Below are 66633 nucleotides of genomic sequence, written 5' to 3' on the forward strand. Positions count from 1 at the left end.
TCCAGAGACGGATGAAGAGATGGATATTCATATACAGACAGACGAAGACATGGACATTGATATACAGGAGGACGAAGGGATGGAAGTGGATGGATAGCTGCACTGTTGGGGATGCTGGATGGGGTGGGGTGGGGTGGGGTGGGAGGTGGGATGGGGTGGGATGGGATGTGGGATGGGGAGGGATGGGGTGGGAGATGGGGTGGGAGGTGGGATGCGGTGGGATGGGGTGGGGTGGGCCTTACTGGAGGGAGTTTTTTGGTTTGTTATATTTAGTTGTTTTTTTATGTAAATATATACATTTCTGTTTTCTCAGACCTGAGCTCTCTGTCTTTTTCTTGTATTTGCTGGGTTGTGGTTGCCGCTTGCTCTGGGTTCCCGGGACTGGTGGCAGCTGGGGGTGCTGGCACGGCCACCTGGGGGGCAGGGGGTCCCTGTGCACAGATCGGGTCCCACTTGCAGAGGTTGGGGCACTGGGCACCAGTGGAGTTCATGGGCTGCTGGAGAGTCATGTCCCCAACAGCAAAGCCACCACCAGCAACAACTGAGCTCTGATGTGACCAAGCCCTGCATTGATGTTATCGAAGTACGCAGAGGAGGACCCATGGGCAACGTGTCTGTTGGAGGTCGCATAGTGGTCATGAAATGATTGAGTTTTGTACTCTTGGAGAAGTTAAAAGCGCGGTCAGCAGAACTGCTACTTTGGACTTCTGAAGGGCTTTGGACTTTGACCCATTCAGAAGCCTGTGTGGCAGAGTCCCTTGAGAGGCAGACCCGAAGGACAAAGGATTCCAGGAAGGATGGTCCCTCCTCAAGAACGTCATCTTTGAAGCGCAGGAGCAGGCTGTCCCCATGTGCCGAAAGGCGAGCTTGCGAGGAAAAAGACCCGCCTGGCCGAATACAGAGCTGCGGCTGGAAGTCGGGAATAAAAGGAGAATTTATAACCTCTGGAAGGAGAGGCAGGCCGCTCACGAGGAATGCAAGAATGCTGTAAAGTTATGCAGGGAGATGTCGAGGGTTAAGATTGCGGGGTGACAATCAAACCCTGGCAGATGTATTGTTAACCTCCTCTCCCTCCCCACTTCCCCCTTTTTGCCGCTCCCTCTCCCTCTTTCCCACTCAGGACAGGCGATCGGGAGGGAAAGAAGGACAGAGAGAAGAGAGTTGGAAAAGTTGAAGATGTTTTACTAATGCTACTAATAAGAATAGAGAAAATACTACAAAATATACAAAACCAATCTTGTAAGTCTCAGCAACTGCAGAGCCAGCACCCAAAGTCCTGGATTAGACTCTGTAGCCAACCGGAGCTGGATTCAGTCTCTCACTAGGCCTCAGTTCGCAGGGACGACCAGCAAGGTCCTCTCCTAATGTTGGCCATAAGCAGAAGGGAAGGAAAAGGGGAAAAGGGAAAAAGGGAAAAAGGGAAAAAGGGGCGAGATCCTCGTGATCTCCCACTTTTATATGAAGTATTCACGTGAATGGAATGTTATACACCATTGGTCAGTCTCTTGGTCATGAGTTTTCTCGTTGCCCCTCTCGCGAGATGTCCATCCGTGCTTATCAATAAGTTTGCATTCCATTGCTATGTTTAACCAAAACATGTGTTGGGTTCTCCAGGAAAATGCAGCTAACATGAAGGCTTTAGCTGACAGGCAAATTCACTAAAAGAGAAACTTGTTTTTAACAAAACCAGGACATTCCACCCCTTATAATATGACCTGCACTGAATACTTTAACCTTATCAATACAATCTATCAATACAATCTAATTAATCACTACTATATATATATATATATATATATACATATGTACATATATACACAGGAGTAATTAATCAGTGGACCATCCTTTGAAAAGTTCATTAAGTTCATTTCGTCACAACAGTCTCCCAGGGCAGGAAAATGGTACAAGTGCATCTCATGACCACTGTTTATGGGTTAAGGACACATTTCGAAGAAGGTGTCGGGCGCCACTTGAAGAAGCTAGCTCTAGTTTCATCACCATTGTCTTGATCTGAAAGACACTTATTAAACATTGTTAGTGCGGCAATTCACATCATACAGTTCAGCATTGCATATTTTCACCTAAAATCAAATCCCCTTGAGGTACACACTGAACTTCTCCATCCTTAAGCATCACCCAACAGGTGCTGCCAGGTGCCTGAACAAAAACAATCCCACAAATAGGTTTGCCTTTGCCTGAGGCAGGAGTAACCCAGACTGCCTTTCTTAACATATTTTTCATGTGTACTACAGGGACTTTATCTCCATCTACAGTCCGTAGAATTTCTGATTGGGCAGGCCCGGCTCGATTGGTTGATCCCCTAGTGTTGACCAACCAAGTGGCTTTTGCTAAATGTGAATCCCAGTTTTTAAAGGTTCCACCACCAAGTGCCTTTAGTGTAGTTTTTAACAAACCATCGTACCTTTCAATTTTCCCAGAGGCTGGTGCATGATATGGAACATGATATACCCACTTAATACCATGTTCTTTGGCCCAATTGTCTATAATACTGTTTTTGAAATGAGTACCATTGTCTGATTCAATTCTTTCTGGCGTACCGTGCCGCCAAAGGACTTGCTTCTCAAGGCCCAAGATAGTATTTCGGGTTGTAGCATGAGGTACAGCATATGTTTCCAACCATCCAGTGGTTGCTTCCACCATTGTAAGTACATAACACTTACTTTGACGTGTTTGTGGAAGTGTAATATAATCAATCTGCCAAGCTTCTCCATACTTCTACTCTAACCATCGCCCCCCATACCATACAGGTTTTAACCGTTTTGCTTGTTTGATTTCGGCGCAAGTTTCACATTCATGAATAACCGGTGAAATAGTGTCCATAGTTAAATCCACCCCTCGATCACGAGCCCATTTGTATGTTGCATCTCTACCTTGATGCCCTGAAGCATCATGGGCCCACCGAGCTAGGAAAAGTTCACCTTTATGTTGCCAGTCCAAGTCCACCTCAGTTACTTTAATCTTAGCAGCTTGATCCGCTTGTTGGTTGTTTAGATGTTCCTCGGTGGCTCGACTTTTAGGCACATGAGCATCTACATGACGAACTTTCACAGGCAGGCTCTCTAGCCGAGCAGCAATGTCTTGCCACAGTGTGGCAGCCCAAATGGGTTTACCTCTGCGCTGCCAGTTGCTTTTCTTCCATTGCTGTAGCCACCCCTACAAGGCATTTGCTACCATCCATGAGTCAGTATAGAGATAAAGTATTGGCCACTTCTCTCGTTCAGCAATGTCCAAAGCCAGCTGGATGGCTTTCACTTCTGCAAACTGACTGGATTCACCTTGTCCTTCAGTGGCTTCTGTAACTTGTCGTGTGGGACTCCACACAGCAGCTTTCCACCTTCGATGTTTTCCTACAAGACGACAGGATCCATCTGTGAACAGTGCATACTGCTTATCAGTCTCTGAAAGCGTATTATATGGTGGTGCTTCTTCAGCACGTTTTACTTCCTCCTCATCTGGAGACATCCCAAAGTCTTTGCTTTCTGGCCAGTCTGTAATAACTTCTAATATCCCTGGACGGTTGGGACTTCCAATTCGAACTCGTTGTGTGATCAGTGCAATCCATTTACTCCATGTAACTTCGGTTGCATGATGTGGAGAGGGAACCGTCCCTTTCAGCATCGGCAGTCGAGGTGCCAGGAGGAGCTGTGCTTCAGTGCTGATCACTTCTGAAGCAGCTCGAACTCCTTCGTATGCTGCTAGTATCTCCTTTTCAGTTGGAGTATAGTTGGCCTCAGATCCTTTGTATCCTCGACTCCAAAAAGCTCAGGGTCGACCTCGGGTTTCTCCTGGTGCTTTCTGCCAGAGGCTCCAGGTAAGTCCATTATCTCCGGCTGTGGTGTAGAGCACATTTTTAACATCTAGTCCAGTTCGGACTGGTCCAAGGGCCACCGCATGAGTTGTCTCACGCTTAATTTGTTCAAAGGCTTGTCGTTGTTCAGGGCCCCACTCAAATTGGTTCTTTTTACGAGTCACTCGATAGAGAGGGCTCACAATGTGGCTGTAGTCAGGAATATGCATTCTCCAAAAACCTACAACGCCCAAGAAAGTCTGTGTCTCCTTTTATTAGTAGGTGGAGACATTGCTGCAATTTTGTTGATCACATCCATTGGGATCTGACGACGGCCATCTTGCCATTTTATTCCTAAAAACTGGATCTCTCGTGCAGGTCCCTTGACCTTGCTTCGTTTTATGGCAAAACCAGCATCCAAAAGAATAAGAATTATTCGCTCACCTTTCTCAAAGACTTCTTTCGCTGTGTCGCCCCATACGATGATGTCATCAATATATTGCAAGTGTTCTGGAGCTTCACCTTGCTCCAGCGTGGTCTGGATCAGTCCATGGCAGATGGTAGGACTGTGTTTCCACCCCTGGGGCAAGCGATTCCATGTATACTGGATACCCCTCCAGGTGAAAGCAAACTACGGCCTGCACTCTGCTGCTACAGGAATAGAGAAAAATGCATTAGCAATGTCAATTGTAGCATACCACTTGGCTGCCTTTGACTCCAGTTCACATTGCAGTTCTAGCATGACAGGCACAGCAGCACTCAGTGGTGGTGTAACTTCATTCAGACCACGATAGTCTACAGTTAGTCTCCACTCATCACTAGACTTGCGCACTGGCCAGATTGGGCTGTTAAAAGGTGAGCGAGTCTTACTGATTACACCCTGGCTTTCCGATTGACAGATCAGCTTCTGGATAGGAATCAAAGAGTCTCGATTGGTGCGATATTGCCGGTGATGCACCGTCGTGGTAGCAATTGGCACCTGCTGATCCTCAGCCATCAGCAGTCCTACAACAGAAGGGTCATCTGAAAGACCAGGCAAAACAGACAGCTGTTCAATTTTCTCAGTGTCCGCAGCTGCTATACCAAATGCCCACCTATACCCTTTTGGGTCCTTAAAATACCCTCTCCTGAGGTAGTCTATACCAAGGATGCACGGAGCATCTGGACCCGTCACAATGGGATGTTTTTGCCAGTTTTTTCCAGTTAGGCTCATTTCAGCCTCTACAACAGTCAGTTCCTGGGATCCCCCAGTCACTCCAACAATATTGATGGATTGCGTTCCTTTATAATTAGAAGGAATTATTGTGCACTGGGCACCAGTGTCCACTAAAGCTTTGTACTCCTGGGGTTGTGTTGTACCAGGCCATCGTATTTGTACAGTCCAATAAACTCTGTTATCCCTTTCCTCCACCTGGTTGGAGGCAGGGCACCTCTAATTCCAGTTTTGCACAGTCTCTGGGTGTGAATTAGAGGTTCCTTCAAGAGCATCAGAATCTCTTCTGCTCCTTTTGTAAACTGGAGCAGCCACCTTCCTAGGAGTTTTTCCTTTTATCTCACGTACTCGTTCTTGAAGTTCTGAGGTAGGCCTTCCATGCCACTTATTCATGTTTTCTCCCTGCTCATGTAGGAAGAACCACAGTGAACCTCTTTTTGTGGGCTGTCTCTGCCCTCTCTCTCGAGATTGGAAACACCTTCTCCTAACAGCTGAAACATAGGTTTGTGCAGGTCGTGAACGGTACGAGTCTTCTCTGAGCTCTTCGATTTCTTGCAACAGCTTTTCAAACCGGTCATCAGATTTTTCACACAGCGGAGGCACAAGCCCGTAGAGAACCAGCAAGGCTGTCCTCAAAGTACCGGAGCTGCTCAATCACTTCATTAATTTCTTGTGCACCTCTAGCTGACCAGAGCATTCCTGCCAATGACTTAGCATATGCAGGTGGTGCACTTTGTACAAATCTGCGCCACATAGATTTTGTACAATAGATTCTATCTGGGTCTGTCCCCTCTTGGCTGTTCGGTCCTAGATAGATGATCTCTTGCACAGCGAATTCTCTCAGAAACTGGATACCTCTCTCCATAGTATTCCATTTCCCTAACTTGGATATACAATCTTCCTTGTAGGGAAATCTGACTTTCATAGCTGCCAGGAGTCGGATCCAGAGAGTAGCGGCATTAGACTCTCTTGAAATTGCCCTGTCAATGGTGGAATCTTTTGACAGAGATCCCAGCTGCCTGGCTTCACCACCTTCTAATTCAATTGTTTCTGCCCCATTGTCCCAGCATCGCAGCAGCCAGGTTAAAATATTCTCACCTTCACGATGACTAAAGTCTTTTCGCAGATCTCTCAGCTCACCTGGAGAAAAGGACCGAGTGGTGGTCACTTCACCTCCACCCTGTCCTGATGATGCCTCTTGGGTTGATGTTGGCCCTGTGCCATCACCTGCTGCACAGGTAGTCTTTCTAGTGACTTTCTTACAACCAGCAACTGATGCTGATATGGGTTCACCATCATTTGATTCATTTTCAGAGTCTGAATGACTGTCACAGTGATTGCTGTGGTTACAGCAGCAACAGTGAGCAGTGTGTGAAGACGAGGGGGCTGCCTTGTTAGCCTTTGAGGCTGGAGAGGTAACGTTATCTGCAGCGACCTTGGCAGAGGAGCTCTGCAGAGGAGCTGTAGCTTCAGCCTGTGAAGCCACGGTTGGGGGGGCAGTGGCTGCAGCAGCAGCTTTGGCTGTTTTGCCTTTTCTCAAGCGGCTAGGAGAGCTTTTTGCTAAAGCTTCTGAAAGCGCACCGCAAATCTCAGGACTAAAAACAGACCCAAACCTCCTATTGAACCTCATTTCTCTTAACAGTAACACAAACTGACACACATTCAGCAAACCAGATAACACCATCACAGTTCTATCAAAGCTCCAAGGATATTCAAAGTTCTTTAAAACATTTGCAAACTGTCCTAGCGAAAACACAAAAGTATTGTTAGTCAGCCTTTCTAAAGATTCGCATGACCAATTAGCAAATATAGAGCCATTCTGCTCTGTAATCTCTCCTGAAGGTTTTTCAGGGTAAAGCAGAAGCGAGTAGAAATTCATTAGCGGCTGCAGTATAATGAAATAAACCAGTGCCATACCACACAGTATCATCATGACCGCTGTCCAGTTTCTTGTTGTTATATAATGAATACTTCGATTCAGAAACACCAACACAGATATGGGATCAGCGAGCACAATGTAGAAAATAACTGATACAACTTTTGCCATAACATCTTTAAATCAGTGTAATTCACTTTGCCTTAATACCACTAAAAAATATCCGAAGCAAACAAACGCGCGAGTATCACAACTCTATGAGCTGGCACTGTGCCAAGAAAATTGAAAGGTACGTCAGAGCAGTAGAAAAGCCAAAAGTCTCCAAATTTACCCCTTTCTCTTTGCCCCACGTTGGGCGCCAATTATCTGTCGAGGGTTAAGATTGCGGGGTGACAATCAAACCCTGGCAGATGTATTGTTAACCTCCTCTCCCCCCCACTTCCCCCTTTTTGCCCCTCCCTCTCCCTCCTTCCCACTCAGGACAGGCGATCGGGAGGGAAAGAAGGACAGAGAGAAGAGAGTTGGAAAAGTTAAAGATGTTTTACTAATGCTACTAATAAGAATAGAGAAAATAATACAAAATATACAAAACCAATCTTGTAAGTCTCAGCAACTGCAGAGCCAGCACCCAAAGTCCTGGATGAGACTCTGTAGCCAACCAGAGCTGGATTCAGTCTGTCACTGGGCCTCAGTTTGCAGGGACGACCAGCAAGGTCCTCTCCTAATGCTGGCCATAAGCAGAAGGGAAGGAAAAGGGAAAAAGGGAAAAAGGGGCGAGATCCTCGTGATCTCCCACTTTTATATGAAGTATTCACGTGAATGGAAAGTTATACACCATTGGTCAGTCTCTCAGTCCTCAGTTTTCTCGTTGCCGCTCTCGTGAGATGTCCATCCGTGCTTATCAATAAGTTTGCATTCCATTGCTAGGTTTAACCAAAACATGTGTTGGGTTCTCCAGGAAAATGCAGCTAACATGAAGGCTTTAGCTGACAGGCAAATTCACCAAAAGAGAAACTTGTTTTTAACAAACACAGACCAGGAGAAAATCAGAAGGGTCGAAGCCCAACTAGAGATGAGCCTGGCCACCGCTCCCAAAGGCAACGCAAAATGTTTCTAGAAATAGATGAGCAACGAAAGGAGGGCTAAGGAGCATTTCCATCCCCTGATGCATGTGGGGGGAAACATAGTGACAGAAGATGAGGGAAAGGCTGAGGTACTAAATGCCTTCTTTGCCTCAGTCTTTAACAGTCAGAAGAGTTGTGCTTCAGGTACCCAGCCCCCTGAGCTGGAAGAAAGGGATGGGGAGCAGAACGAAGCTCCAATCATCCAAGGGGAAATGGTTAGCCACCTGATACACCACTTAACACCCACAAGTCTATGGTGTCAGACGGGATACATCCAAGGCTGCTGAGGGAGCTGATGAAAGTGATCACCACGCCACTTTCCGTTATCTCTCAGCAATCCCTGTGTGATGCCCATCTACAAGAAGGGCTGGAAGGAGGATCCGGGGAACTACGGGCCAGTCAGTCTGACCCCTGTGCCAGGCAAGGTCGCGGAGCAGATCCTCCTGAGTGCCATCACACGGCACATGCAAGGCAAACAATCTGTGAGGCCCAGCCAACACGGGTTTATGAAAGGCAGGTCTTGCTTGACCAACCTGATCTCCTTCTACGACAAGGTGACCCACCTCGTAGACCAGGGAAAGCCTGTGGATGGTGTGTACTTAGACTTTGACACCCTATCCCACAGCGTTCTCCTGGAGAAGCTGGCAGCTCATGGCCTGGGTGGGTGCACTCTCCGATGGATCAGGAACTGGCTGGATGGCCGGGCCCAAAGAGTTGTGGTGAACAGAGCCAAATCCAGCTGGTGGCCGGTCACGAGGGGTGTTCCCCAGGGCTCAGTATTGGGGCCAGTTCTGTTCAAAATCTTTATCAATGATCCGTACGAGGGGTTTGAGTGCACACTCAGGAAGTCCCCAAGCCCTTCAGTTTGAAGCCCACCTCACCAAGCTGGCCAGCCTGCTGCCAAATATTCCCTTGCTTCCTCCAGACAGGTGGATCACATCCCTCCCTGACAGGTTGTAGTCCTCAAGGAATGTCGCATTGTCATAAAAGCCAAAACCTTCAGGATGTCACCAGCCACAAAGCATAATGTGCATTATACATCGATTTCTGGTTACCCCCTTTCCTCCCACTGGTAGAATGAAGGGAAAGAGGGCTTGGGCACCAGTTCTATGCACTTGCGGCCCCAGGGCTTGATATCTTCCTTGATTCTGCCCAGTTTCTGCTTGCAGTGTCATTCGTGCCTACACGGCAGAGTAGCTGTGCTGTACAGATGCAGAGTGAGATCAGAGACTGGAAAGGGATGACCATTGACTGTGAGGGAAACTTCAGCTACTGCCTGAACCAGCTGGAGAAAAACCTTTCTGAGGGGTGAGGATGGCTGCCAGGCATGACGGGATGCTTGGGAAGAAGCTCTTGAGGCAACATGGGAGTATAATTGGTTGGGATTATGAATTTGGTGGAGGGGGCAGATTAGTACACCCATAACCACCATTAAGGGGTTTCATGCCCATCCCCTGCTGCCCAGCCCGCACTGGAGTGCCCACATCACAGAGGTGTGATGTCAGCGCCCGTGTTCCACCTGCAACGCTGGTCCCCGGCAACGAGCACAACACAGCCCCCTCTTCCTCACATCGCACCTCAGCCCGTCTTCTCTTCCCGTCCTGCCTTCTTCTGCTTTGCCCTGCTCCTACTCCACCCTTCTCTCCTGCTCCCGGTACCTTGGCCACTCAACCCAGCCCTCTGCACCCGATCCCACCACCTCAGCCCCATCTTGCCGCTGCTGTGCCACTCACAAAAGGTCCAGAAGAAGATAACGCTTGTGCTGTTGGAGGTACAGCCCCACTCCATGTTGGTGGGCAGGCGCATTGCCCGGGCAGGATGGAGCAGGCATCGTGGGGATGGCATGGGGTGGGGACCCCGCTCTGGGGCGCTCAGGGGGCCGGGAGCTTGGCTCACCCTCTCCACCCAGCCCCACAAGGCCAGGGGCTGGAAGAAGCCCTTCTGGGCTGCTGGTCCCCTGCTGAAATCAAGCATTCCTGTCTGGGTGGACACACGCCCAGCAGAGCCTGTGGTGCCCTGGGCTCGTGCTGGAGGGATGCTCGCCAGGAGCAGCTGCTGCTGCCTGAGCTGGTACCTCCTCTGCCCCTTTCCAGGCTGGAGCCAGGGCAGCCCAGCCCTGCCTGCAGAGCAGGACGTAGCCTAAAAGCCACCTGTGTAGGGTCAGGGGATTCTAGGCACTGAGGCGGGTTGGGGGCTGGGGTCTGTGCCCGGGACCCCCCACAGGGCAGAGACATGGCTGCCTACCCCTGGCCTCTCTGCTCCAGGAGATCCGCAAGAACGCTCCACTCCCGATGCTGCTGAGACACATGGGAGCGCTGGGTCTTCCATCTGCAGGTGCTGTCCTAAGGGTGCTGGTGGCCCAGGAGCTGCCAAGCCTCCAGGCCACTCCTGCTGGGGTACATGCCCAGGGGCCCCATCACCCCACGGCTCTTCCTGGGCGGCAAGAGGGGGTAGGGGTGCCGAGACCCCCACCCGCCAGTCTGCTGGGCTACCTAGGGCAGGACCAATGCACTTTTCTGCTTGGCTTTTCCCTTACGATACGCCACCTTGTGTCGTGGGCTGCAGTGCTGGCTGTTTGGATGGTGGCAGAGATGAAGATCAGAGTGCAGATGCTAATGGAAGAGCCAATGGAGATTGATGTGGTGGAGGAGACAGAAGACATGGAGGTTGATCCAGAGACGGATGAAGAGATGGATATTGATATACAGACGGACGAAGACATGGACATTGATATACAGGAGGACGAAGGGATGGAAGTGGATGGATAGCTGCACTGTTGGGGATGCTGGATGGGGTGGGGTGGGATGGGGTGGGGTGGGAGGTGGGATGGGGTGGGATGGGATGTGGGATGGGGAGGGATGGGGTGGGAGATGGGGTGGGAGATGGGGTGGGCCTCACTGGAGGGAGTTTTTTGGTTTGTTATATTTAGTTGGTTTTTTTTCTGTAAATATATACATTTCTGTTTTCTCAGACCTGAGCTCTCTGTCTTTTTCTTGTATTTGCTGGGTTGTGGTTGCTGCTTGCTCTGGGTTCCCGGGACTGGAGGCAGCTGGGGTTGCTGGCTCCCCTGGCCACCTCGTGGGCAGGGGGTCCCTGTGCACAGATCGGGTCCCACTTGCAGAGGTCGGGGCACTGGGCACCAGTGGGTTCATGGGCTGCTGGAGAGTCATGTCCCCAACAGCAAAGCCACCACCAGCAACAACTGAGCTCTGATGTGACCAAGACCTGCATTGATGCTATCAAAGCACGCAGAGAAGGACCCATGGGCAACGTGTCTGTTGGAGGTCACATAGTGGTCATGAAATGACCGAGCTTTCTACTCTTGGAGAAGTTAAAAGAGCGGTCAGCAGAACTGCTACTTTGGACTTCTGAAGGGCTTTGGACTTTGACCCATTCAGAAGCCTGTGTGGCAGAGTCCCTTGAGAGGCAGACCCGAAGGACAAAGGATTCCAGGAAGGATGGTCCCTGCTCAAGAACGTCATCCTTGAGGCGCAGGAGCAGGCTGTCCCCATGTGCCGAAAGGCGAGCTTGCGAGGAAAAAGACCCGCCTGGCCGAATACAGAGCTGCGGCTGGAAGTTGGGAATAAAAGGAGAATTTATAACCTCTGGAAGGAGGGGCAGGCCGCTCACGAGGAATACAAGAATGCTGCAAAGTTATGCAGGGAGATGTCGAGGGTTAAGATTGCAGGGTGGCAATCAAACCCTGGCAAATGTATTGTTAACCTCCTCTCCCTCCCCACTTCCCTCTTTTTGCCCCTCCCTCTCCCCCCTTCCCACTCAGGACAGGCGATCGGGAGGGAAAGAAGGACAGAGAGAAGAGAGTTGGAAAAGTTAAAGATGTTTTACTAATGCTACTAATAAGAATAGAGAAAATAATACAAAATATACAAAACCAATCTTTTAAGTCTCAGCAACTGCAGAACCAGCACCCAAAGTCCTGGATTAGACTCTGCAGCCAACCGGAGCTGGATTCAGTCTCTCACTAGGCCTCAGTTCGCAGGGACGACCAGCAAAGTCCTCTCCTAATGTTGGCCATAAGCAAAAGGGAAGGAAAAGGGAAAAAGGGAAAAAGGGGCGAGATCCTCGTGATCTCCCACTTTTATATGAAGTATTCACGTGAATGGAATGTTATACACCGTTGGTCAGTCTCTCGGTCATCAGTTTTCTCGTTGCCCCTCTCGCGAGATGTCCATCTGTGCTTATCAATAAGTTTGCATTCCATTGCTAGGTTTAACCAAAACATGTGTTGGGTTCTCCAGGAAAATGCAGCTAACATGAAGGCTTTAGCTGACAGGCAAATTCACTAAAAGAGAAACTTGTTTTTAACAAAACCAGGACAGGAGAAAATCAGAAGGGTCGAAGCCCAACCAGAGCTGAGCCTGGCCACTGCTCCGAAAGGCAACGCAAAACGTTTCTAGAAATAGATCAGCAACGAAAGGAGGGCTAAGGAGCATTTCCATCCCCTGATGCATGTGGGGGGAAACATAGTGACAGAAGATGAGGGAAAGGCTGAGGTACTAAATGCCTTCTTTGCCTCAGTCTTTAACAGTCGGAAGAGTTGTGCTTCAGGTACCCAGCCCCCTGAGCTGGAAGAAAGGGATGGGGAACAGAACGAAGCTCCAATCATCCAAGGGGAAATGGTTAGCCACCTGATACGCCACTCAACACCCACAAGTCTATGGTGTCAGATGGGATACATCCAAGGCTGCTGAGGGAGCTGATCAAGGTGATCACTGAGCCACTGTCCATTATCTCTCAGCAATCCCTGTGTGATGCCCATCTACAAGAAGGGCTGGAAGGAGGATCCGGGGAATTACGGGCCAGTCAGTCTGACCCCTGTGCCAGGCGAGGTCACGGAGCAGATCCTCCTGAGTGCCATCACACGGCACATGCAAGGCAAACAAGCCGTCAGGCCCAGCCAACACGGGTTTATGAAAGGCAGGTCTTGCTTGACCAACCTGATCTCCTTCTACGACAAGGTGACCCACCTCGTAGACCAGGGAAAGCCTGTGGATGGTGTGTACTTAGACTTTGACACCCTATCCCACAGCGTTCTCCTGGAGAAGCTGGCAGCTCATGGCCTGGGTGGGTGCACTCTCCGATGGATCAGGAACTGGCTGGATGGCCGGGCCCAAAGAGTTGTGGTGAACAGAGCCAAATCCAGCTGGTGGCCGGTCACGAGTGGTGTTCCCCAGGGCTCAGTATTGGGGCCAGTTCTGTGTAATCTCTTTATCAATGATCCGGACGAGGGGATTGAGTGCACACTCAGGAAGTCCCCAAGTCCTTCAGTTTAAAGCCCACCCCACCAAGTTGGCCAGCCTGCTGCCAAATATTCCCTTCCTTCCTCCAGACAGGTGGATCACATCCCTCCCTGACAGGTTGTAGTCCTCAAGGAATGTCGCATTGTCATAAAAGCCAAAACCTTCAGGATGTCACCAGCCACAAAGCATAATGTGCATTATACATCGATTTCTGGCTGCCCCCTTTCCTCCCACTGGTAGAATGAAGGGAAAGATGACTTGGGCACCAGTTCTATGCACTTGCGGCCCCAGGGCTTGATATCTTCCTTGATTCTGCCCAGTTTCCGCTTGCAGTGTCATTCGTGCCTACACAGCAGAGTAGCTGTGCTGTACAGATGCAGAGTGAGATCAGAGACTGGAAAGGGATGACCATTAACTGTGAGGGAAACTTCAGCTACTGCCTGAACCAGCTGGAGAAAAACCTTTCTGAGGGGTGAGGATGGCTGCCAGGCATGACGGGATGGTTGGGAAGAAGCTCTTGAGGCAACATGGGAGTATAATTGGTTGGGATTATGAATTTGGTGGAGGGGGCAGATTAGTACACCCATAACCACCATTAAGGGGTTTCGGGCCCATCCCCTGCTGCCCAGCCCGCACTGGAGTGCCCGCGTCACAGAGGTGTGATGTCAGCGCCCGTGTTCCACCTGCAACGCTGGTCCCCGGCAACGAGCACAACACAGCCCCTTCTTCCCCACGTCGCACCTGAGCCCGTCTTCTCTTCCCGTCCTGCCTTCTTCTGCTTTGCCCTGCTCCTACTCCAGCCTTCTCTCCTGCTCCCGGTACCTTGGCCACTCAACCCAGCCCTCTGCACCCCATCCCACCACCTCAGCCCCATCTTGCCGCTGCTGTGCCACTCACAAAAGGTCCAGAAGAAGATAACACTTGTGCTGTTGGAGGTACAGCCCCGCTCCATGGCGGTGCGCAGGCGCATTGCCCGGGCAGGATGGAGCAGGCATCGTGGGGATGGCATGGGGTGGGGACCCCGCTCTGGGGCGCTCAGGGGGCCGGGAGCTTGGCTCACCCTCTCCACCCAGCCCCGCAAGGCCAGGGGCTGGAAGAAGCCCTTCTGGGCTGCTGGTCCCCTGCTGAAATCAAGCATTCCTGCCTGGGCGGACACACGCCCAGCAGAGCCTGTGGTGCCCTGGGCTCGTGCTGGAGGGATGCTCGCCAGGAGCAGCTGGTGCTGCCTGAGCTGGTACCTCCTCTGCCCCTTTCCAGGCTGGAGCCAGGGCAGCCCAGCCCTGCCTGCAGAGCAGGACGTAGCCTAAAAGCCACCTGTGTAGGGTCAGGGGACTCTAGGCACTGAGGCAGGCTGGGGGCTGGGGTCTGTGCCCGGGACCCCCCCACAGGGCAGAGACACGGCTGCCTACCCCTGGCCTCTCTGCTCCAGGACATCCGCAAGAACGCTCCACTCCCGATGCTGCTGAGGCACATGGGAACGCTGGGTCTTCCATCTGCAGGCGCTGTCCTAAGGGTGCTGGTGGCCCAGGAGCTGCCAAGCCTCCAGGCCACTCCTGCTGGGGTACATGCCCAGGGGCACCATCACCCCACGGCTCTTCCTGGGCGGCAAGAGGGGGTAGGGGTGCCGAGACCCCCACCCGCCAGTCTGCTGGGCTACCTAGGGCAGGACCAATGCACTTTTCTGCTTGGCTTTTCCCTTACGATACACCACCTTGTGTCGTGGGCTGCAGTGCTGGCTGTTTGGATGGTGGCAGAGATGAAGATCAGAGTGCAGATGCTAATGGAAGAGCCAATGGAGATTGATGTGGTGGAGGAGACAGAAGACATGGAGGTTGATCCAGAGACGGATGAAGAGATGGATATTGATATACAGACGGACGAAGACATGGACATTGATATACAGGAGGACGAAGGGATGGAAGTGGATGGATAGCTGCACTGTTGGGGATGCTGGATGGGGTGGGATGGGGTGGGAGGTGGGATGGGAGGTGGGATGGGGTGGGATGGGATGTGGGATGGGGAGGGATGGGGTGGGAGGTGGGGTGGGAGGTGGGATGGGGTGGGATGGGGTCGGGTGGGAGGTGGGGTGGGATGCGTGGGGTGGGAGATGGGGTGGGCCTTACTGGAGGGAGTTTTTTGATCTGTTATATTTAGTTGGGTTTTTTTCTGTAAATATATACATTTCTGTTTTCTCAGACCTGAGCTCTCTGTCTTTTTCTTGTATTTGCTGGGTTGTGGTTGCCACTTGCTCTGGGTTCCCGGGACTGCAGGCAGCTGGGGGTGCTGGCACGGCCACGTGGGGGGCAGGGGGTCCCTGTGCACAGATCGGGTCCCACTTGCAGAGGTTGGGGCACTGGGCACCAGTGGAGTTCATGGGCTGCTGGAGAGTCATGTCCCCAACAGCAAAGCCACCACCAGCAACAACTGAGCTCTGATGTGACCAAGCCCTGCACTGATGCTATCAAAGTATGTAGAGAAGGACCCATGGGCAACGTGTCTGTTGGAGGTCGCATAGTGGTCATGAAATGATTGAGTTTTGTACCCTTGGAGAAGTTAAAAGAGCGGTCAGCAGAACTGCTACTTTGGACTTGTGAAGGGCTTTGGACTTTGACCCGTTCAGAAGCCTGTGTGCCAGAGTCCCTTGAGAGGCAGACCCGAAGGACAAAGGATTCCAGGAAGGATGGTCCCTCCTCAAGAACGTCATCTTTGAGGCGCAGGAGCAGGCTGTCCCCATGTGCTGAAAGGCGAGCTTGCGAGGGAAAAGACCCGCCTGGCCGAATACAGAGCTGCGGCTGGAAGTCGGGAATAAAAGGAGAATTTATAACCTCTGGAAGGAGGGGCAGGCCGCTCACGAGGAATACAAGAATGCTGTAAAGTTATGCAGGGAGATGTCGAGGGTTAAGATTGCGGGGTGACAATCAAACCCTGGCAGATGTATTGTTAACCTCCTCTCCCTCCCCACTTCCCCCTTTTTGCCCCTCCCTCTCCCTCCTTCCCACTCAGGACAGGCGATCGGGAGGGAAAGAAGGACAGAGAGAAGAGAGTTCGAAAAGTTAAAGATGTTTTACTAATGCTACTAATGAGAATAGAGAAAATAATACAAAATATACAAAACCAATCTTGTAAGTCTCAGCAACTGCAGAGCCAGCACCCAAAGTCCTGGATTAGACTCTGCAGCCAACCGGAGCTGGATTCAGTCTCTCACTAGGCCTCAGTTCGCAGGGACGACCAGCAAAGTCCTCTCCTAATGTCGGCCATAAGCAGAAGGGAAGGAAAAGGGAAAAAGGGAAAAAGGGAAAAAGGGGCGAGATCCTCGTGATCTCCCACTTTTATATGAAGTATTCACGTGAACGGAATGTTATACACCATTGGTCAGTCTCTTGGTCATCAGTTTTCTCGTTGCCCCTCTCGCGAGATGTCCATCTGTGCTTATCAAGTTTGCATTCCATTGCTAGGTTTAACCAAAACATGTGTTGGGTTCTCCAGGAAAATGCAGCTAACATGAAGGCTTTAGCTGACAGGCAAATTCACTAAAAGAGAAACTTGTTTTTAACAAAACCAGGACAGGAGAAAATCAGAAGGGTCGAAGCCCAACCAGAGCTGAGCCTGGCCACCGCTCCGAAAGGCAACACAAAATGTTTCTAGAAATAGATAAGCAACAAAAGGAGGGCTAAGGAGCATTTTCATCCCCTGATGCATGTGGGGGGAAATATAGTGACAGAAGATTAGGGAAGGTTGAGGCACTAAATGCCTTCTTTGCCTCAGTCTTTAACAGTCGGAAGAGTTGTGCTTCAGGTACCCAGCCCCCTGAGCTGGAAGAAAGGGATGGGGAGCAGAACGAAGCTCCAATCATCCAAGGGGAAATGGTTAGCCACCTAATACGCCACTTAACACCCACAAGTCTATGGTGTCAGACGGGATACATCCAAGGGTGCTGAGGGAGCTGATGAAGGTGATCACTGAGCCACTGTCCATTATCTCTCAGCAATCCCTGTGTGATGCCCATCTACAAGAAGGGCTGGAAGGAGGATCCGGGGAATTACGGGCCAGTCAGTCTGACCCCTGTGCCAGGCAATGTCACGGAGCAGATCCTCCTGAGTGCCATCACATGGCACACACAAGGCAAACAATCTGTGAGGCCCAGCCAACACGGGTTTATGAAAGGCAGGTCTTGCTTGACCAACCTGATCTCCTTCTACGACAAGGTGACCCACCTCGTAGACCAGGGAAAGCCTGTGGATGGTGTGTACTTAGACTTTGACACCCTATCCCACAGCGTTCTCCTGGAGAAGCTGACAGCTCATGACCTGGGTGGCTGCACTCTCCGATGGATCAGGAACTGGCTGGATGGCCGGGCCCAAAGAGTTGTGGTGAACAGAACCAAATCCAGCTGGTGGCTGGTCACGAGGGGTGTTCCCCAGGGCTCAGTATTGGGGCCAGTTCTGTGTAATCTCTTTATCAATGATCCGGACGAGGGGATTGAGTGCACACTCAGGAAGTCCCCAAGCCCTTCAGTTTGAAGCCCACCTCACCAAGCTGGCCAGCCTGCTGCCAAATATTCCCTTGCTTCCTCCAGACAGGTGGATCACATCCCTCCCTGACAGGTTGTAGTCCTCAAGGAATGTCGCATTGTCATAAAAGCCAAAACCTTCAGGATGTCACCAGCCACAAAGCATAATGTGCATTATACATCGATTTCTGGTTGCCCCCTTTCCTCCCACTGGTGGAATGAAGGGAAAGAGGGCTTGGGCACCAGTTCTATGCACTTGCGGCCCCAGGGCTTGATATCTTCCTTGATTCTGCCCAGTTTCTGCTTGCAGTGTCATTCGTGCCTACACGGCAGAGTAGCTGTGCTGTACAGATGCAGAGTGAGATCAGAGACTGGAAAGGGATGACCATTGACTGTGAGGGCAACTTCAGCTACTGCCTGAACCAGCTGGAGAAAAACCTTTCTGAGGGGTGAGGATGGCTGCCAGGCATGACGGGATGCTTGGGAAGAAGCTCTTGAGGCAACATGGGAGTATAATTGGTTGGGATTATGAATTTGGTGGAGGGGGCAGATTAGTACACCCATAACCACCATTAAGGGGTTTCGGGCCCATCCCCTGCTGCCCAGCCCGCACTGGAGTGCCCACATCACAGAGGTGTGATGTCAGCGCCCGTGTTCCACCTGCAACGCTGGTCCCCGGCAACGAGCACAACACAGCCCCCTCTTCCTCACATCGCACCTGAGCCCGTCTTCTCTTCCCGTCCTGCCTTCTTCTGCTTTGCCCTGCTCCTACTCCACCCTTCTCTCCTGCTCCCGGTACCTTGGCCACTCAACCCAGCCCTCTGCACCCCATCCCACCACCTCAGCCCCATCTTGCCGCTGCTGTGCTCCTCACAAAAGGTCCAGAAGAAGATAACACTTGTGCTGTTGGAGGTACAGCCCCGCTCCATGGCGGTGCGCAGGCGCATTGCCCGGGCAGGATGGAGCAGGCATCGTGGGGATGGCATGGGGTGGGGACCCCGCTCTGGGGCGCTCAGGGGGCCGGGAGCTTGGCTCACCCTCTCCACCCAGCCCCGCAAGGCCAGGGGCTGGAAGAAGCCCTTCTGGGCTGCTGGTCCCCTGCTGAAATCAAGCATTCCTGTCTGGGCGGACACACGCCCAGCAGAGCCTGTGGTGCCCTGGGCTCGTGCTGGAGGGATGCTCGCCAGGAGCAGCTGGTGCTGCCTGAGCTGGTACCTCCTCTGCCCCTTTCCAGGCTGGAGCCAGGGCAGCCCAGCCCTGCCTGCAGAGCAACGCGTAGCCTAAAAGCCACCTGTGTAGGGTCAGGGGACTCTAGGCACTGAGGCAGGCTGGGGGCTGGGGTCTGTGCCCGGGACCCCCCCACAGGGCAGAGACACGGCTGCCTACCCCTGGCCTCTCTGCTCCAGGACATCCGCAAGAACGCTCCACTCCCGATGCTGCTGAGGCACATGGGAACGCTGGGTCTTCCATCTGCAGGCGCTGTCCTAAGGGTGCTGGTGGCCCAGGAGCTGCCAAGCCTCCAGGCCACTCCTGCTGGGGTACATGCCCAGGGGCACCATCACCCCACGGCTCTTCCTGGGCGGCAAGAGGGGGTAGGGGTGCCGAGACCCCCACCCGCCAGTCTGCTGGGCTACCTAGGGCAGGACCAATGCACTTTTCTGCTTGGCTTTTCCCTTACGATACACCACCTTGTGTCGTGGGCTGCAGTGCTGGCTGTTTGGATGGTGGCAGAGATGAAGATCAGAGTGCAGATGCTAATGGAAGAGCCAATGGAGATTGATGTGGTGGAGGAGACAGAAGACATGGAGGTTGATCCAGAGACGGATGAAGAGATGGATATTGATATACAGACGGACGAAGACATGGACATTGATATACAGGAGGACGAAGGGATGGAAGTGGATGGATAGCTGCACTGTTGGGGATGCTGGATGGGGTGGGATGGGGTGGGAGGTGGGATGGGAGGTGGGATGGGGAGGGATGGGGTGGGAGATGGGGTGGGAGGTGGGATGGGGTGGGATGGGGTGGGGTGGGAGGTGGGGTGGGCCTTACTGGAGGGAGTTTTTTGGTTTGTTATATTTAGTTGTTTTTTTTTCTGTAAATATATACATTTCTGTTTTCTCAGACCTGAGCTCTCTGTCTTTTTCTTGTATTTGCTGGGTTGTGGTTGCCGCTTGCTCTGGGTTCCCGGGACTGGAGGCAGCTGGGGTTGCTGGCTCCCCCGGCCACCTGGGGGGCAGGGGGTCCCTGTGCACAGATCGGGTCCCACTTGCAGAGGTCGGGGCACTGGGCACCAGTGGGTTCATGGGCTGCTGGAGAGTCATGTCCCCAACAGCAAAGCCGCCACCAGCAACAACTGAGCTCTGATGTGACCAAGCCCTGCACTGATGCTATCAAAGTATGTAGAGAAGGACCCATGGGCAACGTGTCTGTTGGAGGTCGCATAGTGGTCATGAAATGATTGAGTTTTGTACCCTTGGAGAAGTTAAAAGAGCGGTCAGCAGAACTGCTACTTTGGACTTCTGAAGGGCTTTGGACTTTGACCCGTTCAGAAGCCTGGTTGGCAGAGTCCCTTGAGAGGCAGACCTGAAGGACAAAGGATTCCAGGAAGGATGGTCCCTCCTCAAGAACGTCATCTTTGAAGCGCAGGAGCAGGCTGTCCCCATGTGCCGAAAGGCGAGCTTGCGTGGGAAATGACCCGCCTGGCCAAATACAGAGCTGCGGCTGGAAGTCAGGAATAAAAGGAGAATTTATAACCTCTGGAAGGAGAGGCAGGCCGCTCGCGAGGAATACAAGAATGCTGCAAAGTTATGCAGGGAGAAAATCAGAAGGGTCGAAGCCCAACTAGAGCTGAGCCTGGCCACCGCTCCGAAAGGCAACACAAAATGTTTCTAGAAATAGATCAGTAACAAAAGGAGGGCTAAGGAGAATTTCCATCCCCTGTGTTTTACTCACATTTCATTAAAATGCCTTTCTAAAGGGGCAGCAACTTCAAACAGTAGATTATATTTGAAAAAGAGTTCTAGTATTCTTGAATATCTCATTATTTCTACTATTCATTAAGTTGTTATATTATCCTCTTGAATAATTTTTTTTTGTAAATGTGAAATTTGCAATAAGGAGAATAGCAGGTGATTTACCATTCAGTTTTCTGATCGTTTGTCACTAAACACTTGGTAAGTTTTAATGCACATAGAATCAGAAATTTGTATTATCTATATGTACATATGTTTTCATTTAACTATCAATACTGCAAGTTATTGCGGAAACATTTCTTAATTTACTGTATGAAAAGAAGATCCAAAAATCAATGATGTGCAATCGAAGAAATAATATCTTCCATTTCCAAGCATACGATTTCCCCTCTACTTTTATATACAAGTTAATTTCTCAGATCAAATTGAACTCTTTATGTTGTGTAAGATTTTGAGCTTACAGAGGTGGCTATTTCAGTGTAACTGAGGTCAGCAGGTTATCACACATACTTCAAGCCTGTATTGGTGTAAGTCCTGAGTGCAGGAAAATACTTTCACAAGAGCTCTCAGTAAGTTCACCTAATCTTAATTGCAAAGGGCTGGGCAAATGTTTCTGTCTATACACGCAGTGCTCACCCCTCAGAATATTGTCCAGGGCAGTGAAAAATATTCTATGGTGTTTAAATCTTTTTGTATATTTGCTATTAAATGTGCGAAAGAATGTAACATAAAACCCAAAAGGATCAACGCAATGAGAACAAGCTGGAAATCTCAATTACCAGACAGCTTTTATTATTTTGTGTCTAAAGAGTGAGAGAGGTATGAGATATCAAAATAAAATAAGTCTTATATTCAATAAATATTGCACAAACATTGCTAAGAAGAACACATGTCAGCGTAAAGGTAGGATTACATGAAGGGACTGCTGAAAAAAAGCAAGCAAACAGAAATCCCAGGCAAAGACCGGCAATAAAAGGCATTCTGAAAGACAGATTTATGGAACGCTCTGGGAATTTGTCATGATAAAGAAGGGGCGAGATGGAATGCAGTGTTATTATCACTTGCAATTACTGACTTTTCCTGAGATTCCTTCTTGTAGTGTCATAGAACAGGTATCCATATGCTGTCCTCTCTTGCAGAATGCACAGGGATACAAGTCAGAGCACATAAAATACCATTTCAGTCTCAGCACATGCAGAACTGCAAATATATCAGAGTTCTTCTGAGTACACATGAGGAAGAGAAGAGCAGGAAATGTAGACTACAGACTTGAAAAAATCAAGTTACTGGGTATAATTTTCATGACCAATGTGCGTTTGCATGATGGATGATTCCAGAAGTAAGCCTCTAGACAACTGTGTTAGGCGGCTGGTTCTGGAATCCTTCACAGAAATAATTGTGTTGAGTACTGCATCTGTGTTGGATGGCTTGGGAATGGTGTAATATTTAAATAAGGCACTTAGTCTCAGGTGACTAAATAATTTGAAAAACATAGCCATAAACTGTTGTGTCTCTGCTCGGTGACTGGAAGGAACTAGAATGACTCTATCTTATTTCTCTTTTAGTCAGGAGAATGGGAAGTGAAGCATCAGCATGCCCACCACAGGCCATCCTAATAAAAAGTCCTGGCAGGGAGACGCATGCATATCCACTTTATGAATATGCATAGAGGTCATGGTACATATCTCTTCAAGACAGAACCATGACTTACACAGCATGCAGTTCCGAGTGCCAAGCAGACATTATAAATATCTAATGACATTGCTGTAGTGAAGAAGCATTTGATTTCAAAATATCACTGAATTTTAAATACGGAATGCAATCACGTAACATATTCTCATTTGTCTTCATCAGTGTTTATGTCTCACCAGCTATAAATCCACTTAACTGAAAGATATGTGAATTGATTTCTTCAATTTTATTATTCATAAACAAATGTGTTACATTAGCCAAATGGAAGGCTGTCAAAATAAGGCAGTCTTTCTGATAGTAAAAGCTTTTGACTTCGATCATTCGGATCTGCTTTTCAGTAGTCATTCCTACAACCTATTTCATAGTGCTTGTATGCTTAACTAGAATGCTATTGAAATCTTCTGAAAATACTCCCTTTTGTAGTGTTGATTTTGATGTTTGCAATGTTAGCATTATTCACCATGCAAAGATAATATAAACTGTCTGCTGTAGGATTCTACTTGTGCCATTGAACTACTGAGAGGCAGAAGACTTGCCATCTGTGGATTTAACACTGCAAGAGGAAAAACTCTAAGTTTTATTCTGTATATTAAAGATGTCTAATTCTTAACTGCAACTAATTGTCTGTTAATAATTGTTTGGATTTTGTTAGGATAAGGACTATTTTAACACATTCTACTTGCAATTGCAACATTCTTGAAGTGTGCACAGTCACATGTAAGATGAGCTAGAATAAGCAACTCAGTATCAAGCAATTACTCAAACACACTCTAAACTACCACAACTCCAAGAAACAGTGTTAATGAAAAGGCAAACAGCTGTAAAGAGCACAAAATTGTATTTTCTTACATTTATTCAACTTGTTACTCTGTGCAATAATTTTAAATTATTTCAAAACCTGTCTAAAAATTCTTGGTTTCTGATATCAGCATTTTCAGTATTACTCCTCTCTCAGGTTCTCACCTAATGTTTCATTATTATAGTGTTAACTTTTCAGGACAGATATTGCTTCATTTTATATAGCAGTGCACACACTTCTGGGGCTTAAATAAAGACTTTCTGAAATTATTATTCTACAGTTAAAGTAGCATTGCCACTTAAGCCGCATTTCTTAATCTCAAGCCACATATATTGTTTTGGAAGCACAGGTCTATTCCTAGCAGTAGTTCCCAATCTGGTCATGGTTTTAGATGGTGTTTTCACCTTTCTTCATTGCAGACTTCATAGTAAAGAACTGCGAGACAGGTTCCTGTAGAGTTGCTCAAACCAGATGGGGAAGGTTCACACAGCAAAAACTTCAGTCTTGCCCCTTGGAGAGTTTTCTCAAGGAATTACAGTTACCCTACAGTAAGTATCTTTTCTGTTACATACTCCACTACTCTATTTTTGTGCATCTTCTGAATGTAAAATTTACATTTTGGTCTAGAGCATCCTTCAGGACAGCAGTTGTACTGTGAATGTCTTCTTTCACTGATTAGTTCCCTCACCATAAAACAAGCGTGGATGACATGGCTTGCACATAGGTCCCTTGCTGAAGCTATAACACATGACCAGTGTGTTTACATAAAGGATTCCAATACCTAATTCACACACCTAAAAAAAAAAACCCATCCCAAAAAATCAAACTGCAACTTCAAAATTTAGAATAACCAAGACCAAATAACCTTATGTGAGTAGCAACATACTGAGGAATAAAACCAAACCCCAAAACTCAACAGAACAAATGTATAGATTCTATAGGGACTACAATCTTTTACCATCTTTACAGGAACAGCTCACCCACAAATTTATTCAAATGCTGAAGTATGGAGAACATCAGAACTAATTTATAGTTTATAAAAAGGTTACAGTTAAGACCATATGATTTCAGAATATAAAAACATTTCAGAAGACAAATCTGATTTTGACATAACATACTAAAAACACTCTGTAGTCAGGTCCTTTAATGTGCCCCAACAGAATTTCTATGAACTTACCACCTACAAAAAACCTGCTTTTAGAGAAAGCACTATGTATCTGTTAAGCATTAATGTATGAATTAATGAATGTGTCTGACTAATGCCAAGCAAAGCCATTATTTTTTCAGCAGCTGACTCATCATATATTATTTTTAATGATACATTCCATAAATGACAGTTTTCAGATTTTATGCAGTTGAAAACCCTGTTTACTTGAATACCTTTCCTATTTCAGTAACTTTAAAATTAGACAAATGTCTACTTGACAGTTCATACCTTTTCCACTTGATTGTGTGAATAGAAGAAAAAGGCCATCAACCTTTTCCAGTTCCTCACCCCTAGGTACAAGTGAAAGATCTAATCCATATGGTTCTCAGCACAAAGCTAATAATTTTGATTTAAGCCTCAGAAAGTAGTTTCTTTCTAACACAATGGATAATTAAAAACCTGTAAGACTAATCTTAACTACAGGATACCTTCCCATAAAAGGGGGAAAAACATCTCTTGTGAAGAGTTAACAGTGTCTTTTTTATCATCAAGCCTGCACGATACAAATATTATTTACACACCAATCAAGGTTGGACTTAAGGAGAATAGGTGAAGTGTGATGGTACTCTGTTTACTCACATTGACATACAGACTGAATTCCATCTTCTCATTTGGCACATATTCAGCCTGGATTGGGTGCAACCACTCTCGTTTTACAAAATAGCACTGTATTAATTATTATTTTCATCCCGCTTATAGCAAAAATCCCAAGTCATAAAGCAGAATCCTACTGTGCTTAGCACTAGAGAAACAGCAAATTAAAGCTTGGATTTCTCCAATTAAAATTCCAGGCTCATTCACAGTAAGATAAAATTACCACAAAAATTTTATTAGAGTAAATCTTCCATGCTGTTATCAACAGGTAATCTGACATTTGTATAACGGTCTTTGTTGATTTATAAAGTATTTAAGGAAAATAAGACACAAACTGGTAAACTGTACAGCAGGAGATGAATTATTCTTTAATTCTTTTCCCAGAAAAAACTACATTCAAATTGACTCAGTCTTGTTAATCTTGCTTCTTCTAGCATTAGTTTTCCAGACTAGAAAGTATTTCTTCATTCTAGAAGCAATAGAAATCATTATTTATGTATGTAAATTTTACAGACTGTCACATTTGCTGTCGCAACAGCTCATTAACAGCATTTACACTGTTGGGACACAGATGCAGATCTATCTAGCCAATTTCTGCTTTCTAAATCTGCTCCCAAACATTCCCTCCACACCTCTTCATCTATCTTGACAGATGTATGAAAAGTGTAGCTAAAACAGAGGCCTGTTGCAACCACTAAAGAAATGTACACTAAACAAGCGTATATATTAGCTTGTTTTAAACCCAAACATAAGCGTCCTTAACGTTCCATAACTGCATAAACATTTTTGTGCCCAGTAAAAATAGAATTGCCACTGCCAATAATAAACCAGAAGCTTTAAGCTAAATGTGTCTTATGTTAACTGCACCAAGCCCCAGTCCTGACTTGTTAGGCTCAGTACCAACTTGTTCTGAGAACCTCCCATGTAAACCAGGACTCAATACGAGACATTTCCTTGTTGGAATGCGGGTTGAGCAAGGGGTAACAGCAAGGGCCTTGAAAACAGGTCCACAGGTTGAAAGCAAATGATCCCAGAACACGACTCACTGCTGGTCAATTACTGGACAGTGAACAAACACAACCCCCAAAGCTGGGCAACCATTACATCTGCTTTAAGAGAAGAAACAACAAAGAAACAGGAAAAACCAAAACCAAACCTGAAATACTCACATACACACACACAAAAAAAAAACCAACAGCCAAGCTACAGGATAAGGCACCTGCTGAAGCCTGGGAAAGTACCCATGCAATGCCAGCCCAGAGGCAAAACCCAATTGTCCAGAAACAATATAAACACAACTCAGCTATAAATAGGTAGGGTTCCCAGCGTGGTTGGGTGGGGAGAAGTGATGCAACAAGTTCCTTATTTTTTCAGCTTCCCTTGTGCACTAGTTGGATTGAAAACGAGTTAATTTTCCTTCATGCAGTTAGAAACCTTTATTCTTCATAGCTAGCATGGTCATTGTTTAGATGTAGTTTGAGAACAAGAAGATAACACCCTGAGACAGAGTTAATGTTTTTAATTGCTCAGGTCTGGGAGCTGAGGCCTCTGAGCTCTGCCCACAGGTGTGAGGAATTGAGGAAGGGGAGCACAGATGAGGCAAAGCTTGACTGACATCCACACTGATCAATAAGAATATTTTGTGCCATTAGTGTCACGCTTCATATTTAAGGAGAGTCAGAATCTGTTTGGGACTTTCTTTATTTCAGCCTTTTTCCATCCTGCTATTTTGCAGAGGCCTCTAGGCCTTTCTGCCTTTTTCTCTGTTCTGTCTCCAGGATCGGGACCAGGTGCTGCTGCCTGGGACTGGCTCCTCAGTGCGGATGGACTTAATGAGAAATTGAATTGAGTATCTTTCATTTTATATTCTATTTCCATTTTACATATATTTTTTAGTAGTAGCAGAATATTAGTGTTATTTTGTTATTTTATTAAACTGTGTTTGTCTCAACACATGAGTTTCAATTTCGATTCCTTCCCTTTCAATTCTTTTGCCTAGTCAGGAGTGAGAAGCAGGAGAGTGAGCGAGCAACTATTGTAGTTGTATTGCCAGCTTGGGTAGAACCAGGACACCCTGGCAGGCAGATTTTGAGTCTGACGACCTCAGCCTCAGTGACTAAGGCAATCCAGAACACCACAGCAGCTCTGCAGTCCTGCACACTCACAGGTAGAGATTGTGAAGGATTAACTGTCTATGGAGTGATAATGACGGACAACGGATATGAAGTAAGCACTAGCATAAAGTGTGTAGTGAAAGAATGTCAGTCAAGTAAAATTTTGTTTAAAAGTTTAAAACTGGCTTATGTGTCTTCTAAATATTCGCATCAGAGCAATCTTTAATTCTCTAATTGATACATCTACACCTATTCAGTAACAACAAACGTTATCAGAGTTTTGCGGAGCAATGTAATGAAATAAAATAATGATTACTTTGGTTAATGTTTATATGTGGAGTGTGGCACTGGCAAACATAAAATACAATTTCAAAAATGTGTGAAATTTGTGATGCCATCATGTGATGACTGATGAACACACAAAAAAAGTTCTATGCAGAAATCCAACATGAGGCACAGGATCAAATACCAAAAGTGAATCACTTCCATCAATATTATCGAGATGAAAGTAAAAAATAAACCAGAAACAAGTATCTTCCACTAAAAAGTAATAAAAGTAAAATATTGAGACAAATATTTAGGAGGTGGATATGTAACACTAATCTAAGCAAGAGGTTAAAATTCAGCTATCATGTTTTTACTGATGTTTCCAAAACAGCCAGCCACTAAATATTTTCTTCTATTTTACACTACAGAATTTGCTTGACTGCATTCTATATAAGGTAAATTGTATTATCCACTTCGTACATTCTATATAATTTGAAAGAGAACAAATGGAAGAATTAACTTACCTCCTAAAACTTAGTGCATAGGAAGATATTACTAGAGACAGTCTTACATTTCCTAAGGTTCAATAAGTAAACAAGAAGAAGAAATAACGAAAGAGAAAAGAGGATGTTTGGTTTCGTTAATGATTTAGACAAAAGAACCAAAAATATTTTGAGTAGTCTTTAGATATTATAATTCTTGAAAACACCTATGCAGGAATTATCACAGTGTTAAGTTGGCATTTTATCATACAAATATATTGAAAATTATTACTGTAATTGATTAACTTAAATAAGTTTTTTTTTCATTTCCTTACCTGAAATTGGAAAAGAAATTCAAATTGAGTAATCTATAATACAGTTGTCTTTCCTGTAGCCATTGTAGCACTGGTTTTATTTCTGTTTCTCCTATTTTATGGCATGAAGAAAACTAGGGGGAAAAATAAGAAAAACACACATCTTATTTTCAAAAATAATTTGACAAGTGTTACTGAATCTTCATTATCAAAGACTAAAAGCAGGAATACTGATGACCTCAGTGGGGGCAAAGTTTACCACATTTTATTTTGCCTACCAATGTAGTTTTTGTTTAACTTTGAACAAGCTTACAGTTACTACACATTTTTTGTCATTTTAAATATTAAGATATTTCTATCATTCAAAATATGTCATTATGGCACATACACACTATTCAGGAAAGTATTCAGGCATATGTCCAAGTTTGTCCCTAGTTAGGAAAGTCCTCTAGTACATTTAAAAAAACATTTATTTAGGTTTACTGAATACCTGTTTTTTGGTATAAAAATGCTGTATGTTACAGAGAGTATGGGAGGATAAAACTGAATGTATTTATTTATTGTTAGAAAGTACCAGCTCACAACACCTCTGGCACCAAACCCAAAAAAACACCTTTACTTGAACCTCTGCCTTATCTTTCAGGTAGGCCAACAGCATCCTAGAAGTAAATCAACAACAGGGTAAGCAAACAGATTTTCATTCTCTAGAGAGTATGTAAGTTAGCACCATTCTTTTTCAAATTATGGACTGGAGTGTGACTGGCAAGAACACAGTAAAGTGGCAACAAGCAGATGTACTTTTGTAAAAATCTTCATTATCTTTCATAGGAGTATAAGAGAGGGAACACTGGCTACTACACACTAATTATTGTTTAGAATTAATTGTTCTGTGGTTTAGCCAAAACAAGTAGTAGATCTTTTATTACACATGTTTTGGAACAAATCACTCTGTATTTAAATCAAAGCTGTACTTCAAATTTCTGTATTACAGCAAGCATTCTGAAGGCAAAGGAACAATGTCACAGCCTTTTTTTCCCAGTCAGGTTCCCAAGATTTATTCTTTTCTTCCAATTTGCTTTTATAAAAGCTTAATACCTCCACTGGTAGAAAATACATTTTCCCCACTTTAACAACAGTAATTGCATCTGTTTCTAAGTTATGTCTGTGATTTTCTGACATTCAAATCAGTATTCTCATACATACAACAAAAAGTTTAACTTTAGCATCCAGCAACAATCCAATTATGTAAATTATGCAATTATCACTTCTTCCATGCAGGCTTAGTGTCATACTAGTTCTAAAATGTACTGATGCTAAAGAGAAAAAGGGCTTCAAAGTTGAGTTGTCTTCAAAGACATTTAAGAACTGATAAAACATCATGGAATGTTGTCCGCATATTCTTAAAAGGTGTTATTTTTAGTGCTTCTTTTAGGAATATCAGTGTTTTGTGCTCCTGGTGAGATGGATTATTTCTCTAATCTGACTGTAAATTACCCTGGCAAGCAGATAAATACACATCTGAAGTATTTTCATTCATTTTCAGCTAAATTAGCGAGACTATCCAATATATTGGCCATGAAATCACCAGTGCTGACATGTGCAGAGGGTGGCTTAGAGCCAGTCTCTCAGTGACCTTACGTAGGCTTAAACCAGTCATGAGATCTCATTCCAAGGCAGAGAACAAACTTTTGTCTTTTATTTTTTTAAGAAGAAAATGCTGTCAAGATTAAACAAAGACTAATCAATAAGTCACTAAGGAAGGGCTTACCTATTTGCAATGCAAAGAGTAGAAGAACAGAAAAAACAAAGGTAAGTCATGAACATTACCAATTTTGACGCACAACTATCAGGAGAGGGTTTGCCCTTGTCTGAGATCAGAAGACGTGGGGTGTGAGTGTATTCCCTGTCACGCATTACTATGCCCAGAAATGCAGATATTTAGTGGATTACTGAGTGCTAAGTTCTTAGTTACCCACCTAAGTTCAAGATCTAAACACATGCTGGAGCAAAAGGGTGAGCTATGCTCAGCTCAAACCAGCAGAGGACTTGTCCTTAGGAGGGACCAGTAAGCTCTTAAACAAAGAAGGTAACAAAATTGCAATGAAAATATGATATTATAATAATGAAAAGAAAAATGTTCTTCCTGCGGAAATCTCTGGGTTCATGTTGTTCTGTGTGCTGCACCATGTGTTACCTTAGCCACAAATGAAGCTGAAACAGTCCAATATTCTTCTTTTTGCATAGCTGTGTTTGTAGATACAGGCTGTAAATCATACGGGTTGTACGGAGCTTTAAAGTTGTTCCTGTTTCGTTGAAGACAATATATATATTCCCCACTATCTTTTAGCTGTAAGGGTTCCTGCCAAAAGAAGAAATTATTTATAAGTAGATATATAGCTATTTTTCATTATTACAAGTTATATACCTATATATTTTACTATGAGAATATGAAATATCCAAACATTCTTATACAAACTCAGTAATACCAGTGAATTAACTAGAAAAATATTCTATTCTCATCATCACATGTTTTCCTGTTACATTATTTCCACTCTAAATCATCATTTTGCAGTACCACCAACACCTACTTCAATATTACTATTTATTGTTGAGAAAAGTCTCATATAATCCTTTCAGTGTTCCGAACTTTTTATCCAAACTTGAAGAAAGTTTACAGTAATTAACTTTCTCCACCTATCAAAGTGGTAAACATTGTAAAGCCTAAAAATCACCACAGAGTTCTTAAGTAGCAAACACGTAACAGTTAAAGACTGTTAGATATCAGTGGTATCTAGTTGTTTTTGAAAACACATCATTACAGCTGGAAGAAACTTCAGTTTTGTGGACAACTGTAATGCTTCCTAAACATTTTGCAGCCATATCTGAAATCAAAAGTCCCAAGGGATAAAATATATATTTTATTTTTATTGTGTGTCAAAAATATTTCACAACATTGTGCACATTGAAAGAAACACTTTTTTTTTTTTTTTCCTATATTGCCTATTTTTTCTAATTCATGAAAATTGTATATGCAAAATTTTAGCTACACCAGATATGTTTCTGTCTGTCATGGAATGCACCGAGCTAGTAAAAAACCACTTGGCTACATCAAAAGCAGACTGGCCAGTACCACTCACAACAAATACCGGCCTCATACTTTGCATGTCTGATCAGGACAGACGTGACCACAATTCTGCTGAAAAGCTCAACTGTGGGGAGCACTGGCTGAGTGCTGAGTTTAAGTGATTGCTATGTACCCAGAGATGGAATAAGTAATTCTAGGTGCCGTTATCCTCCTCACAGAATAATTCTACGTACCGTCTCCTCCCAGAATTCCACCATGGCTCTGACTATTGCAAAGTATGATTTGCCCTCCACTTCCTATTTTCAAGAATTAGAATTCAGTCCTGCTAATGAGAATTCTAATAGTATATTATCTTTAAACATTTTGTTGATTCTAAGAACAGATCTGTCCTTTTTCAGAGGTAAACTCTTTCAGGAAATAAATATTTTACATTTATAACCAACATAATTTCTAGAATGTGTAATTACACAAGATGTGGAGAATGGAAAGTGAGAATCACCGTAAGTTTGAAGTCCTGAAGTTTGGCCATGTCATCCTCTTTAGCTAACCATTCACGTGACGTTAACTTTGTTTCCCAGCCAAGTTTGCCTCGAAGCCTCAAGATATGCGTTATAACATCATCATCAATTGCTTTTAGTATATCAAGAAAAGTTAAAAAAAAAAAAGTTATTTTTTTTTCCCCTGAAACATAAAATCTTTAGATTCAATGCACAGGCCAGTCAGATGTTCATTCTTAAGTGTCACTGCATAAGCCTTAGCAAATGCGAAGGATTGGTCTAATGTTATTAAGACTGAGCTGGAAGGCAGTGAAAACATGTCTTAGAAAGTCTTTCTCAAAAAAAAGCCATCACATATTCTAAATGTATTTTCCTGCAACTGAAGAAGAGTGGTTCAAGTGATTTCAGAGTAATTTCAATTTCCACTGATTTTTTCACTGCTCTTTGGTGTAATTTGCACAGTAAAATTTAGAGTATGCAGTAGAAAAAAGAAAAAACCCCACGATTTACAAGCCAAAGACCTTTTCAAATGCCAAAAAGACTGAAAGAATGAGAAAAGGTTTCTGAAGGCTGAGCAAAATCTCAGCTAAACAAAAAGAATGTTGAAAACAAAATAATAATTAATACTTTTCTTTTAAATATTCTAAAGAAATTCATTTCTACATGGAAACAAACTACCCCTTTTGAAATCAGACTGATCAAGTCCTATATAGGAGAAGACCACTCCAGGTGAACGAAAGATTGTATAACATTATGAAAAAAGTCTGAGAAGTCCTGGAAAGCTCTAAGAATATTTTCCCCAGGATTTTTAATCCCTATGACAATATGCACTGAAAAATTTGGAAAAAAAAATTAGACTCCATTGTGGTATCATTTCCTCATAGTTTTCAGATTCTGTGACAGAGCTTTTAAATGAAGAAATAATGATTAGAATGTATTTTCCCCCACACTAATCCTGGAAGACGAGAAGGAAAAACATGACTACTCTTTACAAACCTTCCAATTAAAAGAAAACTTACTGCAGCTAGCTATAAAATATAAACACCATTAAATTTCCTGGTTGAAAGTAAATGCTGCTCTGAGATCAGGTCTAATAATATAAACAATCAGAAGGTGAATACAGAGGATAAAGTTTTTGGCCTTTGAAATAAACTGGAAATGGCAGCACTCGCTCACTTACAACTGCATCAACTCCCCCCTACACATGTGCTCTTAATCCAACTGCAGGAGAGGGATGAGGCAACACAGTAGTGGTTGAGTTTATTCTCAATTATGTCAATGTAAATCTGACATAGACTGGATGTACAGGCATAACTATATAGTATAATCTTCCCCCCTCACCGATGCTACAACCTACGTACCTGTTCTATCATAAGAATAAACTCTAGTTCTCACAGGCTTTTTAGAAGATTTTTCAACCTTTTGTTGCTCACGAGTCTTTTTATGGTCACTTGGTTCCAAAACAGATGTTTGCATTTCAGTTTTTCTAGTATTATCTGCAACCAACACATTAAAAAGGAACATATTAGCCATTTAAAGCAGACCACTATGCACATTTATTTTCTCATTTAAGTTAACCTTCCCACAATTTTACATTTCTGCAATATCTACTTCCCCAAATGCATTCTGACGGTTCAAGAAGCTGTTTCTTTTGCTGACAATACATTAAAACTTGTATTCAGATGATCAGTTGACATCAGTTACTTCAATATGGTTGGATAAGAAAGTAATATTTGTTTTCCATGTATCCCATAAGATGAAGAGGATACCATTCACTTGGACTTTTGTCATTTTTTTTGGCCCCGTTTATTACTAGAACACCTTTTAAGCTAAGTCCATCACAGCCAGACCCAGCACAACCCTACACTTCAATGCCTTGTTTAAGAAGTCCAAAAATTACTGACATAAAGGAACTCCAGCTTGCAGACTTGCTTGAATTTTGACTTGTTGAAGTTAGTTTGAAATTAGCAATGAGTTTTAAAGAGCAGGAATTGTGATCACAGGGCCACCAAGTCTTTGTGAATAGTTTCATTTTGTCATACATACAACTTCCATGAATTACGATTCTGTATTTTAGAGAGATGATCTCAGTTGACACCTCAGAAAAAAAGCCGAATCAATTAGAGGATGATACAAAAGATAGTAATGTATTTAGTTTTCACTAACATCTGTTGGAAAAAGTATATTCAAGGCCCATTACTCAGTCTTCTCACTTAAAGAAACTTAGACTAGGGAAATCTACACAGAAAGAAGTATGAATAACTGTAATTTTTTAAAACCACAGCAACTCTTATGTACTTTGTAGTTGGTATACTGAGTTAAAGTCAGTGTTATACCTCCACTATTCCAGTTTTTCCTTTTTACATTTAAAAAAAAAAAAAAAAAAAAGGGTTAGGATCAGGGTTAGGTTAGATTAGGATTAGGGTTAGGGTTAGGTTAGGGTTAGGGTTAGGGGTTAGGGGTTAGGGTTAGGGGTTAGGGTTAGGTTTTAGGGTTAGGGTTAAGGGTTAGGGTTAGGGTTTAGGATTAGGTTAGGGTTAGGGTTTAGGGTTAGGGATTAGGGGTTGGGTTAGGGTTTAGGGTTAGGGTAAGGGTAAGGGTTAGGGTTAGGATTTAGGGTTTAGGGTTTAGGGTTAGGGTTTAGGGTTACAATTAGGGTTAGGGTTAGGGTATAGGATTACAATTAGGGTTAGGGTTAGGGATAGGGTTTAGTGGTTAGGGTCAGGGTTAGGGTTATGCTTTAGGGTTAGGGTTAGGATTAGGATTAGGGTTTAGGGGTTAGGGGTTAGGGTTAGAGTTAGGGTTTAGGGTTAGGGTTAGGGTTGGGGCTTAGGCTTTAGGGTTAGGGTTAGGGTTTAGGGTTAGGATTAGGGTTTAGGGTTAGGGTTAGGGTTTAGGTTTAGGGTTTAGAGTTAGGGTAAGGGTTAGGGTTGGGGCTTAGGGTTTAGGGTTAGGTTAGGGTCAGGGTTTAAGGTTAGGGTTAGGGTTTAGGGTTAGGGTAAGGGTTAGGGTTGGGGCTTAGGCTTTAGGGTTAGGGTTAGGGTTAGGGTTAGGGTTTAGGGTTAGGATTAGGGTTTAGGGTTAGGGTTAGGGTTTAGGTTTAGGGTTTAGAGTTAGGGTAAGGGTTAGGGTTGGGGCTTAGGGTTTAGGGTTAGGTTAGGGTTAGGGTTTAGGTTTAGGGTTTAGAGTTAGGGTAAGGGTTAGGGTTGGGGCTTAGGGTTTAGGGTTAGGTTAGGGTCAGGGTTTAAGGTTAGGGTTAGGGTTTAGGGTTAGGGTAAGGGTTAGGGTTGGGGCTTAGGGTTAGGGTTAGGGTTTAGGGTTAGGCTTAGGGCTAGGGTTTAGGGTTAGGTTTAGGGCTAGGGTTTAGGGTTAGGGTTTAGGGTTAGGGTTAGGGGTTAGGGTTGGGCTTAGGGTTTAGGGTTAGGGTTAGTGTTTTTAAAAAAATAAAAGAGTGTGAAGTTTTGTGGGAGTCTTTTTATGTATTCATCATCTACAAAGTAAGAGTTGCTGACAAACCTGTGGTACCCAGAGAAAGAGCATTCCTTTCTAAAGGCTTTAGAGAGAGGGACCAAATGTATGTTTGTACTACAGCTGCCCACAGCAGTATTATAGTTCACCAAATATTAGAAGGCCACTAAGAAGAAAAATAGAAAATAAATTATCAGACCACGCTTGAATTAAAATCTGGATTGCTCTTGACTTACATTGTTCTTTGCTATGAATTCACTGGAGTACACTGTATATTTACAAGTGTTTGGAAAATAATTGTTACAGTGATGAGGAAAGTATGCCATTTCTTTTATTACTCCACTTTCTGTCATTTCATGTACTTTACCATGTACAGGAGAAGAAGGTGATATGCCGAACCCATGCTCAACTCCTTCGCTAGTAAAAGCTATGGGTTTTGTCGTGGTCCCTTTTACCTTCACTGTCATGTGCTCTGACGTGCTAGTAGGCTGACAAACTGATTCTTTTCTTTCCTCCTTATGTGTTCCTGAAGGTCTAAAATTGACCAACACACTCTATTAGGAAAAAAACTGAAGATTCAGTCATACAGGCAAAATAGAAAAATCAATTAAAATGCAACTTGCATAATGGTTTGCATTTATGATTAAAATGCAGCTGTCCTATGGCACAGAATAGGAGCTTCATAATGATGAATAAAATATACAGTTAGGGTGGGGAAAGAAATCAAAATAAAATTACAGCCCCACCTCTTGTGCTCTGACATTACACACATCAAAAGCAATATTACATAAAACCTGATTATTATTTTCATTAGTCTCAAACATCAGAGAGCTTCAAGATTAAGTAAGTTCAAGCTCTGGGAAACACAACTAAGAAAATAACACAAGGAAAATCAATGGTATAATTTGTCGTCATTCTTAGTAATTCAAAGAGCACAGCATCTACTGTGAAAGCAGAAATAAGGTAATGTCCTGGTTTTGCTAAAAACAAGTTTCTCTTTTAGTGAATTTGCCTGTCAGCTAAAGCTTTCATATTAGCTGCATTTTCCTGGAGAACCAGATACATGTTTTGGTAAACACAGCAATGGAATGCAAAGTTATTGATAAGCATGGATGCACATCTCGCGAGAGGGGCAACGAGAAACAGGTGACCAAGAAACTGACCAACTGAGTATAACATTCCATTCATGTGAATACTTCATATAAAAGTGGGAGATCACGAGAATCTCGTCACTCTTTCCCTTTTGCTTATGGCTGACATTAGGAGAGGACCTTGCTGGTCATCCCTGCGAACTGAGGCCTAGTGACAGACTGAATCCAGCTCCGGTTGGTTGCAGAGTCCAATCCAGGACTTCGGGTGCCGGCTCTGCAGTTGCTGAGACTTTCAAGATTGGTTTTATATATTTTGTATTATTTTCTCTATTCTCATTAGTAGCATTAGTAAAACATTTTAATTTTTCCAACTTTCTTCTCTCTGTCCTTCTTTTCCTCCCAACTGCCCGTCCTTAGTGGGAAGCGGGGAGAGGGAGGGGCAAAAGGGGGAAGCGGGGGAAGAGAGGAGGTTAACAATACATCTGCCAGGGTTTGATTGTCACCCTGCAATCAAAACCCTCAACAGGTAATAAGTTTTATTTTCAAAAATAAATTATTTCCTAGAGAAAGCATAAAAAATAATAATACTGTAATACAGGATTTGTCTTTTTCGTTTTGTTTGTTTGTGTGTTTTGTGGGTTTTTTTTGTTTTTCCCAAGTGAATTCTTAGATTTGTAGACTAATCTGAAAATCTCTTAACTAAGTTCAAAATGAATGAAAAAGCAATTCAAGATTAAGCTAGCAAGCTCTGAGAAATACATATTAGCCTGTATGAGAAGATAAGGAAAATAACTGATAGCAATTAGAACACAAAGAGAAGGACACAGAAGAGAAGAAATACCAGCTTCTCACATATCTGTAGCAGCAGCCATGCTATAGAAGCACTTCCCACAGAAGCAGGAAAAACCAATGCACAAATCTTGAAGTTTCTCTTCCAGTACAGAATTCCATAATACAAACTACCAAAAGCAAGGACAGGGAGGGCACTGTTCATACCAAAAACACATCTGAAAGAAGTTACACTATCCTATAACTTCTTTCTTCTCCTGGTACTTGTTTGCTGTAACTTCTTTCTTCTGGTATGTGCACACTGAGCTGTTTGAAGCTCTTCGACAGTAGTCTGTTCTTTTGAAGACCATTTTCAGGTCTTTGACAAAAACCTACCAATCAACCAACCAACCAAAAACCAGCTTTGCTTGATATGGCAGCAGTCATAGCTGGATGTAAGAGCTACCTTCGCATTCTCAATATGGCTCATCTAGAGAAGCTGAACCTCAAAGCTGTCCATGTGTTAGTTCAGGGCCTAATCAGAAAGAATGGGAACAGCAGCCACTTTCCAGAAAGACGGGAGAAAGTGAGAGAGGACCTAACAACAGAACAGTGATTATCTGCTATCTAGATAACCATATGCAATGATTATCTAGATATCAATGTATCTACTGATTATCTGGCAGAGACCACAGTCACTCCCTTGCATATATCTGAGACAAGTCTGTCACACAGCAGTATGAAGATGCAGGGGACAACATGGCCCAGAATAGACAAGAGAGTCCTCATCTCCCTCATGAGACTGTCAAGTTAAAAGACACCTATGTGTTCTCTCAGACCTGGAATTCCTGGAGGAAGAGTAAATTGGTCAAACTTAGACATGGTCCTACAAATCACATTCTTTGTACTAGAATAAAGTTTGATTTTTGCATGTTTACCCTTCCCTGGGGCAAGGTTCTGCAGCTGTCCTCTGCTAAATATTAGGAAGAAACACTTCTTTCTTTTTGTAAACTAATCTGTTCTCTAGCTAGGACATGGTGCTGCACTGTGCTTGTCTGCTGTCATCTTACCTAGACTGGTAGATCAGTAGAATCTTCCTCAATAACAGCCCTTGTTCGCTCTGAATTACATTTTCCATATGATAACATGCAATCAAATATGAAAATTTATTCCAAAATATAGGGGAGGCAAACCAGTTCCCTGGCTGCAAAGGATTTTGGTGGTTAGCAATTCTCTTGTACTTGAGTCTGTGAATGGAGACTTGATCTTCCTTAATTCAAAAATACAGGGACATCCTTTATTTTCAGGACCAGGAACTAACAGTCATAGAATCACTTCTTCACAGTCTCACGGTTATAGTAGAGAAGATTTCTCAGAGAAACTTGTCAAAAAAATCTGAAAGAGGAGTGGAGAACTAGACTGTACTGAACTGGATGGTACAGCCAGGGCAGACAGATCCATGCTAAGATGAGTTTTGCCTTCTGGAAAGAGAAGTGTGAGAGCAAAAAAAGTGAAACCTCGGGTAGCAAATGGCAACCCCAAATAAGATTCCTCTGTGGACTGAAGAATGATAAAGTACTGGCAAGGTCAAATCCAGTATGTGAAAGAGGAGACAGAAATCTCTGTTAGCAGCCCTTGATATACTATAATAGTAGCAGTACTCACATGCTTTTCTGAAGACAAAAGTACAAAGCCAAAATTTTTACCTGGGAAAAATACACAAGCACAAAACAGGTTGTACTGTGAGCACTGACCCTAAAAAAGACCAGTCTTTTCCTAATCTGTCCTTTAATATTCCCAAATCACTCCTCAGAAACACTTCCATCTCCAACTTCTATGATTGGATTCCTCCTCTTAGCTTTGTCTCACATCACCTAATAATTAAACTAGGCAATCAGCAGCATGGCTGGTGATACAAGCCAGAATACAGATCCATACTAGTCAAATACTTTCTAATATTTGGGATGGAGACCATTCTGCCTGGCTCAGGACTGATGAAAATTGAGGTTCCACTACACAAAATCTCATTTTTCACTAACTAAGAAGTTCACATCTTCCAGATGTCTACATATTCCATTTAAGTTTAGATACAAGAGATCAATTAGTTCAAAGTCCATTGAGAAGAAACTAATAGACAAACCTTTTTTTTTTTTTTGAGTAATTTAGGATAAAATAGCCCTAGTGTGGTTTTAATCCAATCCACATAATTCAGGAACAGGGTTTGCCTTTAGGAAGGCATCCTTGTCTCTTCATACTCAGAAAAATATTTTCCTTTTTTGCTATCTGAATGAAAGGGAAAGGAAACCAAAAGATGAACTGTGCTAGAGGATGGGGACTGTAAACATCTAGAGCTTCCTGCCACAGGCATCTGTGGAGAATGACAAGATGAGGAGGTTTAAAGAGAGAGAAGACAAGTTCATGGTCAACAGGTTCACAACCACATATCTGGCAGAACTGCAGCCCCAAACATTAATATTCCAATAATTAGGGATGCTGAGGGAATACGAGGGAAATGGACTGCAGAAGGCAGGCAACCTCACGTCTTCTCCTCAGAAAGCCTCTACTCCTGCTAATCTCTGGGACAGGATCCTGGACTTCACTGATCCCACTACAGCAGTTTTTCTGAACCTCCAATTCTTGGCAAGTATACATTACCCCTTCATCTTGTCCTGATACCCCAAAGGTTTTTGATGCTGTATTTGAGAGCTAAATGAACACTCCTTTAGTTTCACTTCAAGACAATAAACACTAAACTCTTAAATCAACTCAGTCACTGCACTCCATCATTGCAGTTGAAAAACACGAATACTTCTCTTCTTTCATACAGATGAAAGCAACACAGTACATAGGAATACATATGCATAAATTAATATGGTGTATAATTCCCCATTGACTAGACAGTATTCTGCCTGCAATAATTTCACTATCATCTCTCCAGATTTTCAGTGATGTAAATGAGATCAGATTCTATTGCAATGGGTGAAAATTATAAATATTATGTTGGAGTATCAATCCAGGCTTCACAAAATTTGCAGGGAAGCAGTCAAATAATTCAGTAAAAGACATCCATTGCTGTTTCAAACTTTAAGTAGAAGAGAAAAAGAAGTTGTTATAAAGAAGTACAATTACACATACACATTTCCAAAGCACATGCCTTCCTCTGTTATGGGTGCTTTGTATTTCCTTTCTGTGCTTCCTCTGTAAACTGCTGTGCGAAGAATAGGGTATTTCTGCTCCACTGAGGATGACTGGGAACAAAGGGCAGAGAAATACATTAATTTTAATAACCATTGAGTAAGTGGTCATATATTATATTATTATTTTTTTTAAATAAAAAGTTGGATTTATTTAACAGCTATGAAAAATATTTTCGAAACAACTGATGACTTAACTCAGCTTTCATTACAGAATTTTTGTAAGTTAAGATAAATAGCATTTTATGTGCTTGAAAATGTACTTATAAAAATAATATTGACTTAGAAATAACGGTGTTCAGAGCACTAAAATTAATGTATAGTATTTTCATATGCAGTATAAAATTGCTTTCTCCTGTTTCCATCAACCTGAGCCTGAAATAGCTACAAACCCTCAGAAAAGGAAATACTAAATTTAGAACAACAAATCACTGTTTTTCAGGACACTTAAGCCAAACACTAACTAAATGAAAATGCTTCCATTAATCATATACATTAGATTAATTTACATGGATTTATAGAAAGAGTAAGGGATTCACATATGTAAAATGTAGAGGTCTGATTTTGGTTATTCAAATTAGCATCATAAAACACAATTCTGGAGCCTTGTATGAATGATGAGAATAAGCAGAAATAACTAAGATAATGAAAAACAGAATATAATACCTCTGTTTCATATTTGAGAGCCACAATTTACTACTATGAGAAGATACTTTCAATGATTAATGTTAACTCATACTGTGTTATATTTGGTAAGAGCAGTTAAGCACTGTGAGGCCATGCATGGTACCCTGCAGAGGGTACTGGGTTAGGAACAAATTAAGGAGATTCTACCAATAATGGCAGGACTGTAGTTGGGTTTTAAGGAAAAACACTTTTCTTTCAAATTTCCGTATTTTGTTACTTGGTATTGAAAACTTCCTCCAGGAAAAAGCCTCAATAGAAATGCCAGTCTCTGAAGTTTTCCTTGCAAGGTTCCTAGGAGAAAGACTTTCACTCCCACAACAGGTAATCAATGTGTATTTTTATAACATTTTCCCAGACAGAAGCCAGATTTAGAATAAGGAAAAAAAAAAAAGCAAAAAAAAAGCTGTATATGAAAATACTGTAAATCTGGGATCATCCTATGTATACCAAGGTTGTCCATACAAAGGATGCCTGCCTACACAATAGGTTATTCAGTCTTATAAAACAGCCCTATGTGCCCAAAGCTGTATTGGCAAATAAAATCAGTTGTGCCGAAGTTACTTTGATATGAACACTGTTGCAAACTCCCAGAGAGTCTCTACAAGCCCCTAATTCTACTACTGGTCTGTTCATACGTCATTTTCGGATCGCTCTTAAGACACCTCTAACACTAAACTTGCAAGAGTCCCAGATGTTCAGGCCCAGGGTTCAATCCAGATGTGCAGACGCAACAGCCCTGGCTTTAATTTATGAGTGCACAAGCTAAGCCTGGCTCCAGGATTAGCAGCAACTGGCCAGAATTTTTAAATATCTAATTTTGGGCTTTGAAGCACCCAGATTTAGAAAGGATTCAGGAACATGCATGCTTTTATAGTTAAATCTGGTTTAACATTATACAATTGTAATAGGTAACTCTAACTCAAACTTTTAGTATAATGGGACTATAGCTAGTATATTAACTGCAATTTAACTATTAATACATATAGTCTATTTTAACAACATGCATGTTCTCAGCAGTTCACTGTTGTCTTTTGCACTGCTGTCAGCCAGTTCACACACAATATACCTGCTTTTTACCATAAACAATACCTCTGTCCTCTCTGCTTCAAATCGGAGACGAGATGCTAATTTTTCTTTCAGCATTTTGTTTTGCTCCTCCATCTGCATTAGGCGTTCTTCATCCTAACAGTAAGAAAACACCTACTGAATTAAATTTGCAGCAAAGACTATCTCCATGCTATACCTCAGCATGAGCGTCACACTTGAGAAGACCTGCACGCCTTATTAGAAATCAGGTGGTGTTTGGATATTTGCTTCTGCAGTGTTGGAACTGCAAGTTCATAGAGTTGACAAATTAAAAACAGTTAATTGTATGCTAAGTGGGAAAATGAACATTTCTTTGCTTTGAAAAATGAATAATGCAGAACTATAAAGGCAAACACCTTTACTGTATTTATCATAATTTAGACAAAACAAAAACATACATTTTTACAAGAAGTTCTACAAGAAAAAAAAATCTGAATTTTTAAAGTAATGTACTATATACAGTATATATGGAAAATTTAAAAGCCTCTAAAAGATTTTTTTAGGATTTTGTAAAATCCTGAACTTAGCCAAAAATAGTTAACTAAAAACTCCAGTTCAAAAAGATCACTGTACTTCCTAACCAGGAAGCTATTAATACAAAGTAAAAAAAGCATTCAACACCAAGATAGGGCAGAGGTCTTCATTCCTGACTTGCAAGTCTCACTCAGGTGTCATATTAGCTTAATTCCCTGGTTAGGTCCCCCTTCTCCATTCCCTCACATGCCTCAGAATCACAGTATCATCAAAGCCCAGACATGATAATAAGTAATGTGGTAAAACTATTAAGTATTGCAAACTCTATCCAGTGTCTCTATCTTCAGAAGGTGATTTGCAACGGTTAATTATGAACTGCAAATATGTATGTATGAAATCAAAATTAGATTGAAATGGATTACTGCAGATCAATATCTGCAAAACTAGGGTTAGGATCTGGCTCAACATATGCCAGCTGCCTGCATAAAACCAGCCCGTTCTGTATCACCACTTGTAAATGCTGCTCTGGGCTGACATTTGCTTAAAAGGGTGAAGGAAAAACAGTTTCCTCCTTCTGCTGATTTGGCCTTTGTGTTGGACAAGAGACAGATATGTCATAAGAGAAAGTAGTCTGACAGGACATGCAGCTAGTTCATCATCTTAATTTCCTATGTTATTAGCTTACAGCCTGTATCTTCCAGAATTAAACACTCTCATTTCCCACCAAAAAAAGTGACTGATGTCCCAATACCTGCTGTCTAGAGACAGATGCTTTATTTGCATCCCATGATAAATCTTAGGAACTATTTAAGCCAAGTATTAAATCAAGAAGAACCACTGAGATTATGTTGCATATTGCATTTTCAATGATTTAAACAGAGTACATAGAGTAACAAATGATAGAATTGACCTTTAAGATAATTGAGTCCAACCAGTTAACCTAATCCTTCCAAGTCTACCTCTAAACCATGTCCCTAAGAACCTCATCTATGTGTCTTTTTAAACATCTCCAGGGATGGTGATTCCTCCACTTGCCTAGGCAACCTGTTCCAATGCTTGACAACCATTTCAGTGTATAAATTTTTCTTAATATCTAATCCAAACTTCTCCTGGCACAACTTGAGGCCATTTCTTTTCATCTTATCACTTGTTACTTGGAAGAAGAGACCAACCCCCTCCATGCTACAACCTCCTTTCAGGCAGTTGCAGACAGCGATCAGGTCTCCCCTCAGCCTCCTTTTCTCCAGGCTGAACAGCCCCAGTTCCCTCAGCCGCTCCTCATCACACTTGTGCTCCAGACCCCTCACCAGCTTCGTTGCCCTTCTCTGAACTCTCTCCAGCACCTCAGTGTCTTTCCTGTAGTGAGGGGTCCAAAACTGAACACAGGATATGAAGTGGGGCCTCACCAGGGCCAAGTACAGAGGGACAATCACTGCCCTAGTCCTGCTGGCCACACTATTGCTGATACAAGCCAGGATGCTGCTGGCCTTTTCAGCCACCTGGGCACACTGCTGGCTCATGTTCAGCACAATCTTTCTTGACTGCTTGGTTTTTTCCAACAAGGACCTGCAATACAAGCTAAGAGACAGCCCACCAGTGCTAGGACATTCATACAGCAATGCTGACACTCACCAGACCTTAGACATTCCTTGAATCAGAAGTCATGCAGGTTTAGTAACCCTCAGCTGGTAATTTATTTTATTGCCTGTAGTAGCACACAGCCTTAGCCTCTTAAGGGCTGGTTTTGCTTTCTTGCTACTCCTGAGGAGTATGGCAGCTTTAATGGGCATGATCAACTTGTTTCCACCCCTTTCATCATATGGGAGCCCTCTACATGCAGGAAAAGTGGAAAGTTAACCTAAACTAAGTCATGGCTAAAGAGAAGACCTACTTTACCACTACAGACAGCTTTAACATCTCTGTGTTTAGGGTTCAATCTCACAAGCTTGCTTTCAGCACTGAAAAAGCAGCCAGAGCCCCCCAACTTCACTCACCATCTCCATTGCCGCTGACCTGGACGTTACCTCCAGCTGGGATAGGTCAGCGCTCTGGTTGGGACCCACGGCCGTTGGCCAGAGGCCGTTGTGGGGGGACCGTTGGGGGCTGCTGGGGGTCCCTGAGGGCTGCTGGGACCTCACGGATCTCCTGTGCTGCACGGGGGCTGCTGGGGCCTCACGGATCTCCCTGCATGGCTTTTGCAGCACCAGCCTTGGTTCAGGATGTGCCAACATCATTGCAGCAGTAAAACTCCACAATGGAGAGTTGAAGTAAGGTTAATTTTTGGTGAAAACTGTTCAGTTTTTGGTGAAAAACATTCAGTGGTAACACTGACTAAAGCCAATAGTAAATTAGTCCATTAACTTCTTTTAGCAATTCCTGCAGTACGGATTTGTGTCATGGAGAGATGCTGCAAGCTGTGGCAAGTTCAAGAAGACAATAATAAAGCAAATAATCACATGAAATAATCAGATGTTACTACACCCTCACCGAAGTGGATATTTTAAAGGTAAAACTGTTTAATACTTCAGTATCTTGAAATCAGTAAGCTTAAAATCTTTTTGAGAGCCCAGTTCGTACAGATTATAACCTTCAACTTTCTTGTCATTAATCATTAAATTATTTCATAGTTAAAAGAACAAAGTATATTTGAAGAAATGTAAAAAATATTTAATCTGAACTGCCAAACTACCAGAAATCTGAAAAGGAAAATAAAAGTCTACTCAGAATTAACTTGTCCATATTTGATTTGACCATACCTGGTTTTCCCTAAAGAAGTATATGGTGACTAATCCTTTATTCACTAATCTGAAATGCTTACACTCAAAAAATATTATTTTTTTTCAAACACATTAATATGAATAAGTCTGGTTTGGTGAGTCAGTAACAAGTGTTACACTAAGGAAATCTCAATAGATAAAAAAATAAATAAGTACTTGCAGGAAACTCATCTGTTTTTCCACTTATGCACAGAAGATTTAAATGTAAAGCTCCCATTGAAGCTACTTGTAGTTAACATTTAGCACTGATAAGAAAACAAAAAGTGGAATGCTGAAAAAAAGTAGTATTTTCCAGCCACTAAAATGTGTGGCTTAATTTGTATCTGCAGATTTTTCTGCTTATAGATGCTTGAGGTTTATGAAAGATTTAGAAAGAATGACTCCTGAGACTTTCACTATTATCCTGTTATTCTAGGACAGTTTCAGCTGAAAAATGTTCATTTTTAATCCAAGAATAAAAAAATTGTTTTCTACATGTTACTATAAATTTAGATGAGGAGCAATTTTGATGATGCTTGCTGGTTTAAATAATTGCATGAATCTGGTTACTACTTGAAACCAGAAACATTCAATGTGGCTTTGAAATGAATTTCAATTGTTTTACCTTTTTCTTTGTTACATATGACTGTATCGATGCATTGTTTCATAGATTTATGTAGGGTGACTTCTCCATGTGGGAATTTTGTGTCCCCTTTGTGCTGAGATAAATAACATTACTGCAACAGTGATTGAAGGGTAACATGATCCTAACCAAATAAAGCAAACAAAATTAAAATGAACAAATGCTGACAAATTTACAGTTTGCTAAAGCAAGCACTGTATTTCATTAGGGGATATGAAGTAATGTTTCTAAAAGAATTTTGAGCCTAAAACATTACAAAACTAATCTGAGGGTATTCAGGAATGTCTGAGGCATGTTAAAAGAAACCATGTTTTTCCAGTCTGATTTATAAGTTCAAATATATTTAAATAAAAATATTTACATTTTTGAATAGTGCATTCACATAATTGAAAAATACTAGAATACAACTAATCAGGAAAGAAGCTAGAGCCACCTGCATCCTACAGATTTTTACTGCATTTTTTCTGTTGTAGTAATGTGAAGGAATCTTTGTAACAGATGAAGGTCTCACTGTGTGGGGAATCCCAAGAATGACATGGATCACAGCATCACAGAATGTCAGGGATTGGAAGGGACCTTGAAAGATCATCCAGTCCAATTTCTCCACCAGAGCAGGAACACCCAGATGAGGTTACACAGGAAGGTGTCCAGGCGGGTTTTGAATGTCTCCAGAGAAGGAGACTCCACAACCTCCCTGAGCAGCCTGTTTCAGTGCTCTGGCACCCTCACCATGAAGAAGTTTCTTCTCATATTTAAGTGGAACCTCCTGTGTTTCAGTTTGTACCCATTGCTCCTTGTCCTATCATTGGTTGTCATTGAGAACAGCCTGGCTCCATCCTCCTGACACTCACCCTTTATATATTTATAAACATTAATGAGGTCACCCCTCAGTCTCCTCCAAGCTAGAGAGACCCAGCTCCCTCAGCCTTTCCTCATAAGGGAGACGCTCCACTCCCTTCATCATCTTTGTTGCCCTGTGCTGGACTCTCTCCAGCAGTTCCCTGTCCTTCTGGAACTGAGGGGCCCAGAACTGGACACAATATTCCAGATGTGATCTCACCAGGGCAGAGTAGAGGGGGAGGAGAACCTCTCTGGACCTACTAACCACCCCCTTCTAATATACCCCAGGATGCCACTGGCCTTCCTGGCCACAAGGGCACAGTGCAGATAAGTATCTACAGACTCATAAGAAACCTGTTTGCAGTTATAAGCCACCTAGCAGAGGAACTGATACAGGAAAGTTTTTACTCACTGGTATAAAATGAAGAAGACAGTATTTTTCCAGAAAAAACAGTATCCCCTCTGAAGAAAAATGGTATCTCACCTTCTTTAAAGTGGTGATAAAGTACCAAAGAATAGCCCTAAATAGCAAAGACTACACAAGTGTGTGCCTGACTTCTGTGACCAAAGCATCCTGACACTCACACAGGATCCAGTGGAGAAGAGATTTCTTGAAGAAGCCTTTGCAAGCATCTTTTGCAGAGATATGGGCAACAGCGAACGTCCACTGATTTTCAGGAAAAAATGGTGGAAGCCAGGGTCTCCCTGCAGCTCCCTGAGGCTCTCCCAGCCAAGCCAGCTCAAACACCCCTCAGGTAACCCTTTGCTGCACGACTGGTCCAATTTACCTTCAGAGCGTGCTGAATCCTCACAGTGCCAGCAGAGTGTCACATTCTCTGCCTTTGCTTTTTTCAAGTGTTTTCTTCCTACCATGAGTGCAGCCTCGTACTGCAGGCTGGATTGCTTCCACATCCATTACAGTGACACTGATCAGACTGTATTAATTTGATTGCTCCATGAATGTGACATATAGATTGCTCCCTAATGGATACTCTGCTGTACAGAAAATGTAATATTTTATTTTCACAGCAAAGACTTAAGGCACATAGGTCATGGTCAGTTTGGCTCTCTCAAATTGACAGGACAGGACACTCTGTAAATTAAACTTTATTTTATGAGCTCATCGGGAAAGAAAACAAACACAACAAACAAGGGCTTAATTCCCTTTGCACAGACTAGTCTAGCACGTGAATTCACTAATTCATGACTTATTTCATGAAGTTTCTAACTTACAAGTTCTCTAATTCACAACTAATAACTCATACCTTGTAACTTATGCACCTATGAGCGAAACAGTTACCTACCAGTGGTGAGAGTGCTCATCCTCTCTCCTCTGTCAGGGTGCAGGTGTCCCCTGTATTACACCGGGACATACAGAAGTTGTGCCAGGGAAGTTTCAGATTGCGTGTTATTATAGGAAAAATTTCTTCAAGAAAAGGGTTGTCAGGCACTGGAACAGGCTGCCCAGGGAAGTGGTTGAGTCACCATCCCTCAAGCTGTTTAAAAGACGTGTAGATGAGGCTCTTAGGGACATGGTTTAGTGCTAGTGGTTATGGTTGGACTCAATGATCTTAAGGGTCTCTTCCAACCAAAATGATTCTATGATTTTATGAAAACCTCATCAGTCCAGCTTCTGTCAGAGCTCCTTCCAAAACATTTTGGGTATGTATTTATCCCCATTGTTGAGGAAACACATCATTTTCCAGAGAAGGACAAAAAGGTTAAGGAACAGGATTATATACTTAAATGATATTATATAAAATAAAAGTAATAACAATGTATTACAGAGATAGAGATGGTTGTGAACAAAATCCTAAATATGCTACATCAGAACTGACAAAGACTGCAAATCAGACTGTTCCCTGACAAAAAACCATTGCTGTCCTTACGAAACTTTGGTAATACTGTTCTGCACTCCTCTCCATATGAACTAAGTACTTTTATTATTTCTTTATTAATGTTTTGGTCAAAATTCACTATGTCAGTGTGAAATTCATTTATGGTTTCTTTCTTAGTTTGCAGGTACTGACAGCACAGAAATTGCCTTCAGAATTGGTCTTAATTGTCAATGTTACAGTCAGCTCAGCCAGGAGAAAATATGCTGCCTGGAAGTAGAAGGCAGCTTAAATGTTATAGAGAGGTCAGCATCAATTACCATTTAATATGGGAACTCTTATTAAAAAAAAAAAAAAAAAAAGAAAGAAAAGAAAGAAAAGAAAAATGAGCCATGTAGACTGAACCCCTATTTTCAAAGAAACGTCACATACTGTTATATATTAAAGTTCTCCACCTTATGAGAGCTGAGCTTTTCCCCTAAAAGGCAGAAACTCCCAATTCTTTTAAAATAAAGTGACACGGCTGTTCATGACCTTGCCATCTGCAGGATTTATTTTGTCTTCTGAGTTTCACTTAAGATGTGATAACAAATGCTGATGTGTGTCAGCTCTGCAGACTCAACTGAGACTGAATTTCTAGTGTTCTGCAGGGCTAGTCTAGAATCTAATAAGGGAAGTCAAAGAAAATCCTTCAAACAGTATTAATAAATAAGAAAGATGAATTTTATCTTCTTTAAAAGCATGGCTTTCACAGTGATCTGCTAGACAAGCTACTGATGTTGAACTCCACTAAAATGTTTTATGTTCTAACCTTGGAAAAAGCCTGAAGGGAGAATCACATACTGGCAAGAAATATGCAGTCAGGTGCCTGGTCAAGTTCTTGTTACTTTTCTTTTTTGCCAATATGTTGCTGAAATATTGTTGATGCATAGTTTACAGTGGTTTATGTTATTTCCTATTATTGGAAAATGTTAAAAGCAGAAAATTTTACTAACTAGCCTGAAAATACACACCTTTCATTCCATAAAACTCCAAAAGGTTCTGAAAGAACAACCCTAGGAGAAATATGATTAGAAAAAGGGAAAATTTAAGAAGTTGTTAGCCAAAGATTTGAGAAGTCAGTCTTGTCATTGTCCTACAGGTGGTTATGCAGCTATTTGCCTGCATCTCTCAGCAACTCCAGTCAGTCAATAACTGCCAGGAAATGCCCTTTACCATCTGTCATTACAGGTTATTCATAAACTTGATGGAATGCTGAGGAAGAGTCTGGGTAATCAGATGATTAAATGTCTAGTCCCTTAAATAGAAATATTAAACAATAATTAAAACTGTCAGCCATTAATGCATAAATACAAACATGCACACAGAATTTTTTCCTCATTTCCGTTACAAGATTGCTGAAAAATATTGAGCTGACAAGAATATATGTCACTGATCGATTATTCATGCCCATCAATGTTCTCATTTTGCTGGGCTGGAAGATCCAAGCTGAAAGCAGTATCATGAATAATTTTTGTATTCGTAAAGTAAACTGCGTATTCACAACGCAGTAAAAAAGTCACTGCTGTTGGCATAGATCATCCATAGGAAAAGGGAAGGATCTAGGTGAAGATGAATTTTTTTTGTATTAATAATGGTGATGATAATGCAGGATTATAGTCACTGTAATAAATTGTTTAAAGAAAGATCTTTTCCATTGTGCACCCAGCACAAATAAGCTGATGAAACTGCACACACAGTTCCAGTAGAGTGATGACTACACAGTAAAGTAAACTTTTGAAACTTCCAGTTTTCTCTGGAAATGTCACATTAGTTTCTACAAGCTAGTCATCGAAACTCATCCAGCATTTCTGAAATGAAACTCCTCACTGAATCTTTTATAAACCCACTTCGTAAGCAAGGTAACTTACTGTTAAAAAAAATTAAATAAATAAGAACAAAGCCTAAGCACGGTGTTGTATTTCCATTAACTGTAATCATATCAGGGCATCATCTGTATTCAGCCAGCAGACCATTAGATCACACATTCTCTTGAGCACAACTCCCACCTTGTCTGAAGAAGTGAAGCAGAGATTCCTCAAGGACTGCATTGCAGCAGCGTAGCCACCATGAGTTCTACATTTTCCGTACCTTTTCGCTGAAGCTGAGGAGCTGCATCCGTTGCGTGTTCAAAACTGCAGCTGAGCTCAGGTTAGCTATGGAGTGCTCTGCAAGAAATGTCTTTTTTTCAGCACTAACTACAGTTCATCCTTAGACAGGATCAAAATATCAAACGACAGAAAATTAGTCAAATAACAGCTGAAAATACATAACAATATTTAGAGATAAAAAGGATGAAAGATATCAAAAAACTACAATTTTTTTACAGGAATTCCGAGATGGTCTAAATGTGGTCCAGAGTAAACAAGGTATCTTGCTTTTATTTATCCATATATTTGCCTCAGCGCTGATCCCTCTCACCCCCAGTACTCAATGTACCTGATGTATAGGAAAGCTCACATTATGGTAACCAGGAGACCCCCAGACACCGCTCATGTTAGCAGATGATACACGCACATGCACGCACATGTTACCCCAGACAGAAACACTCATGCACACACAGATTGCACCAATGGCCTCATCCTGTTCCTTCTCTGGCTGATCAGGATGAAGGTCCATTCATGGAAAATATATACACACGTGTTCAGCATGGCCCGTGGATCCTCTCTGCTTCTGTTGCCTCACACACAGGCACAGACATGCAAACTGGTCTCAGTTAGGCCCAGACCCCATGGTCTCCCTAGGGGCTGGCTTGGACCTCTTGGTCCTTCCATTAGGCATCTTGTGACACTGATCTCTCCAGCCACCTCATATCTGGCTTGCAAGCCTCTTATCCTACTTGTCACTGGTCATGGTGATCGTCACTAGTGATCGCATCCTGACATACATGCCCAGACAACGGGCACAGACCCCCACCCCTCCCACTGCAGACACAAAGACACCTGCTGTGACCCATGGTCCCTACCCCAGTTGCTGGCACTTAAATCTGCACACACACATGTACATGCAGAACAGAGATTCTCTTCACTCAGGACAAGAATCAGAAGTGGAGTTTAATGAGAAGACAGGGCAGACGGCGCTGACGAGGTACAGGGGACAGTCAGATGAGCATACTGACCAGCCCTGCTTACACATGGCTGTCCCCTTTTATTCCCTTACCCTTTATTTCTCATACTTGGCCCTCCTCAAACCACCTCAGTCCTTCCCTTTCCCCGCCTTTGGTTCCTCTTCTAAACATCCCATCATAGGTCTTGTATAATACAATCCCCAAATGCTCTTCCCCCACATGCCATAACGTGTCCCACACCCCCAGGCAGTAACCCCCTGGCTCTGTTATCTGGGCTTCCCCCATCTGCCATGATGCTTCTATGCTTCATTGTGTCATGGAGATGAGCCCTTAATCACATAACCTAACATAACCTGTTAAAAAAATAAAATTATGATTAATGTATTGACTAAATTGTTATTAGATAGTTAATATTTTATAGGTACTTCCTTTAGAAAGTTCAGTAAGTGTACACAGGTGTCACTGCCCAAGATGCAGTTATTTCTACGCAGAAATCTGAGATATGTTCTCACTAATATTAGTTATATTGCTAGAGGAATTCATAATTTGAAACCATGTGGAGACAAGGAACAGAGGGTTAAATAGCAAGAACTAATCCTTGAATTAGCATGACAGACCAGTTTTGCATAAAATCGCACAGTGAGAAAGTGATTGGAGACTTACTTTTCTCCTCTCACAGGAATATTGAGCATTTATTTAATTTCTTTTGCTGAAAATTTTTTATTTAAATCACAACCAGGTCCTCTCTTTTACATTCTTAATAATTACTACAGGCATTTCTGATACAAACTGGATCCTGCATTGCTGAATGAAATTTCAATTGTTAGTCTAATTAAGGAGTCTCAGATGCACAAAACATTAATTAATCATGGAATACCTAGGCAGCACATGTGTCTATGCTTGTTCAGAATAAAACAGCTAGAAAATTTTCCTTGGTAGTTGTGTTTCTTGGGCAATTCAGAATAACAAATACTAGATCATAAGTGCAAAAGTGAAGCTTTGTTATGTGGAATTGCTTTGTCCCTCACCCACTGCCTGGCTTCTCACACGTGTGATATCAAACACTGTGGGAAGTGCTGCCTCTGCTCTTCATCTCTCCTCGTACCGCTTGCTCTGGCACGCCGCAAGTTATCCTCGTATTTCAGAAACCAACTACGATGCCCTGTGTCTCAGGGCGCAGGGAAACCATTGCTGACATGCTACAGAAGCGGTTATTTGTCCACAAGTTCCATACCAATGGTCTGGTCCCACAAACTTTATTCAGGCTGTAAATCTGGATAGTAAAAAGGAAATGCTCTGGGTAACTTAGAACTATTCATGCAAAGCTAGTCCTAATTTTGCACCAGTAGTGAAGTTTCTTTCATTTTGAGTTATTAAAAGCACCTGACTGGTGTAATTGTTATACAGTAATTTTTCAACTGTTGCTATATGGAATTATTAAGTTCAGCAGAATAACAATGTTCATTGCTCTACAATCATGTGAGCATGAGAATTCTTTGCTCTGGCTACATTATAAGTACCCTGCAATAAAAATTTCTCCAGTGACTGAGGACTATCACTTTAGCTTCCAATAATATAAACCAGAAAGAACAAAATGTACATGAAAGGTGCTGAACTATAGTGCTGGAAAAACAAAACAAACAAACAAAAAACAACAAACAAACCAAACCAAAACCAAAACAGCAACAACAACAAACACGAAAATCCCTAAAACAACAACACAACAAAAACCACAAAACCCAAAAAACCAAAAACCTGGCTCTGAAAAAATTGTCTCTGGACTGAGTTAAGCCAAAAAGGATGAGTGTCTTACTGGTGTTACAGATAGAAGACTAAGTTTTCTGGACTTGACCAGGACAGATTTTAGCAAAGCCACACTGCTAATACAATAAGAATACAGAATATGTGACCAAGTTGAAATCGAAGTTAAATAGAGACATAACTGATGTTAAGTTCTGCCTAATTTTGTCATGTAGTGTTATTATTCACTGAAAACAGTAGGTCTCCAATCCAAAATCTCATACTTTTGGAATAGTTCTTTAATAAATATATTTAAACCCCTTTATTGTTTTTTTCACCTTTTTAAAGAAGGACCTTTTTTTTTCCTGTAAAGAGGACAATATATTACTACAACTATTAACTGATCTTCAAAGAAGGTTAAAGTGATGCAATATCATACTTTTCTTTAACACCAAACAGAAGATATATAAAAGGATTTGTTGTAGGAAGACTACGCATGCAAATAGCACATTAATTAAAATAATGCAGACTTTTGTACAAACATCTCATGTATAAATTGGTTTTAGTCAACTGAAATTGATAACTCGGTGCAGTTCCATGGCAATTAAAATATGAACATGAACATGGAGAGCAGTAGCAGAAGTATATAATGCTCTTCTGGGTCGTTGTTGTCATGTACCAGTGAATGCTAAGACAAAAGGTCATTTTTGCTTAAGGGAGCTTTTGTATTTAAGAGCAGAATGTATAATATCAAATCCATAAAATATACTAGACCACTGTGAACCCACTGTCTTTGTCACAGACCATCAGCAACTCTTCTCATCTCTCCTCATTAACTGCCTTTGATGGCAAGAAGCATCAAATGTGGAGTAAGAAATTGCAGACCTGGACTCAGTATTAGGAAGTAGTTTTTACAATAGGTGACTGATACGTGAAATTTTAATGTTGATCCATCAGGATTTTTTTTTTTCTGGTAAAAGAAAAAAAGTGAGATTTATTAAGCCATATAAACACCCTAAGCTGATCATCCACAATTTGTGTTAGGAGTGAAGACACTGAAACCATACGAATAAAACATTTCCAAGTCAGTTCAGGCAAGGAAGAGAAAATACACAAAGAGTATATGAATTCTTTTGAAGAAAAAAACATTGGCTCGGCTCAGCCACTGGGGACATAATCCAAGATTTTTAACAAAAGGGAAATCCAGGATGTGAAGGTTTCTACTCAAGAAACTAAGAAACGGTAGCATCAAATAACCACAGCTGCAAAGAGGCATGAAGCCCCCAGAGAGGTGATCCCTTCAACTGCTCAGTCGCTTCAGTTCTTTAAGTAAAGTTCAGGATACATTGAAGATAAGGTTAAAAGAAAAAAAAAAAAAAAGGGCCGGGGGGGTGGGGGGGAGGGGATGGGGAAGATTGAAAAAAAAAATAAGCCAAACTAAAGCCCTGTACAGATTAGTGGCAGAGCTGAGCCTCATTCAGTTCTCTGGACTGTTCTTTTGCCCAAAGTTTCCACCTACAGATTTCTCCTCAGTAGAGAAAGAACTTGCGAGATGGTTCTACACACACGTTTTCTGTACAGCCTCAGAGCTGTTAAATCTGAAATCAGAAATACAATCCTCAAAGGCTGGAAATGCTGCACGATAATTTTTGTACTATTGCATGTGTTCAGATGCTACACAATAGTGGCCACATGATTACCTCCGTAAATGGCTAATCATACCCGTTACGCTTAATAAAAACAAGTCAAAGTTTAAGTCACAGTGGAATTCTCAGCCCTTTGCTTCAGTGCATGAATGAGTTCAAAAGGAGCAGGCTGTCACAATAAAAATAACAGATTTAACTACTAGCTGCTTGTCAGGGAAGAAAGCAAAATGGAGCAGTTTGGGCTTAGAAATTTTGATGGATTAAAAGGTGAAAGGAAATAAAATGAAGAATAATTTTGCATCTTATCTTTAATGTCATGTAATGCAGAATTTATAAGCAAATTTAATTAAATAACTTCTACAGAATGATCAGACTTCAGTCGTGACAGCAACAAGATCCTGCAGTGCTTATAATTATCATTTAGTCTGTACCACAAGACAGCTATGACGAGAAATTGAAATCAGCAAGCTCGAGTTCAGCATTATACTTGACACCATTATTTTGCTCCTGTGCTCTGAGTAATTGCCAACTTCCTGGGCTCCACACCAGGAAACCTGTTTTCTTGGAACAGAGGTGACCAGCAGGAAACAATACAGGGCAAGACAGAACCAATTTATTTACCATTTTAAATTCCCCTTCCTACTCCTCTGTTCTTCTCCCTTGTTAAGTGAACTTTTGCCTCTATTTCATCAGCTAATTTAGCCTGGTTACCTGTCTGCTTCTCTTGTCATCTTTATTCTTTAATCCTAATTGCAGAGCACAGACTCTGAATTTATTCCTTTATCATCAGCTCTTCTTCCAATTCACAGAAAGATTATAAAGACCCACCAAATATTTATGGGTTGTGCTCAGATATTGTGTTAATATGCAAGTGTGACAGCAGCTCTTGGAACCAGTAACTGCTGACCCTTGCCAGGCAACTCTAAAGTCCACATCATGCAATTTTACATGCCGAGAAATAAATCACAGTCTGTTGTACGTTAGTTTGTGCATGTATTTTGCCATTCACACAACGCTTTTATGCAATCGTTAACTCACTCTCTGTACCCATCACATTTACAGAAACTGCACAATCGCATTTAGACATATAGTTAACGTAGACCATAAACTAAAAGTACATTTCCTATGTGGTATTTTCTAATTAACGAAAAAAACCCTAACAAACTCAGAAGTTTTGTTGAACGTGTTTCCTTTGATTTGATTTACACTATAATAAAGCCGTCATGCTCATGTAGCACTTAAAAGGTTTTCTGATCCTTCTTTCTCCTGGAAGTCTCGTCACTCAGTCTGGAAGATGAAGCACGACATCTCCATTAGTATTCACTGCGTGCGTGGCAACGCTGACCCAGTGTCTCAAGTGGCTTTAATATTTGAGAGACACGCGGATTAAACTCCATGGAAACACAGAACATAATAGTGGCAGGGCAATAAGCGATGAAATAAAAAAGATGAAAGCAAAAATCTCACATATTATGCGATCACACATCTACATTAAAAATAATTTTACTGTAAAAACAAGCAGCTAACTATGCAACAAGTAATTAGGCAAATAATGTCATTATTCTTTCAGTCTCTCAGAGAATGTTTGCTATGGTTAATTGATAGCTGATAACAATAGTGAAAGCAATAGCTTAGAGGATAGATAATAACTTTTAGTTGCTCAATTACCTGCTGCTTAATCCATGGAACATCAAATGTTGTCACTTCATGGGCTGAACAACCTGGATCACAAGTACCCACAGCCCTCAAGCAGAGAGCAAATATCTGATCAGTAAGACAGAATTTTCAAAGTAGTTATGGAGACCTGTTTTGAAGTCCAGGCTGTCCGATCCTCACTTCTCTGTCTTCTTGACTCTTAGCTGGGAAAGAAGGATGTAACGCAGCTGATGTAATGCAGCTGCTGGAGTGAGGGATTTTTAGCAGTTTTGCAGTTTTACCATTTGTGGATTTTTTTTCTCTAGTTTTAGCATTTGTGTGGTTCTTACAGGTTTTGCTAGTTTGCTGGCTTTTGTGTGATTTTCATGTTTTATTATGTTGTAGCATGTTACATTGCTCTCTGCATTTTTTTTTTAGTGTGTGGTTTTTGTGGATTTATTGGGGGTTTGTGGGTTTTTGTGTGTTTTGAATGCTTTGGCAGGTTTAGTGTGTTTCAGAGTTTTAAGCAGTTTTGGTATGCTTTAGTGATTTTAGCAATAGAGCCTGTTCCTTTTGCCTTTTTCCAAGCCACAGGGTAGTTCTTAGCAGCCATAAAAACAGCAGGGAAGTGAATCTGTCCCCTGCTTACATCCACCTAATTATCAATTAACTCATTTCTGCAGATGAACCAGGAGATTTTCCCTAAGATACTGACAAAGCAACAGAGAAAAGTAAAGAAAACATTTTCAAGAACAACAATTAAAAAAAAAATATAAACAGACATTAACTTTTCTTATTTCTCACCTCTTGTCTCTAGTAAGTTTTTTTAAACCTTTCCCTTTTCAAATAAGTGGAAGGAATTTCAAAAGCAGAAAGTCAAATTAAGGCTTAGGCAGAATATTAGAATATTCTCAAATTACAAGTAACGCACAAGTTTGGTGTCAGAGCACAATGTAAGTCTGTAGCTGCTGCTTTTAATGTTTTCTGGTATGAAGATAGAAAGAAACTTGCAATTCCAACAATAGATGAAATGCTTTTACAACAACCAAATTGAAACCAAGCTAACTCTAAATCAATTATGTTCTTTACCCCAGGATTTTAAAGAGCCCTGTAAATTCTGGCTTTTGCACATCACTGGTGTGAATGACCCAGTCCCACCTTGGGAGAGACAGTTCAAAACTTGGAGAACAGAATCACAACATCTCCTTAAGGACTTGCCAAGATTTCAGCCTGACTTTCTGATAGCACAATAAATAGCCAGCATGTCATGTTTTTTGCTTTTAACTGCCATTTTTCAAGCTGGAAATGTAATGGAATTGCTATACCACTGTGCAACCCCAGCTTGCCTAATAAATTAAATACTGCAAATGAAAACAAATGCGTTTCTGATCCACTATTACAAATTGTTTCTACAAGTCAGAACTCAGCCTGCTGCGGGGCTGAGAGCAATGATTGCTCTTTGGTAATTGAAATGAGTGATCACTTGTCAGACATCAACATCAGTTTTGAGAATTTTCGTTCTCAAACAGATTCTCAAGTGAATTAACTTCACTGACCTGAATCAGAGGACTACAGACTGTTGTAACCATTGTCTACCCCTTCACTTGCTGAATGTGAATGGGACTCAATAAATCTGGTAACTGTCAGGCAAATAGTATACTCCTGAGAACTATCGTGCAGTCAGACCCGAAAGACTTCTGTGTCATCCATAGACCTACAAACTGCTCGGAATTGTAACAAAATGCATTAAATCTCTTACAAACAGGAGCTGAGCTGATGAACTTGTTGGGCTATTATGTAAATAAGGACTTACAGTTTCTTAAAATCAAAGGCATTCAATGATACCATTTTAAAGGCTTCTGCTCCCAAGTTAACTTTCACAATACGACACGCAACAATTTAACCATTTCAAATCTGATTTCAAGGTACGCAGCGTTTATAAGTTGTGATATCAATAATGTTCTTTCCTCTCTGATACTTTCCATCTGGAAACTTCCTTATTTGTTACAAAATTGGGTATGTCAACATTCACCCAATTTTTGAGAGAGGGGAAAATCAATGTTCTTGAAAATAGAGTGATAACTCATTGACAATAAGTCATCAAGATAATCAGAAATAAACCTAGGCTTCATGTATTTAAGGTATTAAAATATGCTGCCTCTCTTCATTAGAAAAGGATTTCTTTTGTTACTGAAATGTGTCGCACTCAATGTATTCAAATTTCTTTGCAAGCTATAGATAAACCTTCCAATGCAGTTGAGAGACGCAGTATCTTAATCTCCATTATGAGGGTAAAATTGCAGAAATGTAGAAATGTTAGGCCATTTGACCATGATCACAGAGTGAACCCGTGTCAGAGTACAATAGTTCATCTGCTTCTCAAATTTGCAGTAACAACACAGAAAATCTACCTTAAAAGGTCTGGCTGCCTTATTCAGACAACCACCTACCCGTACCATTGACTAGTAAAATAAACCAGTCTCCTCAGTTTGAAGGAAAATAACTGGCTGTTTGGGAAGCACAGACTTTTGCTTTTTTATGTGTTTTCTCTTCTAGCCCCAGCAACAAAAGAATAAAGAGATTATCCAAATTCTCTGACTCTCAAAAAAAAAAATTCAGTCCAGATTTTAAGGCCACGGTGGTTTTGATTTTATCTGAATGCCTTTTCTCATTCCCGTCTAACACATAATGCCCTAAATGCCAGCAGAATATATCATCTCTTTCCACAGAGGTATTTAGTGACTCCAGTGGGAGCTCCAGCAGCTTCACCTGCTGCGGTTTTCACATGTTTCTGTTTGTGACCACCCAGCCTGCTCCACGCCAGAAGCGGAGTCAGCAAATGTGTGCAGGCTCCCCAGGAAATACGATCTTCAGTGTTGTCATGTGAGTTCAAAGGACTGGCAAACGTGAGCTGACACATTTCACTGGGTTAGGGAACACTCACACAAAACAGTTTGTCAGCAGAGGTGCAGGGGCCGTAGCTTCAAGCACAGAAATGGTGATAGGTAGCTGGGTGAGCTGCTCAGGTAAGTGCTGATGAACTACAACAAGACCTGGAAAAGCAGCTCCAGTGGTGGGCAGAGACTTTTGGTCAGGTAAATGGATGGTCAATAAATACTCTGGTTTCCCCGCTATGGGTTCAAAACATTTAGATGTTCCATACTGCACCTCTGCAGGTGATTTTCTTCATCCACTTGTATGTTCTCTCTCTCTCCTCCCTCTTACAATGCCAAACCTCTTGGCTCGAGGAATCAGAATGAGCAATATTTCTGTTTGGGGGTGTATGTGCCTTTCAGGTGGCTCATCAGAAGTAGCACTTCTGCTGCAGAATCACAGGCCACAGCAAAAAGGTTGCCCTACAGCTCTATTTGGCCAACATATTGTATGTCATAAGGGCTAGTGCACAGCATTATTTCAGTTTTAAAAGTGGCTTTTTTGGATTCCAAATCCAAATAAGGCATTGGACCAACTGAGTATCTCAATCCAATTTGCCCTGCCGGATATCTGCCCAACTGGCTGTCACAGTTGGAGAGCTCAGGGAAGACTTCTGCTTCATGACAGCTGTAATTTAAACACAGAAAATAAACATGGATGGTTGCATGTGCAGCAGAAAAATGAATAACACAGAGAATGTTGTTCAAATGACCCAAACTAAAAATAGATACAGTCATGCTCTCACAAAAAGGAACAAAGGCCAAGACAAAGCACAGAAAAGTTGGTATACAAACACTTAGAGTCCTGGCATTGATCACTAAAAAAATAAGACAATGTGGTTCATGATAGAATTTAATAATTAATATTCTGAAGGTGATACATCAGGAATTTCTGTCTTGCCAATCTCATAACCAAATAGAATGGGGACTTTCAATGGAATTGGGAACACATTACAAAGCAGGAAAGGTGTTCCGCCCCACCCCCCAACCCCGAACAACATCTAATAAAATTCTAGAGCCCCTGGCAATGTAAACCCAAAAATGTAATTACGTATTTGTGTGTATATATACATATATATATATATATAAAATACTTCAGGGATGTTCACATCAGGCTTCAGGAGCTTTCAATAACCTCCAGCTATGAGAGGTCAGGATGAGACTTAACATGAGGAACAGATAATACCACATCTATTAACTCACTGTTAGATGTTCTTCTAAGACTCTGGCCACTGTAGGAAAAAGGTTACTGAGCTAGACAGTCAGTATGAACAGCTCGGTATGAACATCCACTGATATGATCATGCCAAGCAGTTCACAGGGCTTAGGGTTACCAAAGATTGGCAACTGTCACAGGATGAGGTCAGTCTCCTTTCCTGCAGCGAAGACACAGAACAGCCACCTCATCTATACTCTGGTTTCCTGGGATTATGCTGTCTGAATTATGCATGGACACCTCATGTAAATACACAATCTTCACATTTTTAATGAAAGTAGCTCCAGACACCACCTAGCAGCAACTGAGAAGACAGGCAATGAAGGAAGCTTTGAAAGGAGCAAAGAGACAGGTGGAAGTTCAGTCACCTGATTTTAGGTGGATCAAGAATCCAGTGAGTTGGATCCTCATGAGAAGAGGGGTACACAGACCAATACTATGAGACCTTCCTGAACACACTGAAGAAACCACAGACTCAGAAGTCAGGCTTAAAACAGGAGAACACATCACTTCCAACACCACCTCTTTCACTCACTATTGATGAAGAAGTTTTCCTGACAAATTCACCTCTGCACTTACAACCTGCAAGTTAAGTCATCAGTGACTGAAACTGAAATGTTCATAGTTGGGTAGAATTGATATATGCATATAAGAGCATATATGGAGTTTGTAGCCTCACTACCAATCAGCAGAAGACCATTAAACAACTTGTAGATTTTTGCTCCACCTCTCCAGGGTTACAATATCACTTTAGTGTTTTGTTGAACTGAAACACTAGAGAAACAAAGGCAGAACTGGCAGAGCAGTCCATCATTTAACATAAAAAGAAGCCTGATCTCAGCATGGGTCAGCTAACAGCACTTCCCAAGGAGCCACTCCAGCAGCCAGAATCAACGAGGCAGAATGGAGTCCTACCAAGAGCCCATCGCTCCCAATCATTGGCAAGGACATGGCAAAGCAGCTCTGCTCGATTTGGGCTTTGCAAGGCACTGTTCTGTCTTTATGAAAGACTTGAAACAAGGTAGGCATACCAAGATGCCTTAATATAGGCAAGAAACTATATCCAGACTTTCTGCAAATCATAAAGTTGCAGGGCAAAATTTTAAAAGGACCGGTTATTGTTGTAGCAAACAGTATCGGTGACTGCAAAGGTTGTGCTAATAGTAAACAAATTTCCAGGTCTTTGAGTTCTCAGTGCTTGCGTGCAGTAGTTCAGACTTTAGCTTCCAGCAGTGTGAGCCACAAAACCAAGTTGAGAAAACAAGAAATGACAGAAGTAATGTCCTCATTTGAGTACATGATATCTGGTGGAGATGATAGAAATGTGTTTCATGGATGTTAAAAAATGTTGCAGAGAGAAAACAGAGCCCTGTGACTGCAGGAAGAAAGCATCAGCAATTCATAATCACGCCCAGTGCACCAGAATAGATTGTCTCTAGACATGGTCAATAATTCACACTTAAAACAACAATATTTTTTTAAAAATAATAATTAAAAAATAAAAATCTTTAAAAGGATCCCTGTAGCCTGGCAGCTTTTATTGAGACTTCTCTGGAAAATATTTTTCTAATGTTTGCTACACAGGTTTTCATTTACACTAGAAACACAGGGACAAGACTTTCTACACCAACGATGTATCAGTGCTCAGCACTGGGGCTGAGTGCTCACAGAGAAAAAAAGTAGAAACAGTCACAACAAATTGTTTCTGAACTTCTTTGAAGCTTATAAAACTGCTATTACAACCTGAAGGAAGCTTGACAAGGTTCATCAAATATTCATCGCTTGTTGTTGTAGACTTGAAATGATGAATGAGAGAAGGTACATTAAAATTCTTCTGTTGCCACTACCTCTTCAGGAAGCTTTTGGAGGATAAACACTGGTTCTACTTAAAGGCAACAGGTGTTGAAAGACTGATTCATATTTTCCAATACAATTTAACAAACTTGTTTAATAATTAACTTACAGGGACATTGTCTGTTCTCATAAGGCAAAGTCATGACAGAAAATACAACAGATTCCTTCATGGATATTCAAAGGCAAAGCACTCTGGATGACAACCAGGACTTACCAGCTTTCATCTTTCTCCCGCAGACCTTGCTAACTGCATTTAGGTTTTCAAGGCCAAAGAGTCAAATAATAAGCACATCCAGGGAATGTCTTCAACATCCCTTGAAAAAAGGCTCTCAAATGACCTGAGGTGATGTGGCTTACAATGACCCCACAGCAGCCCCTGTGACCCCGCCAGCAGCACTTGTCAAAAAAGAATTTTAAATGAACTTGTTAGAAAAGCCACTGCAGTCCAGCAATATGGCTTCCTTTTTGTGCTCAGTAAAATCTCATAAATAATATTAGTTGGACCTGCTAAAAGCAGTAAATACAGAAATAACAGAAGAGTGTGTCCCTTTGTTAATTATATTAACAGACAAGAATTTATTTAGCTTCTAGGTAGCTTGTGTGAATGTGTGTATCAAGGAGTATGAACTTAAATTCCAAAGTATTTAAAGGCTTATAAATTGACAATAAAAGGGATATGGAAAAACCTTAGATGCCTTTATAGTTCATCTCATGCAATCCTGTAGAAAATACATACTTATGTATAAAACGAAAAGTCTACTTGAGTGTTTAAGTCAAAGATAGAGAACTGAAATATCAGGTGGTCAAATTCAAGGGTGGTAGAAGAAATAGGGGTTAAACATGTATCCACTTTGCAGCAGTTTGGCACTTTTTAATATGCTAACTCCCCAGGTTGTTTTACTTCTCTTCTGATTTTAAACACCGGTCCCATAGCAGAGTTAACCTGCTGTGGAGTTAACCTGAGCTAGCAATTCAAAACCACAATAGCTGCTCACTCAGTCCCCACTCCGAAACAGGGGAGAGAATCAAAAGGGAAGGGAGAAACTTGTGGATTGAGATAAACACAGTTTAATAAAATAACTAAATAATAGAACATAAAAGATTCTCAATGCAATTCCTCCATCTGCACTGAGCAGCCAGTCCCAGGCAGCAGCACCTGGTCCCGAACGGCTGATCCCAGAGAGAGAAGAGAGAAAAAGGCAGAAAGGCCCAGAGGCCTCTGTAAAATGGCAGAGTGACAAAAGGCCGAAATAAAGGAATAGAACTCCACCAAAACAGAGCTGAACCAGAACAGGTCTCCATCTCCCTCTGTCCTCCCTAGCCATAAAATTCCAGCTCTCCTCAAACATGCAGCATGATGCTGATGGGATGGAATACTCTCATTGATCAGTGTGGATGTCAGCCAAGCTCTGCCCCATCTCTGCCCCCTTCCTCAATGTCTCACACCTGTAGGCCTCAGAGGCCTCAGCTCCCAGACCAGAGTAATAAAAAACATTAACTCTGTCCCAGGGTGTTACCTTCTTGTTCTCAAACTAAATCTAAACAACGACCATGCTAGCTACAAACAAGAAAGGTTTCTAACTGCATGAGTAAAATTAACTCATTTTCAATCACACCAGCACACAATCAAGTGTGTTGGCTCAAAGGCCAGATGCCCACCAGTGACCCGCATGACTCCACACCATGAAAGGTTAGAGTGTGCTTACACCAATACTTACAACTGGGACGTGATCCTGCTTGTGAACACAGCTCTGTTGTTTTGCAGCTGGGTTATATCTATAAAAATATATCATACTTTGCCAAATGGAGACAACTTCTGATTTAGTCTAATAATAAATTTGTGCTGATGTAGATAAACCGATTTAAACAGCGAACTTCTGTACACATGTGGCTTCATTTGTATTCTGGACTAAAAAGGATTTCTATCTAATTAGCTGATTTCCATTTGTACCTCGAATAAATGTCCACAGGCAGACAAATGGTCAGGGTTAGAACTGGTGTCACCATTTCAGTCTGAGTTTGCACTGGGTTTGCTCTCAATGCGACACCGAAAGATGCACAAAACAGGATGCCATTGTGCGATAAAGAAAGAGGATGAAAGGTTAGAGCACAGAGATAGCCAAAGGGTGCAGAATATTGAAATGAGGAGCTTTTAGGTTTTTTTATTCTTTACATTTTAGTGCTTTTTGGCAGCATCAGATTACAGCATCACATGACTCAGAGCCTAAAGCATGCTTAAATTTGTCAGTAAGCCCTAAGGCAAAGCAACCTACCAGGTCAGGTACCTATCTTGGCAACAGTGGAACAAATACATTTTGACTAATTCCACTGAATTTCGTTGTTGCCTCTCATGAGGAAAAGTATTAATTATTTATGATTATAATACCATCTAGACATGTAATTCCCAGATTCAGCTATGCAGCACCAGTTATTACTCTCAGAAAGAAACAGTTCTATCTCACAAGAGTTCATAATCCAAGGAGACAAAGACACACAAAACGAGGGAGAAAGGAAGCGCTATCACCTCCGGGTAGGAGATGGTGAGCTGAGAGACTAAATGCCCTCCCCAAGTGACAAAGGCAGGCTGTGTTACAGCAAAGAGCTGAACTTCCATTTTCTCGGGTTGATAACTCAACCATGAGACCTTCATTTCCTAAAGAGGGATTATCTGGCTTTGCCTTATATTTTATATCCTTTCTGGTTAGCTGATTAAACAGGAGTAAACTGCACCCGAATAACAGTTTTCAGTGGCTAAAATACTTAAGAGTCTAAGTGTTCACATGCAGGGAAAGTGAATCTGAAGAGCAATAAAGAACCAAAGAATACATCAGCTATTCTGCATTAACTTCCAGGGCAAACTACCTGTGAAACTGCAGACTTGACTTTACAAGGCTGTAGTGTATAGAGTGAAAGCACAAGGACCTGGTGAGGAACAGCTACGACGTCAAATTCTTACTGCTCTCTCCTGCCTACTGAAGTCTTTGTATGTGGACAAGTGTTTCATCTCACTTTTGAGAGGTTCTTAGGGTCCTTAGCTCTGTTAAGTAAACATCCAAATATTTTGTGAAAATTAGACTTACACTCCAAAGAAATTTAGGAGCTTTTGAAATTTTATCCTCAGTGTGGAAAAGTTAATAATTTGAAACCAAGTTTCTAATTCAGTGGATGTTCTGGATTTATGGTCATTTGAGAACAGAAATGCAGTCTTTGAACCAGCACAGCAATGGCTTATCCGGCTTCAGCTGCTATATCTGATAGCAGTCACCCCCCAACATTTTAGAACAAAGTGGAAAATACTTTGTAATAGATAAGCTGGCCATAGCATGAATAGTCTGCTGAACTCAAACCACTGGTAACTGGATGGCTCCTGAAAGCTGTGGGTTTCTAACTCTTCTATAGTTTTATTCCTTCAAATATAACTATAGAAGTGTTTGTTACCTATATAAGGGTATAGGTTCACATGAAACAATACTGAATATTTGGTGTTCCGATACTTGTATACTTTGTGACAATGCGTTCATTGATTAAAACAGGGCATATATTTATTTTTGTGTTTCACAGCTTTGCCTCTGAATTTTCTTTCAATGCTCCCATTGTTTTTATAAGGATAGATAAGAGCCCTCCTCCACTGGTTATTTTATACAACTTTATAATTCATTTATATCCCTCTCTATGGCTGGGTGACTACTCAGCACTGAAAGAGCAGGAATGCTGAAAATCAGACCTGAAGAGAAACACATTTCAAAGACATGGATTTACTACACTTTGATATGTATTAAAATGCACCCAACAAAAGAGTGGGCGGGAGGAAGGCCTACAAAATCAACGTAGTGATGCTGGTTG

At 42.3% G+C, this 66633-nt stretch overlaps 1 protein-coding gene across 1 annotated transcript; it reads right to left on the reverse strand.

Moving 5' to 3' along the window:
- Positions 1–22666: 22666 nt before the first annotated feature.
- DNAH14 (dynein axonemal heavy chain 14) lies at positions 22667–57357 on the reverse strand. The gene is made up of 10 exons (XM_071807300.1): positions 56821–57357; positions 50709–50867; positions 42116–42208; positions 40281–40393; positions 35654–35820; positions 33180–33314; positions 31821–31951; positions 30431–30595; positions 28258–28370; positions 22667–25528 (listed from the first exon to the last, which is right to left on the reverse strand). The coding sequence occupies exons 2-10, from the start codon at positions 50748–50750 to the stop codon at positions 25456–25458; spliced, it is 1032 nt and encodes a 343-aa protein (XP_071663401.1). The 5' UTR covers positions 50751–50867; positions 56821–57357; the 3' UTR covers positions 22667–25455.
- Positions 57358–66633: the final 9276 nt, after the last annotated feature.

Source organism: Patagioenas fasciata, chromosome 3 (assembly GCF_037038585.1).
Source record: "Patagioenas fasciata isolate bPatFas1 chromosome 3, bPatFas1.hap1, whole genome shotgun sequence".
NCBI classification, from domain to species: Eukaryota; Metazoa; Chordata; class Aves; order Columbiformes; family Columbidae; genus Patagioenas; species Patagioenas fasciata.

Excerpts from the sequence above, each read along its gene's own strand:
- DNAH14 (XM_071807300.1), bottom strand. The coding sequence starts at position 50,750 with ATGCAGTCCTTGAGGAATCTCTGCTTCACTTCTTCAGACAAG. Across the intron at positions 33,315-35,653 it reads ACCTTCTTCTCCTGTACATG|ATAATACTAGAAAAACTGAA; the intron begins GTAAAGTACATG and ends TGTTGGTTGCAG. Across the intron at positions 25,529-28,257 it reads AATTTCTTTTCCAATTTCAG|AATGAAGAAATACTTTCTAG; the intron begins GTAAGGAAATGA and ends TATTGCTTCTAG.